We start from the raw sequence: 72,089 nt of genomic DNA, 5'->3' as shown, positions 1-72,089 counted from the left end.
AGGGAACACCTCCTCGCTCTATGTTTGTGAACATTTGGAACTGAGGCTACATGGAAATTACACACGCTAGTTGTAGCTGGTGGCTGGGAAGTCGAGTTCAGATATCCTGAACCCAAAAACAATAAATGGAAGGAAAAGTCATGGGAAGATAAAGCTTTCAGATTTAGAAGATGCAGAAGCGGGTAGCAAGGTTTCTGTCCATATAAGCTTGTGTTGAAGTCAGCGGAAGTAGTGTGTAAAGAAAATAAGAGGTCAGGGATTTATGATCAAGTTTAAAAGTTAACAGGAGTGAAACCTACAGCAGCACTGATAATTTGTTTCAAGTCAACATCAGCATTAGAACAAAAACATACATTCTGAATGTACTTAAAGGGGGCCTACAGGAAAGCTGGAGAGGGACTTTTTACAAGGGCATGTAGTGATAGGACAAGAGGCAATGGATTTAAACTGAAAGAAGGGAGATTTCGATTGGATAAAAGGAAGAAATTTTTCACTCAGAGGGTGGTGAGGCACTGGAACAGGTTGCCCAGAGAAGTTGTAGATGCTCCATCCCTGGAAGTGTTCAAGGCCAGGTTGGATGAGGCTTTGAGCAACCTTTTGTAGTGGAGGTTTTCCCTGCCCATGGCAGGGGGGTTGGAACTAGATGGTCTTTGAGGTCCCTTCCAACCCAAACCATTCTGTGATTCTATGAATGTAAGCTTTTAGCTGCAGCATGTAGGTAACTTCTAAAAAATAAAACAGTAACTTTATTTAATAACGTTTTATTATAAGAACTTAAAAACATAAGGAATACTCAATGAATATTGCAAAGACGTCCTGTGATATGTTATCTAAAAAGTCACCAACTTCAGCACTAATACTTAGCTCATTGACCTACGAATTCTTTAATGCTTAACAATATAATGAGGTACAGTTCTTGTTCAGAGACAGTAAGTATTGCTAAACTAACAAATACTAGTTTATCAGTAGAGCAGATCTACCTGTAGACTTCATAGCTGAGAAGAGGATAGGTATGATTTCTATTCTCTTTTCTATGAGAAAACTGATGCACAATCAGGTCATGTGGGAGAAACAGAACCAAAGTCTCATAATCTTCAATTCAGTGTCCTGTCCTACGGATCCACGTTCATAATATCAGCAACTTTTAAACACCTCTATCAATGCTAAACCGAAGGACTCAAATAATCCGAGTCATTCAGATATACTACAAATATTTTCCAACAGATAAGTTTAGAACAGCTATTAAACTTCAGAAATATTGCCCAGCACTATAGTAAAAAACAGGAACCTCCATTTATGAACGGATAGTAGAGAGCACCAGCCCGAGTCAGTCTCTTACCTTGAAGTCGTTGCATGACATTGGCAATATCTCTAGATCTTGCCACTAGTCGGGATGAGGCCATGGTCTTTTGCAGCGAGTCCACTTCCCCTGATAGAAGTTTGCCTCCAAGCTGTTGACCTCGGTGGGATGAGGATTTAGCGAGCGGCCCTCAGCGCCGGCACAGCATGCCTGCGGCAGTCACACGCCTCCGGTCCAACGCCAGCCCACGCAGGGATGGGGATCAGCGCTGGCGAGCAACCTCAGCGCCTGAGAAAGAAAGGACCAAGGCTTAGCGGAAACCTTTACCAGCTCTGCAAGACTAAGAGATCTGAGTCTTAATAGCCATTTTAACATGTAAAGAGTGGTATATTTTGTGCATGCTGTACACCCCAGCCAGAGACACTATTAATGCTGAAAGCTTGCTTGGCAATCGTCAGCAGAATGAAGCTGCAAAAACAAATCATTAAAAACAATTGGCAATGCACCAGACATCAATGCTTTCCTGAGGATGCTTCTGGATGTTATTTTAGAAATAACAATAATGTTATACATATTTAAAGTAATACTGTAATACTTCTTAATGTAAATAATACTAGATGTGAAGGAGGAAAAATGAAGCTACTTGTAAAATCCAAAAGCTGTACAACTCCCATTTTATTTCACCATGCTAGAAAGGAGCACGTAATAGTAACTCATTGATCGGGATAACCCCTAACTCTACTGGACTATGTGCTGTAGTCTGAAATACTGAGATTCACATACTTTGTTACTAAATAAAATTGTATTTATATTCACTTTTCTAGTGTATGATGACGTATGATTTCTGAGGAACACGTATATGCTGTGCACGTACAGACCTGCTTCCCCATTAAGGAAGAACTGAGAATATAGACAACAAGAATATTTGTATTCATACTACACACACTGGGTGCATCCCACATTCAGAATGATATGTAGTTGATCGATATCATGAGTACGAGTGGGTTTATCGGCATCAAGCACTGTCCTCTTTTCCTGGCCTCAAGGTCTGTCAGAGAACAGAGTCCTCCAGCATCAGGCAGACAAGCCTTTAGGTTTCACAGCTTTAGGCAGGCTGAACTGTCCCAAAGGAGCTTTGTCAACATGTAAGGGCTGCCAGAGGAAATCACATTTCAACATTTCCCTCTCTGACCCTTCAAACCCTGCCTGACCTAAGGAACTCCCTGCTTTCCCTCTTACTGCTGTTTTTATTGTATGTTTGCTTTGTATTTCAGATACATAAGTGCTGCTCAGGTCAGCAGACCCAAGCTGGCTTTAAATTCGTGAGCTGAGGAAAGCACATTTCTGATGGATCAAGATGCAGAATGGACTGTGAAGTCCTCCCACGTGCACGGGCTGTGCTCTTGCATGCTGTGGCCAGACTGGTACCAATATCCACTCCAGCCACATTACCCCTATTTTTGCATAAGACATCTGGACGCTCATATCCCTGCTCTCTTCCCATGTGTGTCTGCTCTCTCTTTCAGGGGCCCCCTCCCTTCTCTCCCTCTTCCTTCCTTTCAGGCTTTGCCCTGCACGCTTCTCAGGATGCACAGAAACTGTGCGTAATAGTCACCATTTCCCAAACATGCAAAGGCACCGTAGCAGCTAGGAAGCCTCACCCTTGCTACAGCTAGGCAAGAGAAGGTGCCACCATCACACCTCTCGGCTGCAGCACCAGCTGGGGCTGATGGTCCCCTGATGCTCCTGAATCACCGCATAGAGCATCGGCAACCAGAGCTCTCTTCCACAGCCAACAGCAAAGAGCACCCAACTTGGTGGACAGGGAGAAGATGAAGCTTTCCTGTTTCTCATGCTGACATACGTCAGCTTGGTGAACATTGCTTCCTTTGCAAGATTTAAATGAAACATCAGGTTGTCTAAACCCATCCAAACCAGAAATACTTGTAACAAAGTGGGTTCAATGAAGCCTTGTCTCTGTGGCAGTGTTACCATTTTTTGCCTCAGTCTTCCCTGGCAACTGCTCTAGCCACACCACCCAAGTCACAGAAGGCAAAGGCAGGGACTAGGAGAGTGAAAAACTGCCTACTGTAGGAGATGATCAGGTTCAAGACCATCTAAGGAACCTGAAGGTGCACAAGTCCATGGGACCTGATAAGATGCATCCGTGGGTCCTGAAGGAATTGGCAGATGAGCAGTGGCAGTCTGGTGAAGTTGCCATCAACTAAAAAAGGTGACACTTAGCCCCCATTTTTAAAAAGGAAAAAAAAGAAGACCCAGGGAACTACAGGCCAGTCAGTCTCATCACTGTGCCTGGCAAGATCATGGAGCAAATACTCTTGGAAACTCTGCTTTGGCACATGGAAAATAAGGAGGTGATTGGTGACAGCCAACGTGGTTTCACTAAGGGCAATTTGTGCCTGACAAATCTGGTGGCAAAGAGCTGCAGTCAACAGCTCGATATCCAAGTGGAGACCAGTGATGAGTGGTGTTTCTCAGGGGTCAGTATTGGGGTTGGCACTGTTTAACATTTTTGTCAGCAACATGGACAGTGGCATTGAGCACACCCTCAGCAAGTTTGCAGATGACACCAAGTTGTGTGGTGTGGTCAACACGCTGGAGGCAAGGGATGCCACAGGGACCTTGACAGGCTTGAAAGGTGGGCGTGAGCAAATCTCACGAAGTTCAACAAGGCCATGTGCAAGGTCCTGCACATGGGTCTGGGCAATCCCAAGCACAAGTACAGGCTGGGTGGAGAATGGATTGAGAGCAGCCCTGAGGAAAAGGACTTGAGAGTGCTGGTCGATGAGAAGCTCAACATGAGCCAGCAATGTGTGCCTGTAGCCCAGAAAGCCAATCGTATCCTGGGCTGCATCAAAAGAAGCGTGACCAGCAGGTCGAGGGAAGTGATTCTGCCCCTCTACACTGCTCTCATGAGACCCCACCTGGAGTGCTGTGTTCAGCTCTGGGGTACCCAACACAAGCAGGACATGAACCTCTTGAAGTGAGTCTGGAGGAGGGCCACAAAGATCATCAGAGGGCTGGAGCACCTCTGCTATGAAGACAGGCTGAGAGAGTCGGGGTTCTTCAGCCTTGAAAAGAGAAAGCTCTGGGTACACCTTATAGCAGCCATCCAGTACCAAAAGTAGACCTACAAGAAAGCTGGAAGGGGACTTTAGACAAGGGCATGTAGTGCTAGGACAAGGGACAATGGATTTAAACTGAAAGAAGGTAGATTTAGATTATAAATAAGGAAGAAATTATTCCCTCTGAGGGTGGTGAGGCACTGGAACAGGTTGCCCAGAGATGTTGTAGATGCTCCATCCCTGGAAGTGTTCAAGGCCAGGCCAGATGAGGCTTTGAGCAACCTGATCTAGTGGAAGGTGTCCCTGTTTACAGCAGAGGGGTTGGAACTAGATGATCTTTAAGGTCACTTGCAACCCAAACCAATCTATGATTTTGAGCAGCACTGTAAATGAGGTACAGCAACTTTTAATATCAAGCTGCTAGACTAATTTTTGGGCAGTGATAGGGGTATTAAAAATGTCTCATCTGACTGGTTTTTGGCTAACAGCAGTAACAATATCAGAATACCAGCCCACTCACATCGTGACGGAGCTGGTGCAAAGCAGCTGTACATAAGCAATTTCAGAGGAGCTGTGGAAGATGCTGAGCCAACTTGAAGTTAAAAGGGTCTGGGAAACTGTAATGAAGATACATGTTCAATCTACTCATACAACAGGCTGAGTCACCATCCAGTGATAAATGGCAGAGCTGCAATTAATAATTTACCTAGCTAATATTAAATCATAGGCTGCATAAGAAGAATCTGTGGTTCTAAATATGGCTCCTCATTCAAAAGCTCCTTTGCAAGCAGTGGGAATTAACTCATTTAAAGAAGACGCTAAGTTACTACAGGTGAGAAGGAAAGAGTCTCACGTGCAATTGCACAGTCACCTCCACAGGCAGAAAACCACAGTGAAGACATTAGTGGAACAGATGAAGCAAAGCTCCAGGCACTCTTCTCGCCTGTCTTCAGCCAACATCTAAAGCTCCACAGAACAAAAAACCTACATGTACAGTCAGCTATTCAATGTGATGCAGAGGGGAAATTTTTCCTGACTTCTATAAATAGTTAAAGCCTGCAACAAAATCTTTTTTCCTACTGAAAGATTGTATTTTTCAGATTTGTAAACATTAAAATCTAAATTAGATACTCTCATAGCTGTTACACAAAGCCATTTGTAATAAATTGAATTTTTTTTTCATTTCAGTGCCGGACACAAAGATGTATCTTCAAACTTACATGTTTTCAAAATGCACAGGTTTTAAGAAATGTGTATGGCTTAAATCTCATGAATCTTACGTTGAAATAAACCTGAAGAACTATATGAGCTATTCCCTGCTTTAGCATTCAAAAAGTGATTATTCATCATTATTAATTATTAATTTTTTTTGTCTAAACATACAGGGAATGAATACACAAGAGTGAAACAAAATTGTTTTGTATATAAAGGAGATAAATTTTTCATTACGTTTGCCACTTATCTAGATTTAATGGATAAAGTTACATTGACACTGTTTTCTTATATTAATATTCTGGTACTCTGTTTTTGATGAAAAAGGAAATGCGAACTTCTTCTTTCATATAAAAATCATTAGGCCCAGCAATTTGCTATAGTAATATGCAGTTTACAATTCTCTGTACTATACTGTTGCTCTCTTCAAATGCCAGAAAAGTAGGATGTCTCCTCTATGGAAGACATAAGAAAAACACTATCTCTATTATGGGTTAATTTTTCTGGGTCCCCAGTGTAATTCTCATTTTTCCCTTGTGCTCAAGAGTACTTTGAATTACCTGCCATTAAAAAAAGATAATATATTTGCCTATTATTGGTAAACCTAAAGTACCATTGACAAGATCAGGATGTATTTTATCTTTTAGTTCTTAAAGTTGATAAAACATATGAAAGGAAAACAGATAAGCCTGCCAGCAGCATGGTTCCAGAAAACCAAAGAGACGACTGCTAGGTGCCGACAACATACAAGATGTGCAACAATAGCTGAGGATAAACCTGACCAAAAAAAAGGGTAAAAAATTGTCTGGCTCTCCTTCACACGGGCACAAGTTGCAGATTTCCAGTACACCAGGTTGATGCCACCTGTAGCAGCCTGGAGAAGATTGCTACTGATGTGTAAGCATAGTTGTACCTGAAATAGAGGTTTAGACTTCTGTAATCTCCAATTATGGCAGCAATGGATAAAGAAACTCCAGACAAACAAGGATAAGCACAGATAAATAAGTAAAGATATTGATGAGAGCAAGAAATAGACAGGTGGCAGGCAGTGAAAGGACTGCTTCTAATCTGGGATATATCAAAAAGTGGTATTTGAGAGCACAAAACCCACAGTAATAAATTCAAGGAACTTCTGAAGCTAAAAGTCATTTTCAAATGTTACATAGATGTAAGAAATACAGTGGAATAACTAAAATAACTACAGCACATGAACTGAACAGAATCTCAGGAACGACAGAAATAAGGTCAAGCGCTGGAGCGTCATTGTGCATTAACAAAGAGGCAGACTTCCCTGGTAAGAAACAGTGGCACAGAACTGATCAAGCAAAAAAAACATTTCCAGGAAAGTATTTCCAAGTACACTGTACTGCTGTAGTGCCAGAGGTCCACTTTGATCCACAGGTTCTGTTTCTGAACCATAAGAGGTCTTTGAAAAGCCGCCAGAGTGATAAATGCTGCTAGAATGGATGTGATTCTATGAGACAGTGGTGACTCTCATGTCAATCAGGAATAAAGGATTCCCATAAAGATAGGAAATAGAATTTTCTGGAGGTCATAACTGCATTTTTCAACATCAAATAATCACACAACCAGGTATTTTAGGCTGGGTTTTAGTAATGAGAAAAAAAAAAAAAACAACTAGTCATAGCAGATATCTCTAAGGAAGTGATAGATGTAGTCCAAACTATTAGAAGAATAACCCAAAGCACGTAAGCAGGTCAGGATATGATTTAAAGCGACAATACTTTAAAAATTATTTAAAAAGGCAAATCAGTTACATAAGTCAAATGGACTGAAAAGCACAGCATCTCCCCCTGTGAAGCAGGCTAGATATTTCTTTAAGTCCAAGGTCCAGTAACTGTACCCCTATGTAGGGCAGAATAAAACTGTTCCACACATAATTACAAAAGTCATCACCCAAAATTAAGTGGGTGGAAATAAAGGACAAGAAGTGAAGAGCTCTGCAATAGTGTGTGCTGTCTACAAGGACCAAGAGGGACTTGCTGAAAGACCAGCTGAGTTAGACTAAGGAAGTAAAGACAGCAAGCAAATGGTTCTTAGTCAGATAAGTAAAAAGAAAGTAGAAAATAAGATCAAGTGGAGATTAATTTGCCTCAGTTGGTATTATATTGATTTTCCCACTGAAGACAATTCTGATAGACAAAGGCACAACAGAAATGGAAACAGCACCATCTCAAATTAAATCAAAGTTAAAAGTGGAAAAACTTGTTAAAATTCATCCCAGAATACTGAAAACTTGTGGCTGATGAACTGAGAATCCATTTGTAAACTGATTTGGATAAATCTATCAAGCTGCAGGTAACGCGTACTGGATATATTGAAATTAGAAGCTGAGATGAAGTGGAGTAGAGTGATCCAAAATTATTCTTATACTGTCTGCAAAGAAAATGTGGTACCTTCTCTCTTAGTCTTCCAAAATTCAGGTCAACAGAAGAGTCCCCTCAGTAATTGTTACAGATGGTTAAATAGCAAATCCGTGGTTTGTTCACTTAAGCAACATAGCACAAGTCAGCACATACTGGAACTTTCCCAAGTCCAATGGGACATAACTGTGCACCACATAAGATCACGGAAAATGCAATTTTGGCTCTGAAAGGTGTTTTTGATAGTTGAATCCCAGCACTGTCACCGTGCTTCCTTTCTCTACTGTGTGGATTGCTTTTGAAGAGAGAAGGTGGAAGAAGGGACAGATTATGACCTTTGACAAAGAACACATGGAAACAGGAACACTGAAACAAGATGTTCTTACTGACCATTCAACCCCAAACTGACTTGGTGTGCAGCAGTTGCCTGGAGGTATTGAAATTTGTTTGTCTTGGGGAGTGTGGGGAGGAAGAGAGAGAGAAGTGTGGATCTTTTCTGGAGCTCCAGATTATTTTGGTTCCTCTAGTTATCGTTCAGCATTGTTTGGAGCTGAAAAAAAGTTCTTCATAAGGTTGAGGGTCTGCAACAGCAATTAATAATTCAAAAGATTCAAGGTAATTTGCACATCTGACATTTAAATTTGTGGCATATATGGCACAATTTTTCTTTGCTTTGCCTATAACTGTACTCTATTACTTAAAAATTATTTCTAGGACCTTATGCATGCATACACCTATGTATTTATTTACATTTCAGCAAGAGTTTTATTTTCTACTTTCTATTATGATTTCTGGGGGATGGGCAAAAATCCAGTGGTGTGAACATCTGATTCTTGTCTTGAAAGCAGTAATTCCATTTGAACAGAAAATGCAAAGTGTTCTAGGAGAAAATAGAAGGCAGAGACTTGGTATTTTTTAGAAAAATTGGCAGAACATACATTGCTAGATATATTCAAAGAAAGGTCATTGGCTGTCTTTCTGATATGAAAAGTTAAACACAGTGTATACCACAGGTTAGTAATCCTGCTATTGAAATTCTGCAGGAATATTTTACAGTTTATATAGATGTTGGTAACAGCAGGAGACTGGGATCAGTAGCTCATTACCTTCAACAAACACAGGATACAATCCTTGCCTCAAAGAGCTTACTATCTGCGCAGACAAAGACAGGCCAAGATTAAGATCAGAGGTCACCACACACAAGCAAATAGTACAGAGTGAAGTTCGGATATAATTTGTAAGCTGGTTAATGGTAGGAGAGTCGTTCTGATTTTTCTGTTTTCATTTTGATACGGCACCTAGGATTTCTATGGCATAACATGACCTATAGCTCTTGCAGAGATACATCTGTAGGAGGGGGGGGAAAAAAACACAGGCCACTAGAGTAGAAAACATCAAAGCATCTCAGGAAAGGGTGGGTCAAACCAAGTTTGAGATAAGCAAGTAAGCATCAATTCTTGGGTATTTCTGCACATGTCCCAAGCAAGAAAGCTTAGTCGAAGTATAATTTGTGAGCAAGATACAGCTGACATACGAATGGAAAAGCAGAAACACCTGTTTTCCCCATTAAATCTGTGCCTTTGAGTGAAACAAAGGCAAAAGTTCAGTTGCTTCAGAGGTACACTGCTGCTGTTATTTTTCTGACCTCTAAGGAGACACAAGAGCTCTAAAGTTTTGTCACTAGCCATGGTAATGAGGCAGTACGGAAATAATTGTTTAGGTTTGATGTATGTACTTTGCCAATAACTACAGCCACTACTTCAAAAGAGAAAGATTGAGCCATGACTGACTTCCTTTAACAAAGCATAACCAAGATAGATGAATGTGACGTCTGTCCAAAGGGTGAATGTGTGTGTATGTCTCTTGGGGCCTGATCCTCTGAAGCCTCATAGACCTGCAGCTGACCTTGGAAATTCTCCAGGGATTCACACCTTCTTTGGTGCCTCACCCAACAAGATCCTCCTCGGGGCTAGGCACTCCTCCTAGACACTTATGTATTTCTATTTTCAAGAACTATAAGAACAGACAGTTTGAAGAGAACAAAACCGGTACCTTTGAGATGAAAATATATGGCTCTTACTGCAAATGGCTAGACCCAAGTGAAGTCAAACACTTCTCTCTCCTCAATAAGAGTGGTTTATAGGATCCCATCCTGCACCCTGGGCTCAGCTGCAACTGTGTCAGCCCAAGCAAGCTTAAAAAAAAAAAAAAATAAAAATAGGAACTTACCGCACCTGAGCTACATTAAAAATCAAGTAACTCTAGAAGATTTTCATTTCCTACAATCTGCTTATCAGTTACAGAAATTTCGGATCTCTTCAAAACTATCTTCCTCTCCTTAGGAAGATTAAACTAAATATCCCTCCCTTCAACGCCACAAGAATGACAGCTCAAGTCTACTCTCTCAATATTCCAGAAAATCCTCTGTGCTTTCCGTTGCTAAATTTGGAAGAATTGCACCTTGTCCCCAAATGCATTTAAATACTAACAGTGTTCTGCTCCTCCTTCCCTGTGCACCCCTACTCTCCCTGACCCAGTATCGAACCGTTTACTTTCTTTGAGTAATGTACACGTTGGTGGGCTGTGTAACTCAGCATAGCTCCAGTGAAGATGTTCCTAAGGTCCCAAAGTGCAAAAAAAAAATCCTTTGAGGACTCTCATATTTTAATAAAGAGAAAGTAATGCTGCACAAAGGTATACAGTCATGATAAGATCTTTGTGTGTGTATTAAATGCAGCAGTCCAAATCACTACTGGCATTTATCACAACTACTTATTTAAAGTAAAAATGAAATAAAATTTAAATAAAGTCACAAATGTATTTGGGTCCATCAGTGATTAACACCTATACATTGGTACTTTATACTCAGCAACACAGAATTGCCATTGACATGTATAAACTCTAAAGGTAATATTAAACAAACAAAACAACCAAGACGTCAGGAAAAGGAATTAAAAGAGCAGGAGGGACATGGAGAGATTACTACTCCTACTTTCACATTTAGCAGAGTTTGCAAAGATGAGAACTTTGATGAGAACAGTCCAACATGCAGCACCATGCTCATTCTGGTGAGCATCTTTTTCCAGGAGAAACTTTGGTGCTTTAAGCAATGTGTCGAACATCCTATATGACAATGGATATGGACTCCTACCAGAAAAGAAGCGAGTAACTCTACAAATTTTAACACTACCTCATAATGTTTTTGTCATGTAATTCAGCACATGAAGCTTAATACAACAAACAACATATTCTTGTTACCAGCTAATATCACATAGCACCCTGATATTCTCTGTCCAGTGGCAATATTTTATCATAGCTCATCAGCACTGGGATCCGTTTCAGTGTTGAAGTTCCCACAAGAATCATGAAAATAATTATCAGAGATCATAGCATGCAGTCCATCACTAGTACTACTACAGGGAAGTGTGTGTCTGCTAAGAGTCTTTCAACAGGCTCGGTACTTGAAAAGTGCTGGCAAGCAACCAGAAACACCCTATACTTCTTCCCTACAAGCCGCATAGGTATAAATCCCTCACAGTGACGAGCACTGGAGTTTCCCTCAGTGTCATATAGATGATTTATGTAAGCAATTCGTCATCAGTTTCCAAAATCTGGTCAGTTACAGCAGATTACCAACAGTCCTTACAAGCCCTTTCCCCCAGCATGAATACGGTTGGAAACATGGTTGTCAAAATCCTGGTAGCAACCTTGTCTGTTGGAATTTCAGCAGGTCTTACCTCTGGGGAGTTACCACACTTAAAAGGGAGCATATGGACTCTGTGCACCTCTGTTGCAGTGCACTTGTCCCTTCTGCATCATCACGGCACGCAACCCAGCCTAAAACTGCCTTCTCCGGAGTGCACACGGATAGTCACATCTCCCTCGATTAATTACATATTGGCCCGCAGAGTGTGACCGAGCATAAAACCGGGTGTATCTGCAACACGCACATGTGCACCGGGGCCCTCCGCCGAGATTTCCCACCCCCCTACTCGGAAAGGGTAAAACCTTAAATCCACGGAGAAAAACGCACAAACTCCGCAGTCACGGCAGCGAGTTTCGCACTAACCTCAAGCGAGTTCGGGGTGGGGGAAGGAGGAAGCTGCCGGGGGGGGGGGGGGGGGGGGGGGGGCGACCGGAGGAGGCTGCCCCACGGGCGTCCCTCCTTTCGTGGCCGCTGTCCGGCGACCCGCGAGCTCACCCGAACCCGCCGAGGCGGCAGCCTCCGCCGAACGCCCGCAACCACGGGGGAACCTCCACCCCACACCCCCGCCCCAGCTCCGCACCCTACCTCCGCCCGCCGCGCCGCGCCGTGCAGCGCAGCGCAGCGCAGCTCCGCTCCGCGCCTCGGTGCTCCCGGCGCGGCTCCCTGGTTACCGAGCACAACACGCCGGCCCCGCCCCGCCGGCCCGCGGCGAGGAAGCAGGTGCGGGGGTGGGGGAGAAGGCGGTGAGCGGGGCTGCGTTCTCGGCTTGTGCGTGTGCCGTGCGTGCCCTTGCGGCGCTTCCCAGGCCGCGGCCGCCGCCGCCCCCGCGCTGCTTCCCGCCGAGCCCCGGAGCCCGCTGTCCTTCCGCGCATCGCGGGGGGGCCGCGCCCCGCCCCGCCCCGCTCCGCTCCGCCGCGGCTGCAGCGAGGCCGGGGCAGCTTGTCCGAGAGCGGCTGCTCTGGCCGCTGCTCTGCGGGGGAAAAGAGGGAGATGGGGCACCGGCCTCAGCCCCGAGCCCGAACACCCCCGAAGTGCGCTGTAACGAGCAGCCAAAATACTTGTGAGAATGCCTGCATCGAGCTGTCATTGCTAATTGCTATTAGTAGTCGAATTACTATAGTTATTGTTGCATTACGTAGCGTTCTGTAGGGCATTACCTTTGGCGTCGGCTCCAGAGCATCATCGTGCGTAAGGCCGGGAGCTGCACAAGCAAACTGGGACACGCCGGCGCTTACATAACAGCAGCAGGACAGAAATATTGGAAGGAGCCAACAAGGCAGTCTGTTGCTCTTGAGCTCAGACCACACTAGCCACGCATTGGTGTTTATGCCACTGGGATAAAATGTGATTCCACCCCTTCAAAAGATGTTGCACAAACACTGAGACCTGGTCATGCTTTTTTCCCTACTTCATTATTATCATTTTTATTGTTACAGTCAAAGCTAACTTCGTGAAGGAGACAGGATATTTTTCTGCTTGAGAGGTGGATCATCTCCGGTCTGTATCACTGGGAAAGAAGAACACTCGTACAGAGCTGAAATGGAAAAGTTGGGAGAAGCAGTACCAACGTACCTCTTAGTTTTCATCTTTTCTGTCAGTGCCGCAGTGATTCTACAACATTAGCATGCAGGGTGTTTACTGAGCGGATGGATGAAATCTGAGTCAGGCAGCAGAGATTACTCAGCATCATCCCTTCCTTTAGCGCTAGTCGTGCTAACGTTGATGCTACCTTTGTGATACCAACCCTTGCACTCGTGGCACCTATCCCAACACAATATGCAGTTATGGATCAGACGCTTGGAGCCAGGATACTGTGGAAGAAGCAGACATACCAGGAGCTACAGCAAAGATTCTTGTAAAACTGGGTGTATGTATCTAGGTCACCTCCAGCCTTCCACAAAAATTCTCTCTTCCTGACAATGAGTGTAGCCAGGCATATTGGACCTGAAATGTTCCTCCTCCTGAGGGTTGTGGGGTTTTTTGTTTCAGTTTGGTTTGGGGTTTTGTGCAGAAGGGAAACTGCAAAGCCTTTTTCATTCAATGCTTTCTAACCTCTGTTGTTTGCCCTGCTTCTTTGTCTTACCCCATGCCAGTTGCAGCACCAAACACAGCAAAGGAAGTGGATGCTGACCTGCTTCTGAGTTTCCCCTTTCCACATACGTCTTTTTGATGAATAAATCCCTCACTTTGCTGTCTCTTTTGAAAAATGCCATTTTATTTTAATCTTCCTGAGTATGAGCGTTAACATGAGAGAGAACATCTTCACTACAAAAGCTTAGACTTCATATAATAGTACTACTATCATTTGAAGCAATTCGGCAAAGAAAAGTACTTGCTAATGTAACCTTCATTCTCTAAATTGCAGCACTATATGCTACACTGTATGTTTTAAATGTTCAGCTAAAATGATTGAGGTATATTCTGCCTATCAGTTACAGCAGGAAACCCCCTAGCTATTTTGAGTTTACTATGCAGAAAAGAAGATGTGGCTTATTTAGATCTCTTCCTCTTTGTGTAATAGACGAGAGCGTATCGTCACTCTAGTTCATGCTATTTGTTCTTATACCAAATAACCAACTCCAGCTGCAGGCAGAGCTGGAGTCCGCCTTGTACAAAAATATAGTCCAAACTAAGGTAGTGGCCATTGTAAGTTTCAGTGTGCTTCACAGAAAAAAATTGTCTTCACTATCCTAGGGACAATGCACTACAATTTATCACCATTGCTTTTCTTCTTTTGCTTTTAATTGTTAAAAAATCATGAACTGAAAACGTTGCCACGAGGGTGTTTGTAGATAGCCCTTCTTGAAGGAAAGGGGATTATATTTGCTAATATATAGCAGTTCTGGCAAGGGATCACCTCACTTTTCTTGTATGCTCTGTCATCATGACTGGGAATTTTTGAACAGGAAAAGCTAGAAAATTATTCAAATATTTTTACTCATTTTAAACTTATGTTATCCGTACTCTAAGCATATACTTGATTCCACTACGACTTTAAATATGCTTAATGTTGAACGCTCATATTAAATGAGGATTCTTGACTAGATGTTGGCATTAATTAAGGTGAGATGTAAATATTTCTTCCACTGTAGAGTCCAGGAAGAGAAGAGAAACAAGTATGGTAACAGGTAATTAGTGGCCTCTTACTGTGTCCAAAGCAAATTCAAATTATTTAGCCTGCAGTGCACGTCCAAGAGTACTCAGGGTAAGAAGGCCTCAGCTAGCGACCAGTGGCAGCCAGATGAGCTGCCCTGGTAGACAAGTCTAGCCAGGCACTAAAAGGTAGTGTCCCTCCTCTAACGAACCCATCTTCTGAGTACTCCGGTAAAGCATTACAAATCACAAGGAAATACCACCAGTATCACCAATGCTGTCTCTGTGTAACAGGCGACACAGCAACACTGAGGGCAGCTGCTTTTAGCCGAGACAGGAGTGAGGTCTTTGGCACTGAAGAATTCAGGGCACTCTTCCTCAGAAGAGAAAAACTGCCTTTAAAGGAGGTAAAGTGATGTTTCAATTTGCCTCACTGTTCTATCACACTGTGCTTGGTCCAATTCTGGTTGCCATACTTATCTAAACTGAGTAGAGACAATCCAGAAGACAGCTATGAGACTGGTGGAAGGTCTAGAAGACACAATCCAAAAGAAAAGCCTGAAATAGCTGTTTAATTTAGAGATTTGAAAGTGATGGGATATATAAAAGCATTCAAAACAATAAAGAAACACTACAAAAGGAAGGGAATAATCCCTTCTCAGTCTCCACAGTGCATAGGACAAGAAGTAATGTGCCTACCTTGTGGCAGGTGAGACTGTCATATCAGAACCAAAAATTTTAGGAGGAAATAAAGCTTTGCACCACATACCCTAGGGAGGAAGGAAATTTGCATCACAGGGGATTTTAAAGTGCAGACTAGACAAGTGCTTTTCTGGAAAGCATTTTTTATTTTTTCGATACTTTGTCAGGGTGCAGAACAGAATATCTGTTGAAGTGTCTTGATCTCTTCTGAATCTATTTGCTGTGGCTCTGTGAATGTTGAGATCGGTTTGAGCAAGTGAGCATACACTTCTTTCTGCAAGTTTTGCAGCAAGCAGTAGTTGCCACTTCCTTCCTGTCCTAAACTGCCACACAATTAACACATTAAAGCATTGCCACACACCTCCTGAGAGATGTATGCAGTTCTGCATCTCCTTGTCATATACTATATCAAGTATAAATGTGTAAGCTGTATAACTATTAATTTTTCTATGTAAAGGTGTTGTATATTGTATATAAACATATTTGTATGTATTTATGTTTTATATTTAAATGTAACAAAACTTGGGTAACAAGTAACAAACTTTGACAATAAATTAAAGATACAATTAGAAGCCAGAGAATATATCCCCTCTAACATGAATTATGCTGAATTACGTTAAGTACAGCAACAGACCATTTAACTTTCCTTGCATTCTGTTGAAATGAGTGAAAGTAATGGGATGAAGTTACACTAAAGTGAGAGCAGAAAAAAAGCTAGAAAGAACTAAACTGCTAAACTAGTATATAATACCATGGTATATGGTATGTTCTTGTCAGTGAGGTTATCAAACTTCTAACAGATTAGAGATGCCTAATTAGGATTTAAAGCTCTGTGAATGTACAGAATGAGCTCAGCCTAGCATATGGCAAGAGTCAAGCTGAAACAAATGGCATTTATTTCTAATGTTAGTCACCTCATTATTATCAAGAAACTCATTATATCTATTTGACATTCATTGTTGTGCCAATTTTTCCTCATTTATGCTTCATAAGTTACACTAAAATGGAAAACATTTCTAAAAACTCAACCTTCTTAGCAAGAATGAAAAGTGGACACCTCAATATTGTTTAAAATAGGACTGGAAGGTTATTGTTTGAAGGTCATAAACAAGCAGAAGTACTATCAATCTAAAATTATATGCATTCTGTTAGGAGCTGCCAAATCCAGTAGATTGATAGCAGCAAGGCTACCACAGCTCTACATCCTCATGTCCAGTAGCCAGGCTGAGTGTGTACTCCTAATAGGTGCACATCCTCAGCATATACATATGCATATACGTATAAACACGGCTGCATGCACAGTTCAACAGAGACCAAAACCACACTCTAATGACAGGACTGGCCTGTTCCTGTTTCTCTCCTGGCTGATCAGGGTGAAAGCCTATGGCACCAATCATTCTTATCCAGCTGGACTGAGTTGAGATAATGAACTACTAATTAACTACTCAACTCAAGGTACCTATCCTGCCCACAAGAGGCAGGCCATTTCCTCCTGGCTGCGGAGGATGTAACAGCGTCTCTGGTGCCGCAGCCCAGGCTGGTGAGCAACAACTGGTGACCCCAATGTGATGCATCCGTGAGACCCTGGGAAGCCCCAACTCCCTCGCCGAGCTGAGAGCCCTGGCTGCAAAGAAGCCCGAGCCAAAAGAGCCGGAGCCAGAGCCGGAGCCGGGAGCTCGAGCGAGAGTCCTTCGGAGAAGAAGGTAAAGCCACAAGCCCCGACGTGGTATTCGCGGGAGGGAAGCGTGCTGGAGTTGGATGAATGGGCCGGGTCTCTGCTCACCTTAAAGCCTTTGTGAAAACAGAAAAAATGGTAAAACAAAAAGGGGGAATTATGGCACCAATCATTCTTATCCAGCTGGACTGAGTTGAGATAATGAACTACTAATTAACTATTCAACTCAAGGTACCGACCCTGCCCACAAGAGGCAGGCCATTTCCTCCTGGCTGCGGAGGATGCAACAGCGTCCCTGGTGCCACAGCCCAGGCTGGTGAGCAACAAAAGCCTGTTAGCAGAAATATATGCAAATACTTATACATCCGTAAACTATGGATCCCTCCAGTAGCTGACTTTCAGTTGGGCCAGTGCCTGACCCCTGGATCGCAGTCTCCCCAGTTGCCACACCTGAGCAGGCCAGATCCTGAGGCCAAAGCCTCACTGCCCCTGCGGGCACAGACCCACTAACAACACACACGGGCACAGACACGCACACAGACACACAGCACTCCCCTCGAAGGACTGGCTTTAGCCATTTTATCTCTCCAGCAGCTGACCCCAGGCTCCTCTCCTCTTCTACTTGCCCCTCACACAGACACACTCTCCTGTGTCAAGTTGCCTCCTGCAGCTGGTCCAGACCTATGGCCTTACTGGATCTCAGGTTGATCCCAGTAGCTAGCCTGGGCCTCCTGGTGCCTCCAGTAGCAAACTCGTACACCCCTGGTCTTTCCAGTGTTACAGACACTCCAATATTTGGCTCCTTGGCTTCTTATCCTACTTTCTGACTGATGGAGTTTGATGTTTGTTAGTGATTACACACATTGACATTCACACTCATGCATGCTATGCACATTCTCCAGTCTCTCCAGGTGATGGAAGCAGAGATGCGTGGGCCTTTATGGTCCCTGGTCCTGCTCCAGTTGCTCTACAGCCCCGCACACACAGAATTGGAGCCCCTCACCCAGGAAAATAGCTAGAAATGGAATGTAATGAGAAGCCAGGGCAGACTGCACTGATCAGGTGCAGGGAACGGCCAGACAAGCCTAATGACCAGCAGCCTGTTCACAGGGCACATTTTATCCCCCCTTTCTTTTTAATCGAAAAAAAGGGGGGAAAAAAGTTTAAAATTTCAAATAGAATATGAGAAAAGTCACTTGTTTGACATGAAGCTGTAGTACAAAGCAAACATGATCGGATAGTGCCATCATGTGGACCACATCAAAAAATTCTTTCCTCTAGTGTTGGGCTAAAAGGATACTGCAGAAACAGTCCAAGAAACTCTCAGCTACTAAAACTGAAGTTATTTTGAATTTCCTGACATTCTGATAGAGACAAGATGTCTTTGTCAACTGTGCCTTTGAACAGCACTGGGCAAAATTTCAGCTGGCACCAGTCTCAAGCTAACATGGACAAATATTTTCTAAGGAAAAGTCATAAAAACTTAGTGAATTATCTTCTTGTTATGTAACACTAGGCAGAATAATTTCATTTCTTTACTTATTTGGAATTACATGTGTGAAAAGAAAAATAGTTTAGCTTGAAATAGAAAGACATTAAAAGAATTACTTCTCTGAAGTACGATACTACAGTCAAATCGCAGTTCCTTGTGGTAAAAACAATAAACAAGACTGAAACCACAGAGTATGTCAATAGTCACAGTAAAATGATGATTTGGAGACTGAAGTAAAAGACTAACCTGGTAGGAAGAGAGAGCTTACAGGAGCATTCATAGAATCATATGTTTGGACTGGAAGGGACCTTAAAGATCATCTAGTTCCAACCTCCCTGCCATGGGCAGGAACACCTTCCCCTAGATCAGGTTGCTCAAAATCTCATCCAACCTGCTCTTGTAATGTTGGGGACATGAGAAGATATGGAAGTGCCTTGTAAGGCCTAATCTGAAAGGACATCTAAGCAGAAATGGAGAACTGGGTGTTTAACCACGGGTGAGAAGCTTGGTGTGTCACCTGAGGCAGCTACAGCACCTGATTGGAACAAACCTGATATTTCCAAGACATGAGAAGGAAGATGAGATCAGTCAGTATTCCTTGCAAAAGTATCATTTATTTAAAGAAGAATTGTTTTATAACTTCTTTGCTTTACTTCAGTTGTTCCAAGGAGTATTATGGGTCTAGTGTGAGACTTATCTCCCTGATCATACAATATCTACATGGAAGAAATCCTAGTCCCATGATTTTTCATGATCTGTAATCAACACGTTCAGGATTTTTATCATTACTTGACTGTCAACTGACTTATAGTCAGTGACAGTTTTCTGTGACTGTAATTATGCTTTCAGTTCCAAATCTGTACTTTCTGACTTCTATACTGGTTTTGATACAAAATGTATCAAAAAAATCCTATTAAAAATTGAATCTCTAAAATTTGTTAAATATTTTAAATGACGAGACATATATCTGAGCCACTATACACTATCTGTGAGTGAAAAAATTAATCCAAAGCCTTTCCTGTTCACATTTTGAATATATCTTAAATTCATTAGGTAAGAGCAGCATGTTGGTATTCATGAGAACTTCCACGGGCAGAAATCTGTCATCTCTTTGCAATCAATCTTATCAGATATTATTTTATACTTTTTGATGTTGACAGGTAGCACCAGAAATTCTTCTGAACAGAATCAGGATTCTGCTGTGAGACATCCATGCTTTTCACCACAATTGTTTTCATTCAGAAGCATGAAGCTCTCTGTCTTGTCAAATAACACGTAATGAATAGGAAGCTTGGTGTTTCCTATGAAAAGCTGAAGTATAGAAAGAATCTTTTTTTCACCTGGTGTTGTTTAAAACAATATTACAACTTTTGTAAAAAAAAAATGCTTATTTAAAAGAAGAGTTTTAAGAAGGAAGAGTGTAACAGAATACAGAGATAGCGAAAAATAATGGTACACAAATCCCACATATAGAGAAACAGACAAGAATTTGACTAAGAAGAAACACTTTTGAATTGATAGATCAAATCCAAGAATGAAATTATAAGATTTCTAATTGGCCTGTAGAAAGGCCAAGCAATAGTGAAAGAATAAGTTAACGTGCCTACAAATTGTCTTTCTTTGCTTTCCACAGTTATATATTACCCATCTCTTGGCTTTAACTGTCTCTGTCGGCTGTTTCAGTGTTGTGCTTTATCCTGGAGGTGGCTTCATATCGTGTGAGTCATTCATCCCTACAATGTCTGAATATTTTTTCACTGGGTGTCTTCCATGTTCAACTGTGACTAGGAGTAAATTAGGCAGTTTCAAGACCACAATTCTTCTGCACTGCAACATTTATTTCAGCAAAATACTGTGCTACAATACAACAATATAGACCATAGTTAAAATTCATCGCAATAATTATTCATGCTCCTCCACTAGGACAAGAAGTCCCCAGGGGAACTCTTTCTTGCTACCTCACTAATTTGGGTGAATATTTTTTCCTGTCTAGAGCAAATCATTGCTAAGTGACATGCTTGGGAGGACAAAGCTTTTGAAAAAGGGCCTCTCTTGACAAAGCTCTCTCCTGTCTCTCTGACCTCCAAAAATTAAGATTTAGATCTGAAAGAGAAGCTCAGACAACCCATTGGTGATTTATATTTTTAGTATTTTCCTTTAAATTGCCAATAGCATCTTTTCTAAACCTGGTCCTCCACATTATGGGGAGCACTGTGCACTTTGATTTTGGTGATGCTGTTTGCAGATGTCTACCAGAGTCAGAGCTGAATTTATGGGATTAAAGCCCAGATGCTTCTAACTCCTCAGTGCTTATTTTTGGAGATTTCATAAACTCTGAGCTCTGCAGAGACAGGGGTTTTTTGTTTGTTTGTTTACAGAGTTTTTACAAAAGGAGCTCAGAGCAGGTGTAAAATACTACCAGAACAGAGTGGCCTGATTTTGTGTTCAGGTTGTGTTGATGAAGATGACTGTACCGGATGCTGCTTTGAATAGCACCTCTGCACTGGAAGTGCAGCTCCCCAGAAATAAAAGGCCAACCTGCTACAGATTTACCTGGACCACCAATACTCTGCAGTGCAGACCCATCTGCAAACCCTCTGAACGCGCAAGAGAGTTAGCAATATAGTTAATAGTGGCGTACACAAGTGGGAGAGTAAGTACATAACCGTAGAGCTGGTCACATATGCCTTTTCCACTGAATTCTTTCTGGTGACTTTCTTTCTGCCCAGGCTTTGACAACTCCAGGCTATTCTGTGATTTTCCATTCTTCAATGTTTCAATATTATAAGCCTCAGGGTTTCAGATATAATGATGAAGAACCAAATGACACTGAGGCGTTTTAAATTAAATTTCTGGGTCTATGTTTTTATTCAGAAGCTCCCTCTGCCTAGCTCCAAAGCATTTTTGTTTTGCCAGTTTCTGGCAGAACATAGGGTTAAGTAGAAGGCTCTGAAACTATGCTACATTTTGAACCACAAACTGGATAATGTGTCCAGTGGTCTAACCATTTTTAACCCTCTGTAGTCCCACAAATACCTCTGTTGATCCAGCTGAACCTGAACTCTGATTCCTGAATATAAGGCAGAGCCTACTATATTCTTCTGTCTGCCAATTTACTCTTTAACTTGCAGCTTTAAAGATGAGCCACCTGACAATTTTCAGAGTAGACTAGGGAGAATCCAGAGTTGATCCTCTCTGAATCCTTGGGATTTTTCTGTTTTTTGTTGTCTTCTGATGAACACCGTGCTAGATGCTTCCCCCATTCCTCTTGTCTTTTCTCATCTCAAAATTCCCAGCCCAACTCCAGTCATCTCAACCCATATAAAGAAAAATCCAAACAGGTTTCTTTCTGTTGCTGAGGACTGGGAATGTAAAGTCCACCTGCTTAGTTTATTGACTGTTCATCAAAAGAAGACAGCAGTAAGTGATTAGTCAGCTATTTGGAGGGTATTTTCTCTGATATTATCTGAAGACCAGATGTAGGTTGTCATAACCACACAAGAATCTTTCATAATATGTTCCTGAGAGTCGACAACTCTTGTTGTTTCAAAAGGCATGCACTGTCTTTGTCTATACTATCTTTGTTTTCAAAACTGTAAGTGGAAGCATTCTTGTTGACATTAATTCCCCTATTACTGCTTCCCCTTACCATTTCTGAGGGTTGTCTAGGTAATGAAATCTCCACAGTATTTCCTATTTTTTTAAACTCAATCCATGCCCTGTCACAACAGTCTTATTTATGCCTTAGGACTGTTCCCTGGTCAGTCCAGAGCGCTTTGGTTAAGATCAGGTGATCTTAACTGGAAGGGTCAGCAGTTATTTCTGGTGTATGCCCTTCAATTCCACTTTTTAGTCTTAGCAAATGCTTGCTTTCCGAAGTTTGACTGGCTTATGTCAAGTATTCATATTGTTGATGGCTTTATTTTTGTAAGCTATGTGCTTCGCTTTTGTAAGCTGTCTGTTCCCTTACATTTTTATCATCTCTGATCATTTTATCTCCTCATCTTCTTAATTGTTCAGATCATCATTGTAAGTCAATGTAATTCAATTTACTGATGTGGATTTCTGGATGCTAAAAATCTGCTACAGAAGTCTTACATCTTAGAAGGGCTTGTCCCCCAGGTCTTTTCCAGAATGAACCAAGAGATATTCTACTGAAAGTTTCATCAGTGTAAAACTGAAAGCATGCATGAAAGTGTACAGGAAAAGAGTATGAAACTGCTTGTACCTATCGGTAAATGATTTTCTACATCTAGAGCTTCTGCAGTCATTCTATGCTTGGATGCCTGTGTCCACAACTCCTGGCCCTTACAGCTCAAGATTTATTAAGCTTACTCTCCATAATAGCAAACCATCTGAGAGCAGTAAAAATTAATGACCTGCAATACAAAATAGTTCAATTAATTATTCACCAAAGGATCATAATTGCATTTCCATTCTCTGTGGAGCTCGCCAGTTAGCTTGCTGAGGGACTGGGGTGCTCAGCAGGGTGGAGGTTACAAGTACAGATGTTTGTATGGGTGCTCGGGAGAGAGGGAGTAGCGAGGATTGTTGAGGTGGCTGCAATGGCTATATGGGTGAGGGTGAGGGAAAAGGTTTGGATGTTTCGTGGCTCTGAAGAGTGCTGAGATGTCTAGATTTGCTGCAGTAAGAAGAAAGGAATATGTGGAAGGAACTAACACTGCGGTCTTTCATCAGAGCAAAATTTCTGTAGTTAGTTTGGGGGACAAATTCGCTGGGACTCATGGGTAAGCTGAAGGAAATCCAGCTTCCTTGACAGGGCACTTTTATCTTTTTCTCACTAAAAACTGATCAAGTACCTGCTTTTGCTTTTGGCTACTTCTCTGCTTAAGCTGAGATGAGACAGACAAACAGCTTGCTGTCAGCATCTTGTCTTCAGAGCAATCAGTAATGGGCCTGCTTTAATGAACTGCAGCTCCACATGCAAGCCGAAGATGACAGACCTGCCAAATACACACCCTGTAAAATGCCGTTACACCTCAAAAACTGCTCTCGGGGAAGAGGCAAAGAAAATAATCAAAAGAAAAAACATCAGTGGCTGGAGGCTTGAACTTTTGCTTTTCAGTATGATGTTTTCTTACAGGCAACACTCATTTGCACAACAAAGAAGAAATGCAAACTGCCTTGAGGAAACTATAATAACAATAATAAATAATAACAAAAGCAAGCAAGCTAAGTTGGCATACAGGGCATTGCCCATGGACTTTATAGTCCTGAAAACCTTTACTTACAGTGTCATGAGGTATTGTGACACTCTTTGTACATTTTCAAGTGATTAATCTTGGCTTTATGTACTTTAGAATATTCTGACATCATGTACGTTTTAATTCTCCTTGGGCAAATCAAAAGTACTGTATCAGAGAAATACAAGTCCAGCTAATTTCTTCATGAGTTGCATTCCAAGCTTGTTGGATTTATAGGAATAAATGGAGATTCCGTGACTATAGTGTGATCCTGTCAATCAGAGGAAGAGAAGATTAAACATTCATGACTACCGAAGGGCGATTTCCTTCCATTGTTCATCACGCCTCCATTCTTAACCTTCCCCATAGGATTTCCTCTTGCTGTAAACTTCAGAAAAGGTTTTGGTTTTCTATATTTTTTTTAATGGTACTAGTAAAGTGATGAAGGGAGCCATAATGATAAAAGATTTCTTGTTGTTTTGCTTCACATTACTCATTTACCTATGATGTGACTCAGAAAGCAGATTGTTACTGTCATAAGCCATTTGCTTAGAAAAATGAAAGAAAATTTTTCAATCTGTTCATCTATCAAACAGTCATGAAAATTAAGCAGTATACCCACAGTAAACCTAACTAAATCAGGCAAAAATGGTATCTGTGGTGGCGTATGATTCCACAAAGACTATTTTTTCGTGACTAGCCTGGTAGACCAGATATAGGTCTGGAAAAAATAATGAAGTAATCCAGGCGTAATGCATTAGAGTGGGAAAAATTCTGTTGTAAAGTGGCTCGAATTATATTTTTTTTAGCATTGGAATCTATAGAAGAATTAGCTTTGGAAATGACCTTTTTAAAAACATATGGACAGTAAAGATTTTGTTCTTAGCATCCTTCTATTCTCATTTTTGGAAGATATTTCAGATATACAAGATATAAATACCCTCTAAATGCTTATCTGCCCATGCCGCACCTATTATGATATCTCAGTATGTGTAGGGATATTTTCATTAGCAGCGTTGTGTTTGGATTAAGCTCTTATCTAGCATACATAATGAAATGACAGCAGGGAACTGTTTCTGTTAACTTGAATGTAAAAATGGGTCCCAGAAACATGGTTTGAATCCAGTATGCTGTGTTTCTTGGTATGCCTAACTGTGTGATAAAATGAAGATCATGTCAATGATAAGTCTTAGTTTACATCTCAGCAAAAGGATTGCAGATAACAGTCTCTACTCCCCTAAGAACAGCAGGAGGTTCATAGAAAGACTCTGAGGTCTATTGCCCTGTCTTTTCACATATAGCATCATAGCTGAGGACAAGGAAATGCTATACTCTGACGATATAATGGCATATCTCTTTCCTATGTTGTAAATCTGTGCAAAACTGGCGAATTTGGCCATTGCATAAAGATTTTCCACTCTTTGGAAAGCATATTGATGGATTTCATTCTCATCTGCTTAACCGGAAGCGGTTTATAGGATACATTTGTAGAAGATCAGAGAACCAAGAGGGAGTTTTTGGCTTGCTGACTCCAGTTCTCTGCCCCTATGAGCAATCATGTCATACAATCCTCTTTAGTAATTCGTGAAGCTTCAACTTGACGGCTGAAGCTAGGTGAGTTTATGCCTCCGTTTTACCTAATCATTTCCTTCTGAGGAAAGAAATCTTAGCTAACAACAGTGCCTTGTTTTATTCTGCTTTGGGATGATTACTCACAATTTAGTCTCCTGATAAATGAAAGTTTAAGTTTGAAGTTTTCAAGTTAGAGTCCAAACTGCTAGCTCCACATGAAGCACCACAAAATATCACACAAGCTGTTAGACACAAAAAGGAGAGAGGAAGTTCCTGACTTTCTGTTAGCCCCAAAGAGCTCATCTTTTGTGTCCCCAAGGGTCACCCCCATTACCCTGGTGTGCAACTGGACCCACCAAAGCCCTGTGTGCTGGATTTATGTGGTGGGGCTTTGGTAGCAGGGGAGGAGCTGCAGAGGTAGCCCCTGTAAGGAGCGTCGAGAAGCTTCCCAGGCTCCAAAACTGGTTGGACCGGTCTCTGGCCAAGTCAGTCAGTGCCACTGCAGATGCCCTATTTAAGGAGAGGACAAAGGAATCCAAGACAGGTGGGATCTGCAGTGACGAGAGGGGGGAGACAGGGGGTTGGTTCCCCCCCAGCTGCCCAGGTGGGTGGCTGCTGCCACTGGACTGGAGATGGCCACGGCAGCCCTTCTTGGAGAGCTTCGAAGCCCCCCGCTCCCGGGGCACACGCTGGGTGGAGTTCATCCTGCTGAGACCACTGAGGTCCATTGAACCAGTCGGGCCCAGCATGGCTGCAGCAGAGAAAGGGCTGAGATCTGAGAGAAACAGCCACGCAGACACCAAGGTCAGTGAAGATGGAGCAGGAAGAGGTGTGCCGGAACTGAGGTTCCCCTACAGCCTGTGGTGAGACGGCAGTGGCCCCCCTGCCGCCCATGGAGATGAACGGTGGAGCAGAGACCCACCTGCAGCCCGTGGAGGACCCCACACTCGAGCAGAGATGCCTCTGCCCAAAGGAGTTCTTAGAGGATTGTCTCCGTGGGAATGACTCCCAAGCTGCTGCAGACTGATGGTGGAGCTTAGATGCATCTGCAGTTTGTGGGAAGGGACCCCATGATGGAGTGGGTGGCTGCACCTTAAGAAGCCTTGACTCTGTGGCAAAAGATCCGTGCTGGAGCAATCTAATGGGTAAGGATTGCATCCTGCGGGAAGGACTCACGTTTGAGAAGTCTGTGGGCTGTCTTCCATGGGAGTGACCCTGCACTGGAGCAGGGGAAGAGTGTGAGGAGTCCTCTTCCTGAGGAGGAAGGAGTGGCAGAAGTAGCATGTGACAAACTGACCTGCAGCCGCCTCCATTCCCTGCACCACTGGGGAGGAGGTAGAACCGGGAAGAAGGGAGGGGTGGGGGAAGATGTTTTTAATATCTGGCTTTGTTTCTTGTTATGCTCTCCAGTAACTCTTAACAAATTAAATTGATTTGTCCTCAAGCTGAGTCTGTTTTGCCTGGGGCTGTGGTTGGTGGGTGATCCCTCCCTGTTCTTATCTCGACCCTCAGGCCTTTTGTTACGCTTTTCTCCTCTCCATCCCACTGCGGGGGAGGAGGGAGTGAGTGGCTGTGTGGCAGCTTAGCTGCCAGCTGGGCTAAACCAGGACACCCCATAATGCCAACTCTCAGCACCATACTCCCGAGCTATTACTTGGCTGTGGGAATACAGTGCAGAGATGCTAAAACTGCCTTTTGTCCACATGAATTATTACTATTGCTTCCAGCAGGACACAGTGCTCCTTTTAACATTAAGTATTCAAAATATTTAAAGCCGGCTCAAAGAAAATTTTTTATCTCTGGATCTAAATTTAACCAGTGCTGAAATGCATTAACATAAAATATATATTGCTGACATATATTGCTGTGTATCCTTTTTTAATTCCCTCCCCCTCGCTTTCCCACATGCATATAAACACGCAAACACAGTCTTCAGTTTCACAAATATCATGAAAAAGATCAGTAGTATGAAAGTGTCCAGCTGGCAGAAGTGGAGGGCTCTCTTCTGCCTCTTTTTATGTCTCTCACTGACCTTTCACTAGACTATATGAGACTTCCAGGTTAGGGAAAAGAATATGGTTCCAGAGTTTTGAGTTGAATATTTGATCTAAAAATTTTGTACATGTTCCAGTAAATACAGTGTGTTCACATTCTGCACAGTGACATTGTCTTCTCCATTATGTAATGATTCATAATTAGCTATGAGGGAGCTTCTTTTTATGCTATGTCCTTAGGATTTCACACCTCCCCAAAATACTGAATGTCTAAAATTCTCATGTGTTTCCTACCCATTACTCTTTCTCTGAAAAATCTGGAGAAGAATTACTAACATCTACTCCTGGAAACCAAAGTCTTTTCTGAGATGACGATGTTACCGCAGCCATATTTCTTTTCATTCATAGTAGGCATATCATATCAAAAGATGTATTCTGACAGAGACGGCACGTGGAAGAAGGCTATTTAATCTGTAGCAGATAAACTGAAGAAATCTGCTGTTTGATCTTGAAGAGGATTGATGCGAGTCATTACAGGCAGCAAATTCAAGCTGTATTTTCTGTTTTTTGTCATATTATGAGCAGCCTTTAAAATGGATAGCTTGATGGGAGACAGGAATATTTTTCATCGCTGGTCAAAGAGCAAAAATTCCTGAGTTTTTCTTCATGCATCCGGAGAGCTGTAAAACTAACCAAGGACAGATATGAGGCTGCTGAAATATGAAACAATTAAAGGAAATCCCAGCCTAAATCTTAATCTCCAGATGGAAAGTGTAAAAAAAAGAAAAAGTCTCACTGAATGCTCATTCTACTCTTTTTCATTCTTTTTTTTTTTTTAGTGAACTCTGCTTACCTTTGAAATAAAAATATTTTGTGGTTTCACGCAGGACAATTCAGTATATATACCTACGTTTTCTCAAGAAGTGTCAGTAACAGTAAGCATCTGAAAAACTGAAAAGTGGTTTTCAGCAAGTTGTTTTAAAATCCTGACAGGGTGTTCCTTTTTTGCTTCTAGCGACAGTGGTATGACCCTTCTGTCTGGCAGTGATTGACAGTAGCTAAGATCTGGGTTCAGTTTGTAGGACTTACTGATCGTACTCGAACATCATCACCATGACCCCTGAGCAGTTGAAAGAAATGGTTTCAACCAAAGTAATCTCTATGCACCCAGTAAAATATCTCTCCACTGTAAGTGTTCTGTTAAACAGAAAGCATTTAGCCAATCAGAGGGTTACTGGAGGGCAAAGAAAAAGAGAAGAATCGTAATACGTCAATCGGGAAAGCATAAATACCTCAGAGAAAGAAACCGCCACCCTCAGAGTAGGCTGGCAATGGTGCCAAGTCCTCCTCTCAGCAGCTGCACATGGCCAAGGAAGCAGGTGACTTTTCATCTGCTGGCACTACCTTGTGTATGTACAGTTTGGTTGCCCATGATTTTTCTAGTACATGATAATATCCATCACATTTATTTCCCCTGAAAATTCTTATCTTTCTTCAAGGATTAGAACTTGTGCTGTTGTAAATTCAAAGGACCTCCCCTCACTTAATCTGTACATTAAAAACCTTTAAGGACAGAATCCAGCTCCTCTTCTCAAGGGCTAAAAGACTACACTTTTCATCGGAAGTGAACTCACTTACATCAGCAATGTATTTGACAGCTCGCCCTAGCAATGTGTTTGACAGCTCATCCTCTACATACCTCTGTCTTCCATCAGTTGGAAGCAGCAGTGGAGTATGCTTGCCAGTATAATGAATGGTCATAAACATTTTTATCCATGAGGGTACCTCAAGTTATGATGATTTTATTTTCAGGAAAAGATGCTTCTCGATAGAAAAAAATAAAAGAACTGATGTGGTTACCAGCAAAATAAATTCTTACAGTATTATGAAATAAAATTAACGGAAATAAAATTAATCTAATATTTGAAATAATAAATTAAGACAAGATTTATGATGTATCAACCTGCTTTAGCTTTCTGATGAAGAAGGTTCCCTTTTAATTATGACATCTCAGGATCTCACACACTATACTTATTTTAGATAAGTTTTGCAATACAAACTTGCAATATTTTCTCTTTCATGCAAAAGTAAATAGGGGAAATAGAATATGAAACTGATCTGAGAGAGCCTCCCACTTAGCAAGTCACTGTAAACCCACCTCACCTTGATTCATTTATTTGCTGCAACTTGCTGTTAAGCATTAAGGGTGTATGGCTCAGATAACACTTTTGGTGGTCCAGCTTCTCTGATATGCTGCTGCTGACAGTTGCCCATATCTGCTGGTTTTTTCTGAGGAAAATGAGAGAACTCCCATCTTGGGATACCCTGTCCAGAGAGAAACCGCCATTCTTCTCATTGCTGTTGACTTTCTGACAAAGCATTAAGGTTGATATTTCATACACTTGATCATACGGAAGGTTTGACTATCTGTACAAGTGTCCATGTCTGAACTCAGCTGCTTTTCAACTAGATTAAGGTCAGTGTTTAATTCTGTTTTACAGTGATCATCTCAATAGATGCATTCCATAAACTAAACCCACAAAATTTCCTCATTTTATAGGTTACAATAGTTTAGTTTTGTTGTATTTTCATCTGCTCTTAAAGCACAAAACTAACATTAGTCATAGAATACTTTAATTTGTATATTTATGTTATCCATTCTAGTATCTGTGTCCTGACCATACTAAATAATCCTAGCATTTCTTGTCAAGTTGTTTCTTGTTCGCAGACATCTGAAGTAAGATCTTTTTCATTCAGGTGCTTAACTCAGTATTTGAATATGCCATTTTAAGCACCAGTCTTCCATTAACCATCAAAATATCTTTACTCAGTGTTTTTTAAAGTCTTATTTCATGAAAAAAAGTCCCAAACAAAACAAAACAAAAAAGATTCAACATTAAAATTATGCCAAATACAAATGTTCAGGTTGGAATATTTCTAAATTTTGAAGATTCCTGATATTCGTTGTGAAAAATAGATTTAACTGATTCGGGTTTTTTAATCATGGGTAAAAAAACCTCGTACAACTCTTTACAGAAAAAAGGTTTGACATTTGTAGCAGAATGTTTATGGACATCCATTATCTGCAATATATCTAAGAGGAAAATAGGTAAAATCTAATCCTACAGAGTTTATCACATAAATACAAAATGATGTATTTTATTGATTCCAATACATTCTCCATTAATTCTGGTTCTGTGTCATTAAAAATCCTGACTATTTTCTTTTCTAGAGGTGTTATTATTGCTATTTGTTATATTTAGCAGCAGTATCTACAAATTCCAACAGGGAATTAGCACTGCATTGTAATAAAACTGTTCAAACAATTAATTCAAAGCCTGTTTGTGTTACAGTGAACTCATATTTTAGAATGGGGTGTGGAAAGGAAAAGAAATGGCAAAGGAAATTTGTAGTACACTCATTAAAACATTAATACCTACAGTTACACTGTCAGGCCCAGCTAGTTCCTCAAACTAGCCAAGGAACAATGGTGAATACTTAACAATCCTCATGCCCTAAATTAATATACTAATGAAATGGTGTTTATTAAAAACCTGTTGACACATTTCTTCCTTTTTGAAAAATCCCACTGAATACGAGTGCTTTTGAATGTTTAAGGAAGGTCTTCAGCATAGAAAACCATTAAAGGCAAGAGAAAGGAATTTTCGTCTATCTCTGGACGTTTTGGGGTTCAAAAAGTTTCAGAGAAGGAGGAGATTTGGTATTGTTCTGAGTCAATTTGCGCTGGCGGAGGAAATGACGAGAAGGAAACTATTCCCCCTTCTCGGGAACCATGTGGTGTCCCAAGATAAGGCAAGCACTTGCTAATTCGAGTCCACGAGCAGGAAACGTGATACATCCATTTCCTTTCAGGCAAACAACACAGTTCCCTGGCAGCACAAAAGCATTGCTTCTACTGCTAAATCTCAAACGGTCAGAAACCCATTGCTCCTCTGTGGACATACCGTTCTATATTTCTTATTTGGATGTTATGGATAGAAACAGTACTTACTCTCCAATTACATGGCCACCAAAGTTTTGGGGTAAGGATTTTGTTTCTTTTTCTAGAATATCATTAAAGTAGATTCTGAGTTTCACTGGTGATTGCCTAAAAAAGTAAATCTAGATACCTTCAAGCCTTATGTTGGAAACAAAAAGTAACAAATAGATTTTGTATTTCTTGCAGCACAAAAGATTGTTTTCCAAATGTTTCTTTGACAAAGCTTTATCATGTGTTTGAACTAATCAAGACAGCAGGAACTGCTAGGGCAGAATTGATTGTTTGACAAAGTTCATTACTGAAGTCAGTTGAAAAGGTGTCTATTGACTTCAGTATGTTTCAGATCAGGTAAATGTTCTCAACTGTTTAATGGGTGTACCTACATGGCAGACATGATCTGTTTCATCTTCTGATGAAAAAGAGATAGTAAAACCTAAACATGTTGCAACTTTTGAAAAAAACTCTCACTCCTCCAGAATGAAAAATTATTTGTGATTCTTTGTCGTGTCTCATAATCGGATTTTCCTTACTTTTTCCTCAAAGTAAATTTTGATTATTATCCATTAAGACTATTTTCCTTCACCCAAACCCAGAAATGGTTCATTAACTGAATTATACAGAGTGTGAAGTGGAAGTATATGGTATACTGAAATTCATTCAAGGTAATTAGATTCAGTGACTTGATCCTGAAGGATTGTGTGTAACAACTGTGGAGAACCTTTCCCTCCAAAAAACTATCACTTGGTGTGTTTAACATTAACGTGTATTAGCATTTAGCATTAGCATGAATTGTATGATCTGGTTTTGTCCGTTTTATTATTGCTATTGAACAATGACCTGTCCAGGAATCTGTGCACTATCTAAAACTAAAAAATAATATGTAGCAAAATAGGACTTTTGTTGAATAAAAGTGCCTGGAGAAAAGAGTGGAAGATAACTACACAAGAAGATTTAAAGAAGTTCCTTGATTTCCTTAGCACAAGAAACAAGAATCCGTTGAGTGCCATCCACATGTTTCCTGCAGTGACATACATTTTCCTACTGGGAGATCACGAGAAACTCACTTCATTTTTGTGGCTCGGGCTAAAAAGTAGGATAATGATACTGGGCGTCTTTGAGAAATACAGATTAACTGAGGAAAACATACTGTTATTGCTGTTTCAGAATCTCTTATTGTCTGGAGGTTGTCTGTGGGCTCTGAAGAATAACTATCATTTTTGTTGAGTGGAACTACATGTAATTCTAAAACGGCTCTTTCAGAACAAAAATGAAAGTGCTTTCATCAACCTGTACTTTATGAACCCTTGTGTAAATGGTGCTGCCCCTTGTTACTGCAGATTTGCTTTTATTCTGAGATAATTTATTGCTTCACTGTCATGAAAACATAAAAGAAACAGCAAAGTTACATAAAACTCTAAGGATTCATTAACCATAATGCTCAAACTGTGGGCAAGGTGTTCTCCATTTCATGAAGAGATAAAAAAAAAAGTGCAGAAGAGGTATTTGAGAAATGAACATTTGATTTCCACAGTATATTACATGCAGCTGGCCCCGCAGGTACTGTTGTTACTCTGTCATTCCATTTAAGATACTTCTCCAGGTGTGCAAAGCCTGGGACCTTCAGTATCAAGAGCTGCATTTGACGACACAGAGCAGGACACACATGAGCTGAAAGGGCCAGCATCTCCTCTCACCAGCATTGCCCACCTGGCTTGCCAGGGACTGATACTGTAGCCAGCCCTGATCACCTCCTATTTGCTTATGCTCTGACAGCAGATTAACCTCACAGATTGGGTTTTTGTGAAGAACTTGCATGGTCCTGAGAAGGGAAGATGCCTTTTAGGTTTGTCTTATTTTTCTGATAGATTTTAGAAGAGTTAAAAACATTTTCTCTTCTTTAGGTATATCGTATGTGATAGACTAGGGAGGGACACAGCATAATCTGTGTCAGAAGACAATGACTGACACAAGCTCACTGTGAGGAAACTTCACTTAAAATGATAGAAGTATATTTTCTGATATCCTTGGAGATAAATGACTTGAGGTAAAAATAAAACCACACATAACAGATATAAATAAATTGGAATTCTTTGTTGAATGAGAATGCAGTGTTTGAAGCTGTGAATTTTCAGGATATAGCTTACGATCTGTTTCACTTTTTCTCTAACCTACCAACCAGATAGTGCTGTGAGTGTGAATGCATTACCAAGATGCAGATCCTTTTGCACGTATGTGTGACTTCTCAGAAGCTCCCATGGACTCGACCGAAGTTTAAACTTCAGCATGTGTGTAAAGGTTTGCTGAGATGGAGCGACTTTGTGAGAAAAAAAATACATGATGTAAAAATTGTTAGAGCAACTATTCATAACAATATTTAATCTGTTACAATTTTATAAATCATTTATTGTCTAACAGCTGGTTTTCTACTCTGGAAAATATATGGGGATCCTGTTTTCTAAAGCTGTCCAGTTTCCAATGTGAACTTCACACAATAGCATCTTAAAAGCGACTCCAAGAATTTTAAAACAATGTACAAACTAAACTGTCTTCCAATTATTTATATGTGAGCATATATAAATCTTTTTACAATTGCTCCAGGCTGGTGGAAGCATGCATGAATAAAGATGTGTAAATAGAAACAAAATATACATACAACTTGATGTAAGTCATGCTGTGTGCATTGCTTAAGTATATTCATGCAAAGCATTTAACAAATAATTATATTTAAAAAAATAAAAAAGCACACTTCTTTTGTGGGCTCAGTGTAGAGTCAGTGACAACCTGTAAAGTCAGTAACATACGTAGCTGCAGGTCTTGCAGGACAATGAGCTGATGCTGTACTTCATCTTATTTCTTCTTTTGATTTCGGGCTTCACTGTCATCATTCTGCAGTATTTCTGAAATGATAAGCTATCCAGCAGAGTAAAACAGAAGAAGCAAACCAGTGTTTTGTCTTGCCTAAAATAAACTCTGCTAGAAAAACAAAAAACAAAAAACCAAAACCAAAACCAAACAAACAAACAAAAAAATTACCTCCTTTTCTAGTTCAAATTCATGAGTTTCATGATAGACCTTCTGGTTCTGTAAACAAATGTCCTCTGTGTAATGTGTCACAAGCAAAAAATCGGGATTCTGATTCTCGCCTTGCTAGAGCTGTTCCCTACTACAGATGTTGTGCAGAGTCTTTTCAGACATACGTGCATGTTTAGACATGCCGTCTGGGCTACTGCAAGGATGCAGCTATTTAACCTCTGGTGACCCTACTTTGCAGTGGGAATCCACAGTCGGGTACTTTGGCAGAGGTAGGAAGAGAAGCACTTAAAGTCAGCTTCTGCTCAACTTCAGCACCATTGGTGTCACATGAGACTGTAGACAGAGAAACAGGATCACAGTATTTTATTGGTAGTTTCAGAGGGAGGTTTGGCAATAGTTGAGTGAAAAATTCAGGGTTTGGTACCCATCCATCAACTACTAATCTCATTTTTTACTGTTTTAATATAGTCTTTATTGAGTTCATTTTGATTTGTAAGTTAACAGTGGAAGCAAAGATGTTTATGTTTTAACCAGGAGTGCATTTCTTGTAATTCCTAAAAGCATTTTCAGTCACACACAATTAAATACAATAAATGGCTTTGAGACAATCCTATTTCTCCAGTGTAGAGAGTAATATACTTTCATATCAGGAAATTCAATTTAAATAGTACATTTGATCAATATGACAGCAACAGAGAGAAGAAGTGTAAGCAGAAATTAATCAACATGATCTTAGATTCCTGGACTATCCTTCAGTCCAGTTTTACTCAAGTATTTATTTAAAAATGCAACATTACAATTTAGTAACTTAAAAACATTAAGGACATTTATTTTTTTTCTTTGAATCAGAATCCAGGGTGTTATTTGTCCAGTGTACAAAAACAATGCTGTGTATTATCTGGCTTCCAGCATTTCAAGATTGAGAGCTGCCTGGTACTAACACTTTAAGTATTATCACTTGACTTTATAAGCTACAAATGCACTTGTGGTTTTAAGTATAATGTCGAATTTTGCCTTGTCTCTCCCTCAACCCACTCGTCTTCTCCTCAGTAAAATGCGTTAGTTTGCTTGAAAGAAGTCAGACTATATATTCTGCAGGAAAAGATGGTTATTAGGGATGAGCATATTCTAACGTCTGATGCTGTGTTATGGTATCATGTTACTGGTGTAGCAACAATGGTGGTTAAGGACTTTGCGTCATTCTCTTTATGAACTGAAATACTACTTGTGAAGGGCAGTGCTGACACAAACTGTGACACAGTTGTCAAACACAGGAAAGTCCAACCTAGACAGCCATGGGACCTGATTTCTTTTCTAGGATCCTTCATGGGCTGTAGCTGTGGCAGAGAAGAAGCAACAGCAGCAAATCCAGTCCAGTACTTTGCAAGTGAGAACAGAAGCATTTGTCTAGTTGCGTGGTGACCAGGTTGAGCCTGTTTCCTTCCACTTTGATGACTGCGTCAGCGCATTTCCAGCATACCCCCTGGGTGGTCTCTCCTCATTCCCTTTACTTCCGTCCACACACTTTGTATCCCTCTAGCCTAGCCTTAGTAACATCAAGTAAAGACTCTGCGAGGTGCCTTAGCTGCCCAGCCGGGGATGTGGACATACAAAAGCTACAATTTGGAGCTGATCGTGGAGCACTTGACAGCAGATGTGGCAGTGGTAGCTTCTGCCTGGCCATTCTCTTCCTAGCTTGATGGCTGAAAAAGACTAGCATAAGCCAGAGTGCCCTAGAGGGCCTTTATCCTGGTAGACTGGGCATTGCTAATGGAACAGCAGACATCAGTAAGCTGAAGATGCAGTTCCTTTGCTGGCAGATAGGAGGGAGTGAACGCATGACATAGAGGCACTTAACAGGTGTTTCACACCACTGAAGAGTAGTAGTGACAACCCTCAGGGTTAAAGTGGAACAAAGTAGGAGGACCAAAAAGGCTGGAAGGGGACTTTTAACAAGAACATGTAGTGATAGAACAAGGAGTAATGGCTTTAAACCGAAAGAGAGTAGATTTAGATTAGAGATAAGGAAGAAAATCTTTACTCTGAGGGCGGTGAGGTGCTGGAACAGGTTGCCCAGAAAAGTTGTGGATGCTTCATCCCTGGAAGTGTTCAAGGCCAGGTTGGATGGGGCTTTGAGCAACCTGATCTAGGGGAAGGTGTCCCTGCCCATGGCAGGGGCGTTGGAACTAGATGATCTTTGAGGTCCCTTCCAATCCAAACCATTCTGTGATTCTATGAAGACTCAATAAAATCAGAGCCTTGGATTCAAATGCAGTATCGACCTTAAAGATATATTTACTGAATTGCTATTTTTTGTCTCCTCTCCCCTTCCGTTCCCTTTTCTTCCTCTTCACAATTTCACCCTAGTGTGCATATTCTTCCTGGTACTTTTATTAGTGGCAATCACTCAAAACAGAGCAAGGTGATTGAAGATAGGCCATTAACTGCAACAACTGGAATTTTTTCTTGCAGTTGGTCTCTTTTTTTGTCACTTGTCTGTGTTTTGGAAAACCTCAGTGATTTTGAAAGTGCAATACTAGGCAGCATATGACGAATCATAAGGAGCTTGGAGCACAACGAATAAAATTTTTCACAGGAGATATAATCTCTTTCTGCAGAGTCTTTGGGTTAGATTACTGATGCTGGCAAAAGTTTGGAAATGGGATGTGAAGAACTGAGCTTCTTTCTTTTGAAAACACTCCGTTGGAGTCAAACGTCTTCAAACTTTACAAACTCCTGTTGTTGGAAGCAGTCCCAAGGAGAGAAGTGAGAGAGAGAGAGAGGCAGAACGCTTTCTTCCAACCACATGATGAAGTCCTGCTCTAGTGTTTTAGGGAATAATTCTTTCCAGTGCTTATCCAAAGTAGTAGGACATTGTCCTCTTCAGGAAACTGAGACTGAAAATGAGGATAGAGCCTCTTAGAGCACAAATAGGAGTATTACCATGACCCAAAACACCACACTGTATTTTTGATGACTAAGTAAGCAGTTCTCCATTCATATTACTACTGGGGACAAATTGTATTCCAATCATAACTAACTTTCTCAATTTTTAATGTCTTTAACCACATTGCCTTTTTGCATTTAGTTAAAACAATGTATAAATAATAGATAAAATTACGCATTAGAATAAAAATTAAAAGCAAGTCAAATTCATCAATACATGGTGACTGAGAGGGAAAGGGGCAGAATGGTCCCAACAAATGTTATCAGAAGAAAGGATGATCCATATAGATTTGGTGAACACAGATGTATCTGAAAGAATAATCTGAGTTCTTTGGCCAGAAGCCTGTACTAATACCTCCCTCATTTCACAGATGGACGTATATAAAATGAAGTCTTCACACTGACTCTGCATTTCCCATCTGTCTTACACTGACTACCTCTACAGCAAAAACTTTCCTGCTCAGACTTCCCAGAATGCCTTATCAAACACTGGCTTACAAGTTTGTTTTCCTTAACACTTGCATTTCAGAGCCTGGCTTCTGGCTTATCAGAGATACTGATCCATCGCTCAGGGCTTGCAACTCAGGGCTTTACTTCATGATGTGTGATATTAAAGGACTCAAATCACTGAGCAGACTTCTGTCCCCATCATGATGGAGTTAACAGGAGAGCCAATTGTATATGAACAAACCCTCCTTCCAGCTCCCCACCTATCTTTTCCAATCAAATAAATGGCTCATATTTCTGGATTTCTTATTATAAATTTTCCAGAGCTCTGCTGGTTCTTTATTGCTTGCCTAACTTTCCATCTTCTGACTAATACTTTTGCCTTTACTTATTCAAGACGAAGCCTTAAAATAAAGCAAAACTTATCAATCTCCAAAGCTACTTTTCCATAGACATACCCTTAAGATCTCTAATAACAAAGAGCAGCTTGTCTTTCATTCCCGTTTCACAGCCAAGTATACCTACTAATGGTAGAAAAAGAGCTTGCTTTGAGGAATGTGTAATCCAAATGCCCCTCTTGATAGGTTCTGGTATATGTCAGTGGTGTTTGAATTTGGACAACTCAATATAAAACTAGTCTAACAGATAAAATAACTAGGAAAGAGGGAAGCCTTTCCTAGTTTACACAGAAGGTTCTCAGAATTCACTGCCTGAAATAGCTAGGAAAACTGGAGGATTGATCAGATAGACCAATTAGAGTGTTATTCTTCTAAAATATATGCAAAATGTTGTCTGCACTAGACATTTCTGGTTGTGTGAATGGTGTAACTGCGTAACATAAGGCATAATTCAGAAAGAAATAGAGTATGCTTACACTCCTTTGTGACAGCCTGGTACGGACAGACCATGTCCTTGGGTCTGCAGATTTCCCCGATTCTATCAGGTAATGCACCTGCAAGCACATCTGGCTTAGTGGCTGTGTAGCTGCGTTGAGTAAAGGCAATGGTGACATAAAGCCTCCTCCCACTTGTCCTACAAGAAACCTGCCAACACTGCATAAAATATTTATCAACTTCAAAATGAATTCAGACTCCTGAGATAGGGATCCTAACATGAAGTAAAATACATTGATTCTTCTCAATTTCACTGAGAAGCTAGAATTGTTTTATTTTCCTATGGTCAATTCAAACTTAGAGCAGGCTGGCTCCCCCAGAATACGTTTGTGGAAATAAGCATACTGGGAGGCAGATTTTCAGTAGGGTTTCTAGAAGATCAGGCAAGTGGTTCCTCCATGTTTCAGGTCCCAATTTGAAAAATAGAGAAAACTTTCCTGTGCTGCTTCATAGGAATGTTGTGAAGAAAAAAAGGATAAGGTAAAATGTGATACAGAATCAGACAGAAAGCCAGTTCTGATTTTGTAAATGCTTCCCGTAAACACTGATCTTGTTCCAAGCACATTTATCTGAGGAGTAGATGTACAACACAGATATAAAATATGATACATTTAAACAACAGTATGAAAGACAATGAGATCCTTATGGTAATGTTACATCCTTGAAATGTTTCCCTTCTTATTGCCAGTCTTAAATCTAGTGTATCTACAAGTTCTCCGTCCTGCTCCTCAGTGGAATGTTACGTGATGCCACAACAATAACACATGCCATAACAATAGTTGTGCCATATTTCTAGATTACTTAACCAAGTTAGTAACTTTTTTCATATTGTTGATGAATAATTGAAATGTACCTGCATGGTGAATGTGCAGAAATCAGGACTGTGAAAATCTTGTACAGCTCGGCAGAGTTTTTAGGACAGGTACCAGTTTTGGTTTTCTCTGTCACAAATGCCACACGATGGGACCTCAGCCAAACCCTGGGAACATAGTACACAGACAGAAATAAATAATGGCAGCACCAGTAAAACTCAGCTTTGCCCATAGAGGAACCAAGACAGACTTTTGTTTTTTTATTGCTTGGAGATGGCTGTAAGGTTGCACAGCAGAGAAGAACCTGGGGGTGCTGGTAGACAGCTGATTGAACATGAGCCAGCAGCGTGCCCAAGCAGCCAAGAAAGCCAACAGAATCCTGGCGTGTATCAGAAACAGTGTAGGAGCAGGAGCAGAGAAGTGATTGTCCCCCTATACTCAGCACTGGTGAGGCCACACCTTGAGTACTGTGTCCAGTTTTGGGCCCCTCACTTCAAGAAGGACATTGAGGTGCTGGAGCAGGTTCAGAGAAGAGCAACAAAACTAGTGAAGGGTTTAGAGAACTTGTCCTATGAGGAGCGGCTGAGGGAGCTGGGACTGTTTAGTCTGGAGAAGAGGAGGCTCAGGGGAGACCTTATTGCTCTCTACAATTACCTGAAAGGAAGTTGTAGGGAGATGAGGGTCGGTCTCTTCTCCCACGTTATTAATGACAGGACAAGAGGGAATGGCCTGAAGTTACACCAGGAGAAATTTAGGTTAGATATCAGGAAAAATTTCTTTACAGAAAGGGTTGTGAAGTATTGGAACAGGCTGCCCAGGGAGGTGGTGGAGTCCCCATCCCTGGAGGTGTTTGAAAACTGTGTAGATTTGGTGTTGAACAACATGGTTTAGGGACCCTGACAGTGCAGGGTGAATGGTTGGACTCGATGATCTTGAAGGTCTCTTCCAACCAGATGATTCTATGATTCTATGATCCTCCCAGGCCCAGCAGCATCAGAGTAATTTTGTTCCATGGCTTCCAGAGCAACAGAGATTTCCCCTAACAAATGGCAATTTTTTTTCCCTTTGATGTGGTTGATATGATGAGATACTAATCCATGTGAAAATCCTGTGAGAGAGGTGCAGAAAATGTCACATAACTAAACCCTCTTGCACTTCTCAAGTGCTCAAGTAGTCAGAAGCTGATTTAAGTATTCCACACCATTTTGATAATGTTTATGATAGCTAGAGGATTGCTGGGGCAAGGAAGACTCACACACACCATCTTTACTCTGAACCTGTTAAGATCTCAACAAGGGAGAGATGTTGTCTTATCTACCAGGTCAAGGTCACCAGAAGATCCTCCCGTTTCCAGCTCCCCTGACCACAGTGTGAGCTGACTTGGGATGTGTCACAAGGCAGCAGCAGAGCAGCCTGGGCTAGTGACTCAAACAGGACACAGCTTTCATATAAATAGTGTTATTACTGGGAGAAATGGCAACTAAATTGTGAGTTTAACTGAAGGAAGAGGAAAGATAGCATGTGATGGTGAGGCACTAGCAATAGCAGCAGCTGTGTTTGAATATCTGCCCTTCAGTGGCAACATGACAGCAGTGGATCTTGTTCCTCTATAACACTCAGGGTCCCTGCTCCTCCTCTGAAGTCCTCCAGAAATGTTCTTATACCAAATGAGAAATAGACCTATGACTTGTGATACAATTAAAAAGGAAGACATTGCTCATCTTCCCCATCTCAACTTCAGCATACACCATGTCTCTGTCCTCCCTTGGCTGTGTTTGAGAAGGGCTGATTTGAGTGCAGCTTCTCAGTTGGATTTCTTATGCACGTGGCAGTACTGTTTGCTGGAGCGACTGTGGCTGTGTGCTTCATCATCTTCCAGTGCTGCTACAGAGAGCCCGAAGCAGCCAGGCAAGAGATACTGCACTGCACCTCCTAATGCTACTGGTGCTGATGCTGAACTATTTTAGGAAGCCAGCACTTCCTCTGTACTTCATCAGGGACACCAGTCAAGGTCATGTACCAAATCTAAACTTACTCTGCCTGCGCTGATTTCTCCAGGAGTCAGAACTGTGTCTTAGCCTTACTGTTTCTCCTTTAACACTTAACGCTATGCTTTATTTTCCAGCTAACTTTTGGTGGCACCATTTTGTATCAACTACTAGACTACTATTGTTTTGTATGAACTCTGCATAAAAATTTATCAGATAAATCATATACTCTCTTCTCAAGGGTCAGAATGATCAAACTATTCCAGATTTAATATGATTATGCTTATTTTGCTGTCCATTAAGGAAAAGATTTTACAAGCACGTGAAAGTTATCACTTCCATTACTAAGTTATCACTTCCATTACTAAAGCAAAGGGGATTACATCCGTAATCAGACCTTGCATTTAAGAAGCTAATATGTAAATCCATTCCAAGATCTTATATGCAGGCCTGTCAGAGAGATAAAAGTATATATTAATGAGAGACCTATTTTTTTCCTTGCCCTTATTCTGGCAAGCCCAAAGAATTTATTATTACTGTAGCTGATGAAAGCAACAAATTATGTCATGAAGAGAAAACACCAATCTTATTCTTGTACACTGTCTATTCAGAGCACGATTTCTTCCTTGTGTATAAATTATTCTTTTAAAGTGAGTCTGTCATCCTCAGGCTGTGTTTTGCTGCCTCCTAATTACTGCTTCTTTCCTGCTTTCCCTGCTCCCTCTCCCCTCCATACAGCCATTGATTTATCAAATGCTTAACAATCTTTAGCAGGAAGGAGACAGATCTAAGGTAGTTGAAGGAAAAGGCAAAGTTTCTTCAGAGTATTATTTAAATATTAATCAAACTCAGAGAGCATACACATTTTGGCAACTACACCTACTGTATTCACTGAGCATGTGGTGCTGCTTATTGTCACATGAGCTGCCCAAAGCATCATGCTTTATTTATCCACCAAATCCAGAAATCTTATCTTTAGGAAATTAAGTATATTTCTTCTTCCAAGCACCACATCAGTGAATCTGTTGGCATATGAGTGTCGCATAATAAAAGGAGCTTAATAATAATAATAAAATAATTAAGTGCTGCGCTTAATTATATTAATAATTAACATAATAAAAGTGCTGCGCTTTCTCCCCAAGACAAATGCCTCGTAGCTGAATGTTCAACTGCTAGAGTCTAGCAGGCTTCAAATTCAGATGAGTTAGTCTCAGCACATTGCGGGTGCAATGGTTCGGCCTCAGTTCTTGTACAACCTATTGAAGGAAAATGCTTTATATTTATACATAGCTTCCATTTTGCCATTATAATTCATTTAATCAGGAGTCAAAAATCTTTACGAGCCGAAAGAGTGGCTGTGAGCGCTGCCATCTCCCTCACACAGAAGATTAATCTGAAGTATAGAGATGGAATGAGATGTCCACAATCACAAAAGAAGAGCACAAAGTAAAATCAAGATTCAAGACTGGCTCTTTTTTCTTTGTAAGATTATCTTCATTTCATAACCCTATCCTTTTGTTTGAGAAAAAAATAAATCAGAGAAGCCTATCAATAATAGTACAGACAACTTTTTTCCAGCTTTTCAAAATAGAAGCTTCACTTCCTATACAAACTTAACAAATGGTACTTATTCAGATTTTGAAACCTATTGTATAGTAGTTAAGTTTGCATCAAGCAATCCAAAGTTATTCTCCTAACAACCCTTCAAACCCAAAGAAAATGTAAAAGTAACTTTTTAGACTGCAGTAGATTTGGTTCCAAGATGATAATTTATTCCTCTTCTACTTAAGGAGCAGAAAAAGAGACTATGTGAGTTTGATTTTCATGTACTGAAAATAGGACAATTGTAACTTAAGATTTACCTGTTAAATAACCTCAGCCAAAACTCCATCAACAATTCAAATATATACAACATTGTTAAGAAATGATGTCTAGGAAGTTTTCAGCAAAATAATTGGGGGAGAAAAAAAAAAGTTGGTTCAATGCAATGCAAAAGCTTCTTTGGGCTCTGATATGTGCTTGCTGAAGTAAATAGCCAGGGTAGTCTCTGCTTCTCAGCAGAGGCCTCTGCTTTGCTTCTCTGGCATCTTATTTGCAGAAAAAAAAATAATTCCCTGTTTCAGATATTTGAATTCACAGTCCAATGTTTTAACACACACTTATGGCATATTTGACCATTTAACTGACATCTGTTCATGTTAAATCCTTTGCTTAAAAAAATTATATTACGTTGATGTCATCTCTCAGTTATCCAGGGTAATGGAAGGATGAGCCAACCAAGCAGGCACATGGCTTGTGTGGAAGGTGCATAAGCTATGCAGGCAGAGTATAAATGAAGAAGGAGACTATTGATGGCTCTGTTGATTGAGAGGTGCAGGAGTCTCTAGGCAAGTAGGACCTGGACCACTCTGGTGCAAACACAGCCTCCCAGAGAGACCACTGGCTCGTGTGAGATAAGCACCAATGTCCCACTTCACACTGAGTCTCCAGCCCGGATCATCTGCCCTGGGTCATCAAGAGTTAACCAATACCCCACTCCACATCAGTAATCATCTCACTTAGAAACTATACCAGCATTTATCAGCTTGTGATTGCACAGACTCTTGTGAGTACTACTTAATTAGGTCTCCTAGCCCACACTGAAATGGATATTCATAGATGTATTTGGTACAAGAGAAATCTCTGAAACTGATTGATGGTCACACAGGAAGTACTGGGAGAAAGCAAGCTCAAATTTCTGAACTGCGGATAACTAATTGAAGAGTACAGTACTACCACATATGAACATGCTTTTATATTGTCAAAATGTTCACTATTATACCTGTTCCCCGACGAAGAAAAAGACAGCAGGAGGGGTTTTTTTTTGCATTACTGAATGTAGCTCTGGTACTACTGCAGTGAAAAAAGTAGGAAAATCTGATTTAAATACAGGTGTCTCTTCCTGTTCCTTGAATACTCATTTATTGGATACTTTAGATCAGTATTCAGTGAAGTTCACAAACAGTTCCTATTCCTCCTATTCTTCACCAATTTTCACCTGAAGAAAGCCCTAGTTTTAACGATCTGAAAAAATAATGAGACTATAAATATAACACTACACACTGTTTTCATTGATGGCTATTTTTGACCAAGCAATATACAAATTAGACCGGTAGCAGAATATTCTGTGGCAGTATTTTAAAGGTAGTATATTTCTGAGTGAGAAGAGCCTGTTTCTGAGAAAATTTACAGTTTTGAGCCCCAGTAGATTTCCTTCACCTTCTGCCAAGACAGTATGTTGTATGTATCTGTGTCATTCATTTTGACTATGTTAATACATGATGTACATTTAAAATGGAGAGTAAGAGGGATGGAATTGGGAAGGAGAGATTGCTCCTTTCTCCTGGGAAGCAGGTGAGTAGGTTGCAGGGGGAGAGGGAAGAGAGATGTCACGGCTAAGAACAAGAAGCAGAAAAAAGGTCCTACCTCTCCCATGATGGAGAGGGACATTTGAGACTCAAAGGCAAATGTGCAGAGGTTGCAGCACTTCTAAAACCACTGCATTGAGAACCGCTGTAGGATGTACTGGGCAGGCTGAAATGTGTTTTTTATTTCTAGTGTTCCTAGTATCTCAAGGTACTCAGAGTGTGCTTTGTCACTCTGGGTTTTCTCTCTGTTAAAATATTCTACTTTATATTCTGATAAAACTTGGACTTGCATTATAAGTACTTCTTGGCCTTTTGTGGGTTCTCACAGTAAGGACAAGCTCCACCTGAAGCTGTGTCTGGGTCAGGCAGGCTTTTCTCAGACCACAGACAACAGAATTGCTGTGGTGGGACCAAGGATGATTTCAATGTATTCCTTACCTTACAGTCTTCCCAGTAACCTGAAAACCTTGTGCTTTGTTGTAACCCTGGATGTCTTCTGTTTTCTTAAATGTGTCACATGTACTTTGGTATTTCCTCCTTAATTTTAAGAATTTTAGGAAAACCTACTAAATTTTAAGATTTCACTCCAGTCACTCATGCTCTGTTCATGTAGGAATCTATTTTATTCTCAGGCTCTGTAAAATAATCTTATCAATTAAGTAACAACTACAATGCCATATTGCTCTGTGGCAAATTGTGATTTACTGTTTGATTTAGGTTCATGCAGAGGCCATGTAGCTTAGGCCTATGCTCTGGTTTTGTGAGGCTGGTAAGAATGCCTTGCCAGAGGATTGTTTGCTGCACATGTGGGAAAGATCAAAATTATATTACTGTCTTTGTAATGCATTAGGAATCATAGTGAAATCATGCAGTAACAAGGTTGCTATCTCTGTCTACATACAGGAATCTTTACTTTGTTTTATATAGTTATGCCAAAAGCATTAAATTAAACATGCTGACATCTCTATCTTAGATCCTTCTGATTAGTACAATTGCTCTTTATTTATCATTCCAGTAAAAATCAACTGCCAGTAATATCAAGGGAACACCATTAACTCTGAGTTGGTTTGTGGGATATTGAGATGGCATATTCCACTCTTCCGGCTTTTTATTGCAACCAATGATGGTATTAGTAAACAAAAAAATAAGTACTCTGGTGCACGGAGGTCATTCTCGACATCACTGTAGGTGGTGAGAAATATGAATTTAAGAAGACTTATCCTCATGCTTCTCCATCAGCACAGATATTTGCACAAAGCCACAAAACGGTATAAGCTTTACTTCACTGAGCTGCTAAACACTTTTGCTGTGCCTCAGTCTACCTTGCTTTCAAAGCCCCTGCAAAATGCTAATCCTAAGTGTTTATGGAAATGTAATTCAGAATTTTTCTGAGTTTTGAGGTTCTATTAACGTCTCTGTAATCTGTCGTTGGAACGTTTCTTTTTAGCTTTTTCTGACACGCTACTTTATTAGAATGAAGGTTTTCTGAACTGTTTCGATTTTCCGCACAGATTCCCAGCAGAGGGCAATCTTGTTCCTAGGTAGGTTACTCGTTGGTGAAGTTAACCCCCTAGTAAACAGCCGTCCCCTCTGCATTTCAAACAGGGAATTGATCCAAGGGCACAGACTGCATTTTTATTTTCTTTGTCGTTTACTTAATAATTTTTCAGATACTTCCGGAGCCTATTTGCTTACCTGATCAAAGACAGTCTTATAAACCACACAAAATAACGTCAGTATGGACCTTGAGCTGTCATCTGTTCTACCTTCTTTTTTCAAGGCAGGATTAACTATACTATAACAACTCTTGACGGTTATTGGTTTTTGAAACTTTTAATGGGGGTAGATGCAACACCTACCTGGACTATCTATTCTAGTTATTACCTGCTCTCACAGAAAATTTTTTAATTTCCTTTGCTCTATTTTAAAACCAGTATTCTTTATTTTACCTGCAGTGGATGTAAAAACAGTTGTTTAGTTATTAGGTGAAGTGGGAGAATTATTCTCTGTTGCTGCAGAAAAGAATCTCACACTAGCGTAGTCAGAATAAAACATCCCTCCAACAAGCTGTGTCGGAATGCAGAGCACTGACATTTCTGACAGCCTAACTATGGTACTAATTTTGTTTGTTAGCTCTCATATCCTGCACAGTCTGCTTTTCTCTCACCATTTTTTTCTGCGGATTCTGTTTTTCAGATGCCACCATCCTTGTCTGTTTGTTTTCTCAACATCACAACTACCTGAACTACCTCATGCTGTAGCCTGCCACTCTCACTTTTTCCACAAAAGTCTTGTGTGACCTTCAACTTTTGCCATGACTAAGATCACAGCTGGTTGATATTACACAGCAACTGATTCACCCACCCAGCTGAATCATGAACTGCCTACGAGTGATTAATGAGAGACTGTTTTGCTAATACAATTAGTGACAAAAATCGGGAAGATAGGAGTGTCAACACTTGTCAGATACAGAGAAACTGCTTTTTTGAACTTAGCATGACAACAGCAGCACAGGATTTGGCTACTGATACCAGCCCCAGCTTTAAACTAAGTTTTCTTGGAGCTGGTAGAACAGGCGTAAGATTTCAAGTAGTTCAAATCACTTCAAACCTCTGTAGTGGGAAAAAGTGGTGGCTCTCTGGACCCAGAGTATTCTTCTCTTCCAACTTGCTGCCTGGGACACATGAGGACGGGTAGCTGTAGCCTGTCCAGCTTAGAGACGTACATTTGCTACATCTGTAGGAAGATGCTATGAGTTTGTCCAAACTTTAATGGACTCTGGCTGCTCCTGTCTGATTTTTCACAAATGAGGCTGTGTTATGAATATCCACTGATGACTTACCTGAACCTCACTTGAAACCTGAGACACTGAGGCTCCTTTAAGACAGTATCTGAACCATTCTTACTAGTCAGGTTGCTAGATTTGTCATTTGTAAATGCAATGCATGTTGTAATACACTAGCTGGTGCTCTACACTAAGCTGTGCAATGTTCAGGTATGAACTCCCGTACTGTTTTGTACTGTTTTTATACCAGCTTTTATCACTGAGCTTTCATTTCGGGAAAAAATACAGGGTGAGGCAGAGGCTGAGCTGAATTTCTCCATGTCTGAGATCAAACCCTCTACAAGTTGTCAGGGCTTTTCAGCTTTGGGATGAGGCAACATGCGTGCACGCAAGGGTGTGTGCATGTAGGGGGAGGAATGAGTACTTACTTGGACAAGTTTTGAGTCACTGGCGTATGACATGGCATAAAGGAAAGAGCTCACAAAAATGTGAAAAGGAAAGAATTAGAATGGAAATAAATTTACAATTCTAAAAATCAGGATGGAAATCACAAAAATAGCTCATTTCCACTATATAACGTGGTGGTATGTTCTGATACTTCTCATTGCTAATACAGCTGAAATCAATGAGCTTGTACATTCTGCATACAAGCTTGCTGGAGCCCATATGGGATGAAGTTTGCATATCAGATGTGCAATGCTTCATGCTGATTTTGGACAGGTGGAAAAGGTGCATTGAGATGCTCTCGCTGAAGCTGCTACTTATGTGATTTTGAAAGGTCCTACTATCCCTTCATATACTCGACCAGCTGAAAAGTTTACAAACATATATATTTGTGAGCATGGGGCAAGGAATATCTTGTACCTACTTTAACTTTACACCTCAGGGAATTTATCATAAGGCTATAGGAAAAACGTAAGTCTGAAGGATTTCCTGAGTTTGGGGAGCAAAATGCTGTTTCAGCCCGTTGCAGCCAGAGCTGAGGGCAAGAGGGATATTCCTTGGGAAAACTCTTACATTATAGTGGAACGAAATCCAGAGTGAAAATCCTCAACGCAAATGCGTTTTTAATTCAAAGGGATGTTTTGCTATCTGATGTGGTCTGTGCACATGAAAGGAAAATGAAAGCGTCGCAGAATTCAGAGGTTGACCTGAGCGTGTCTGCAAGGATCCTGCTAAGCTCCATGACAGATGCAGGATCCTCCATCACAAAAAACAAATCTATTTTATGAAGAGTTTGTTTGATCCAGGGACTGATGAGTCTAGGTAGGGACTGTGTTGATAATTTTTTGTGAGGTATACCCCAAGGCGAAGAAAGAGAGAACGTAGTCCACTTCTCAGAAGACTTACAGATTGATATAAGCCCCCTTGGGTTGGCCTTTGATGTCCAGGCTGGATAGGAAGAAAATGTTTCAGGGCCGTAACTAGGAAAAGCACCTTTTCAGCCAGTCCGAATTTCTCCTGTATGGGTACTATAGTGTTAAGGACTTGCTAAAGGCTATCAACTTGATAGGATATATAGTAACACTTCATATATACAGTTCATGGGAAGTTATAAAAGCCTTAAAGAAAGCTGCAACAACCAAGATAAAGCTTGGCATAGCAGGAGCAATGATCCCCTGAACAAACCTGTAGCACTGCCTTTGCTACATACCGCATGCAGGGATCAGAGAGGAAGGAATAGAGAGACTTCAGAAGGAATTGCCTCATCTGGATAGATGTTGGTCTGACAGACACCTGCTGGCCTGATATTCAGATCTGGGGATAACATCCAGAAGTCATGGGTTCTGAACCTCCAACCTTTTTGGTGTGGACACATTGGATAAGAAAGATAATGTAGTTAAGATATTCAGTTGTTTTGTTTCCTTATGTTCTTTTATTTCTGGCTTAGTACCTTGAAGTCTATCTTGCATTGCTGAAAAAACTTTTTTCTTCACCTCAGTTGGTATTAGAGGTGAGAGTGGAGAAAATTGACTGAGACAGAGTACCAAATCTTTTCAGTTGTGGCACAATCAAAACTGGCAGTGTAAGTAGTCTGAGGAATACATAGATCAAAACATATGCAGGGGACTGGCACCTGGGAAGTTATGGTTATTGTCAGCACCCCTACTTCATCCCCAGATATTTTTAGGTTTTTTTTCCTTAAAAGCAGAGGACAGAATGACATGCACAGCTCTTTGGAAACCATGAGATACTATAATGGCTCCTTGGGAGACACTTCATGTCAGTATTGCTCTGACTCTCCTGAAAGGCTAGTTCTGCCCTGGCACTGCCCAGATTAAGGAAGAGAAAAACAACTCTGTGGAAGCCAACTGTTTGCCTCAAAATTCCAGGTGCAGCAAGTCCCACTCTGCCTTTGATCTTTGTCTCTGTTTGGTAGCATTTTCTCCAATGTACCTGAGGGCTGTGATCGCTGAACCTTCTAAAAAGGAAATCAATGGGCATGGATTTACAATTCTTCAACATAAGATTTTAGAACTGAATTACATTTCAGTGAAATTCATCCTCTGCAGGGAGTCAATAAGAAGCAAGTTTGGCCTGTTAGTGTGACCCACAGTTCCCACTAAAGACATGGAGAGTCTGGGAATAGAAAGAATAAAGTCTCTGTAACCAATGGGTGTAGTGATATTTCCTTAATACGTAACAGAAGGATTAAACACAGGTCCAAATTGAAATGAGAACATTTGGGGTACTAGATGGCAACTGCAATAGTCAGTGTACACCCAGCAAGTTTCCCCAGGTAATAATTTGACCCTCTATTTTTACATTTGTATATAGAGGTAGAAAAATAAAAGAATCAAAGTAGTTAAAGAAAACGAAGACATTATCCAAAGGGATAATTATTTGTGCTGTACCTCCAGCACAGGGGAACAGCACGTGGGAAGTACTGAAGAGCTGCACTCGATACTTTTGTCAATTCCCTCATTGCTTTTAACAGTCTGAAATACTGATTTGATTGTGCAGGTGGTGAAAATTATGGCTAGAGGGATGAAGGGATAAATCCTCACCACAACGCGTGGTAATCCCAGAGCCAAGTACGTCCCTGCCGCTTCCTGTGCTTCTGCTCACACTCAAGCCCCTCAGAGATCCCCTTTGCCTTCTCACTGCTGGAGCTGAGAGCCCAAACAGGAGCAGGGATATCAAGCGTCAGTACAGAGCCCCGTGCCTGGGGGACCCCTTGGCAGTCTCAAAATATAGTAACCTAACTAAACTTCCAGCTGAGGTGCAAGAGAAATCAGCCTAAGAATGCTTAGTTCTCATTTTGCTTTCTCACAGCCGGGCAGAGACAGCAGTAGGGGTACTCAGACTGCAGCTCTAGCGCTTGAGAAGTGCTGTCTTTGGGACGCTTCTTGGGATTTACTCAACTAGAGGTCACCGAGTCCTGGCTTTCCCTTTCCACCTTTGGGAGTATGAGTAGGAACTTGCAGTAACAGAGTTTTTAGAACCATTAAAATGGTATAATAGTCTGATCAAAAAACACACAATAAGGCCTGCTGTGTCTCTGTAGATGTCTTACAAAGGGCAGAATCATGATGAGTTTGTCAGAAGACTGCTTATGGTGATGGAGCTCTGATTTGCAGCCAGGAGTTGCAGTGCAGGATGCTGCCTATGGGTTCTTGCAAAAAGCAGACCAGACAATCACCCTTTGATTTTGGCATACCCAGTCAAGAGTTTCTTAGTTGTAAAAAAGATTAAAAGAAAGAATATATTTTAGGGTCAAGTCTGGTCCACCTCTGTGTTGAATGAAGGGACAACAAAGTATTTCTCAGAGGGAGCAGTGCTCTGCAAAAGTACACCATGCTTTATCCTCTCCAGTCTTTCTTTTCTGATTTGAAAAGGACAATGGTTATAAGCCTCTCTGAAAGTAGAGGTTACAAGCAAGCGGCAGTAGGATTGTACAGCCATCCAAAATATGAGAGGCTTAATTAGAGCTTAAATTTGCTGGGCCTCATGGAACTTCAAGTTTATCCTGAAAATACATGGGGTGAATAAACTTGGACAGGAGATTTATAGTGATGTCAGTAATTCATGATAATCTTGGTCCTGTCTAGAACCAGATCTGCGAAGGCATATAGGATAAATATACCACCTCTCTGACAGGGTTTGATGGGCAGCAGCAAGGGCCAGGTTCACATTTAATGCTGCTTTGAGTCTTCACCCAGAAACCTGAGAAAATTTTATGCTAAGCTTGCTGGTGCTCAAGGAGCTAGTTTTCCCCAGCTGCAAATATGAATCACATGGCTAACAATTTTTCACTGAAGGGTGAAGAAAAGTAAGAAGGTAGATAAGGAAGGTAATAATAACTAATTCTTCAAGTGTAATTATGCCAATAATCGTTTACATCTCCCCTGCTGGAAGGAAGGCAAATATTTGCTTTCCCCCTGCTGCAGTGACCTGCCGTAAGTTACTAGACACTGAGGCCTGAAGGCTTCTGTTGTTGCACTCTGGTCTGTCTCTGCCTGCAAGCTGGTCCCACTGGCCATGCCTGGCACCTCTCCTCTCCCTCCACTGTGCTCTGGCTGCTCCCCGTGGCCGTCCCTTGGGCCACTCACTCTCTCTGCCTCTCCAGCAACAGCTTTGGCTGATTCCTACAGCTCAGACTCAGTGTCGTCATTTTGGGTTCTGGAAACAACTGTTAGTGCACCACTATAAATCCAGGGGAAACTTTAACAGCTCAGAAACCTTGCAAGAAAATGTTGAATCTAGTCTTGTCTTGCCCTTTTTGGGCTCTACCATCTGCATCCCAGTCCTGGAGTTACTGCCTTCGGTTACGGTGATCAGCCAGGCACAGCGTTAGCTGGCCTGCGCTCCTGTATGCTATAGCAGTTACCTTTCTCTAACGAACTCTATTTCCTTGTTAACAGAAACACTTCACAAACATGATAACACAGCACAGAATAAACATGTTTCAAGCTGCCCATGGCTCTTTTCCACTTGTTCCCTCTTTGCTTCACCAGTAGTCAACACAGTGTTCCTTCTCGTTTGAGGGGATCTGTAAAGGTTTTGCATTCATTTTCAGGCCTTATCCAGGATTACAAATGTATCTCCAAACTTTCTAGAACAGCAATAAGGTTGGTGCTCAGTTTCAAAAATAAGTGAAGTTTTGTGAAGTAACTGTCCTGTTCTTAGAAATATATGAGGAAAAAATTCTTATTCCTCCACACTATGAAACCATATCGGGGAGAAAACCATCCTACATATGCTCTTTTTTGTTTCCAGAGCTCTTAGTGCTTGAAAGCATTTATAAGAGAGCTAGAAATTTACTTTTCTTAATGGCAGATTAATGCATCTTCAAATTAGGCATTGGGGATGGGAAATATTCAAGGGACTTAGTATTACTAATGGTTATCTCTGACCATAATCGTTTAGGATACAGCAATTTACGTTAATTACTGTGAAGATTTAAAGTATCTGTTACTCAGCAGTAAAAGGCTGGGACGTGTTCTCATGTCGTAATAAGTACAAGGTCTACTCCATTAAGAACATGACAGAAGCTACATCACTGTTGTAATAGGTGAGTTTGCAAACACGTACACATAGAACATAAATGTCTATAAACAGAACGACAAATCTGCATAAATCCACACCTTATATCGCCCACAGAAGCAAATCCTTGGCAGTTTTATAGCACACCTTGCGACTGGTGGGTGACTGATTCTGGGAGAGACTAAAGACTTTTCCCTTGCATTGGTAGAGACTGGTATCTGACACAGGCTACTTTCTGAATGTTGTTGGATTACGCAGATTAAAGAAAAAACACCATATAGTGAGGACAATCTGAACTGCTGTGTTTGAGTTGTAAGGTTCACATATCACCTACAAAGATCTTAGGGTTTGTTCAGCTTTTAAGAAGCTGCCATATTCAATTCTTTTTCTGGTAGGAAAATCCCTCAGAGCTGATGAAATAAATTTGCTGTGTATTTTTGCTGTATTTCAGAGCAGATAACAATAGCCTTCACAGTGTCTATGGTGGTTGGACTGGTGATCGGAGGAATCATCTGGGCGTTGTTCACTTGCTTGTCTCGTCGCAGAGCTAGCGCCCACATTTCCCAGGGGAGCTCCTCAGCCTTCAGCCATCGGTCAAGAAACCCCTCCCATGGCCACACTACCAGCAGGACTGGATTTTACCGCAACAGCAGCTGCGAACGTCGGAGCAACCTCAGCCTGGCCAGCCTCACCTTCCAGCGGCAAACCTCCTTGGAACAAGCCAATTCATTCCCCAGGAAGTCAAGCTTCCGCGCGTCCACCTTCCACCCTTTCCTGCAGTGTCCTCCCCTCCCGGTGGAGACGAACAGTCAGCTGATCACCCTCACTCCCACAAACACCACCACAACCCTTGTTGGAAGCACCACCAACAGCTTAAGTCGACCCGAATTCCACTGGTCTAACAACAGCCTCCGCATCTGCCACTCCACACAAACCCCTCCTCCTGCCTATGAAACCATCATAAAAGCTTTCCCGGACTCCTGAGCTGGGTCATTTCTGCACACACACACATGCATTTTAGGAGGAACCTCAGTCATCTCAATAATTTTCTGTGTGTGATGAAGATCTCTGAGAAGGCTCTGGCTGCTGTTGCAAAGGGGACATACATTGCCAAGAGGCGGGCAGTGGCGGTTTCTTAGAGCACAATATCCCACTGCTCAAGGGACCACTTGTCTTTGCACTGCTGGCTCTGATTTACTGCTCTGCCATATGCTTGCGTATTTATAGTGTTGCATCTTTAATCGCAACCATTGCATCTTCACTTTAGAGGAAAGAAAATCCCACCACATAAAAACCAGATCATTTCTTGAAGAAACAGATCATGTTAGGGATTACTGATACACACATTTCTGCAAATTTCACTATTCTGTTTCTTTTCTTTTATTTTTTTTAAAAAAAAAAAAAAAAAAAAAAAAAAACAAACAGAAATTCTCCTTTTACATGTTTGCCAAAGGATGTTAAATTTTCGGAGAACATCTCCCATTACCCATCTTCCTCCTATAACCACAGAACAGCTTCTGTCTGAGGAATCTTAGATGCAGACCTTGTAGAGGATTTAAGGTCACAGTCCCACCTGTGGTCATAGGCATCCTGTTCTGCTGATTGCAGAGGATCTTAAAAGACTCCATGTTATGGCTGCTTGTATAAAATTCCCTACAGTGTGGGAAAAACATTGAAGCATACAAAGCTTCATGCAGAGAGAAGTTTCAAAAAACATACTAAATGCTTGGTAGTAATTATAAAGAATTTTCTGTCTGCAGCCAGCAGAACAGGTAGTCACATTTTAATACCCAGTAAGGCTGTATGGGAGCAGAACTCCTCATGTTTCATTTTTCTAGTTCTGGTTATCAAGATAAGCAGCATGAATGACAACTATTTTTTTTAATTATGTTTCCTGTTTTGCTATGGGATTACTCATTTCCTTATTTCCAATTGTATTTTTCAGATTGTACAAACGTTTAATTCTTCCTGGCAGATTCTTCACTGAAATCTTGTCTTTCACTAAAGCAAGATTTTAGACATTTATGGCTGAATGCTGGGATTGTACAATTAGTTGGAATATGAAGATAAAGATGGAATATTTAGTTGAGGTTAACATATATTCTTGACTGTTATACATGCATCATGTCAAGCTAACCCCTGGCTTAGTAAAGACTAATTGCACTGACATGAGAGACATCCAGAATTTGGAAACAGCACAGAAAAACGAGGCCTAATTTAAGTCTTGTGTCAGTTTCCTGATAAATATTTCATGTTCGAATGAAGGGTAAAGAACTTCCACAAGTACAGGAGCAGTTCTACTCCTCACAAATCAGCATGTTGTTCCGAGAAGGCCTAGGCAATTATAAGCTGCAGGACTCTTGGTCCTGAGGGCTGGTCCTGCGCTTCTGCGGAGAGAACAATTCCTCATCTACATTCTGGGAGGGACAAAGATTCATCAGCTTTTGCAAACAGACAAAATGCTTCACGTCTTACTTTCCAGACTTTTGGAGACTGGCAGCATGCATCCCTTTACCAAGCTCAGCATCCCTCAGGAAGCGCTGGTATTGATCTCTGAACTGCAGTCTTCCAGCCCAATATCACCCCATTTGCAAATATTACGACAAACATTGAGCTTACAAGCGTTACTGTAAACCACAAGTATTCCTTATTCTAAAGGCAAATTATTTTGCATATATTTACTGACTGGCTTTCATTGTTTGTTTTTTTTTAGTGTGCAACATTTTCCCTTCTAGAGGGATATATGTCCTTGCTAGAAAAACAACCATTTACAGAGTTTACAGAGCATTTCACTGCAGACAATCTGGACTCTAGTACACTGAGACTTGCTGATAAGACTGCAAAACTGCATTTGGCTGGTCGCAGGCTATGGACATAAAACAATAGTCTTCTAGAGAAAGAAAGTTGTTTTATTTCATTCTTTTTTTTTTTTTTTTCATTTAGAGTCTTACTGAGTCTAGTGAACTTCATTGCATGTGCAAGTACATTCACGGTGTCCTGGTTCTAGAACAGGTGATGCCACTTGTTCTGACATGCCTACAAAAAGCAGAATTCAAGCCTGCTCCCTCTTCTTATTGAGTTTGGCAGACTGTTCGAAGAGACAACTTGGCCTGCAGTGTGTAGCCATCTGGCCAAAACTACTTGTTCCTGGAGAGTGGAATCATTTTAGATGGGTAAATTTTTATTCCTGGATTCACAGAATCATAGGATGTTAGGGATTGAAAGGGACCTCAAAGGATCATCTAGTCCAATCCCCCTACCGGAGCAGGACCACCTACATCAGATCACACAAGAACGCATCCAGGCGGGTTTTGAACATCTCCAGAGAAGGAGACTCCACAACCTCTCTGGGCAGCCTGTTCCAGTGTTCTGTTACCCTTACTGGGAAGAAGTTCTTCCTCGTGTTTAAGCGGAACCTCCTGTGTTCCAGCTTATATCCATTTCCCCTTGTCCTACCATTGGATGCCACTGAGAAGAGCCTGGCTCCATCCTCATGACAGTCACCCTTTACATATTTATAAACATTAATGAGGTCCCCCCTCAGTCTCCTCTTCTCCAAGCTAAAGAGACCCAGCTCCCTCAGCCTTTCCTCATAAGGGAGATGCCCACTCCCTTAATCATCTTTGTGGCCCTGCACTGGACTCTTTCAAGCAGTTCCTTGTCCTTCTTGAACTGAGGGGCTCAGAATTGCACGCAATATTCCAGATGCGGCCTCACCAGGGCAGAGTAGAGAGGGAGGAGAATCTCTCTCGACCTACTAACCACATCCCTTCTAATACACCCCAGGATGCCATGGATACACCCCAGGATTGTAAATGCACATTACATTACAGTAGAACTTTCCATATTATTACTTATATTACACTATATTTAGTAACCAATGTAGAAAGGGAAGATACAATGTACTGTATTTTTTTCCTCCTGAAATCTGTACTGGATATCGAAACATTTTTTTTATGTCCCTTGGATTAGGGAGATTAAAAACACAGATTGTTTGGTGCATAACCAGTATGATTGTCAGATACCTAACTACTAGTTTAAACAATGTCTGAAATGAATGTTTTGCAAGCACTCTGGAAGCTTCAGAATGTGAAATAAAGTTAGATGTTATAATCTTGAGCTCATGTTTTTCCTTAAAGATAGCTGTATTGACTTGCATAAAAGACCCTTTAAAGGGAAGGATACCATTTTTAATTATGCAAGCTGATCTAGCTGGAAGTGTGAATGAGAACTTGGTCCTTCCTCTGCTTCTGTAGGGAGACACCCCAAAGCTGAAGATGTTCTATAAAGTCAGCGTGGGAATTTGCCGTGAGAACACCTTCCAAGGTGAGAATGTCTCTCACAAATAACAGTGCTTACAGATTGCAAACCCACTGGTTTCCAAGTACTTCAATCCACAAAGTGTTTGAGCAAAAACTTGCTTTAGGCAGATGGGCAATCACTGTAAGGTTCATGCTTAAATGGATTCATGCACGTTTTATTGCATTAGGACCAAAGCGTATCACACAGGATCAACCTCCACACTGAACTGTGGGATTCAGGAATCATCATGTATTTGATACGCAAAAGATTATGCTTGCTTATTGTAATGGTCTTTTCTAGCCTTTTATTTCAATTTGAAACACTGGGAAGAAGAGCTGAATTAAAAAAATATATTACTGCGGATTTCAAGATTTCAGAGCATTCACAAGCAATGAATTAAACTTCACAATAATGTTGCATATAAAACATTTTCACAGTGAGAGGCAGTAATTAAATAGGTGCTCCCAGAATCACACAGGGAGTAATAGGCAGAGCTTTGATCAACCTCCAGATATCCTGACACCTTGTCCTGAAGTGAGCAGAGCTACTTCTTCTCTTGAGAAAGAGAAACACTATTCTATTACTGTCCGTGTGCACAAAAACAATTGCTCCAGTTCTGGTTTCATATAGAAGGCAAAACCAGACTGCTGTCTGCCCGAGAATAGTTATGTTTCAGCATATTTACAAAAGTAGCTCATGCTATATTCCTTGACCTTTCCTTACTGAAGAACTGTGGATCACCTCTTCAGACAGATACTGATTATCATACTGTAACACACCAAACATGCTGTATCTTTGCCAAATCAAATTTTTAAAGTTCACTTGCAATTTACCATGAAGTTTTTGAGTCATCTCAATGTCCATTCTTAAGTATAAACTGAAAACTACATTACTGGAAATATCCTCTGAGAGGTACAATGACACATGCCAGATCCCTGACCTATAGGCACTTGATAAAATTAGGTGATATCTATGATGCAGTACAGCTTCTGGAAAAAAAAGAAAGAAAACACTAATTGAAAATGTACCACTGCCAAGTCCAGAGCAGATTAAGGAAAACAGCATTGATAGAACTTCACAAAGCAGAGAACAGAATTCTAGAAATCAGCCTTACACAGTGTTTTAAAAGTTAGGTAAAATACCTATATCTTCATTTGGGTCTCTCAATAAAAATGAGTTTTCAAAGGGGTTGAGTGTTTGAAGTTTCTGTATGACTTTGTGAGGAATTATTTATTTACCTTTTTGAATGCTGAAAAGGATGACAAGACCCTAATCTCCTTTTCGGTGGAATATTAATAGTGACTATAATTGATTCATTATTTTTCACCCAGCTGGGCCTAGAGAGTTTTGACAAAACTACTGCAGCAGTCAACAGGTCAACTACTGCTGCCAACAGCTCCTTTTGAAGCACACAGGGCAACAAAGATGAGACTTTTCCAGCTTGATTTTCTGCCTCACACTGTAGCAGCGGCAACAGCGACTCCAGCAAGGATCTCTGGCCTCGCTGTGCTAGGAGGCGGCTGTGCCTTATTCCGTGCTTTTGCTCCCAAAACATTTTGCAGCCTGAGAAAGCGACTTGAGAGAGAAGTCTGGTTTGCGTGTCTCGTTGCTACTTTTAACTTCTATGGAAGCTTTTGGCTTCCATCAGCTCTCTGACGACGTTACTGCATGAGGGTGGCATTGTCTGATGGGCACGGACTGGATCGTGGAGCTATTTTAGTAAACATGTTTCCTGTCTGCTTTCCCAGTGACATCCTGCATCAGAGACATGTTTTCATCTATTTAGCAGCAGAATCAAGTGATTGTGTGCTGAGGGCTGCGAAAGAGCAGTTGCACTGTTTCAGAGCAAGGAGTTCTTTTAAACAAGAGTAGCTTAATCATGAAAGGGATTACTCAGAGTGATGGGACTGAGATAGCAGGAAATTGAATTTGCTGATTTAGGACATAACTGTCTGAGGTGCCTATGAGTAGGGACAGTATGCAAAGGCACTGGAATGCAAAATTATTCATATCTAGTTCAGGGCAGACTTGCATCAATATCGATCCGCTTCACTTTATGGCAGCACGTTGATGACTACACAGGAAAGGTGATGCTGCTCTTTTGTTCCAACTCGACAAGAGCACAAATCACAGCTGGCAGTAAGTTGCATGCCTTTGGGCTTATATGGAGAAGTTGTCAATGATTAGCCGTGCACTGAAATGGGATGAATCTTCAGCCTCTAGACTGACCAGTCTAGGACTTGAGTTGAAAGACTCTGGAGAGGCAAGGAGGAGACACCTGCTCTGCTCATGCTCTGTTTCTGTGCCGTATATCCTGATGATCTTTTAAAGTTATTTTTGTAGAAGGGAAGAGTTCCTTTTAAACCTTTTCTAGAAGTATTGTAAATTTTTTTTCCTCATCTAGTGCTTTTCTGTTTAATTCCATAGTAAGTTCTCTCCCTCTCTGTGGATAAGGATGAAGATAAAAATATACAGATCTTCACTCTATTCCATTCTTTTGTTGTTCTGCCAAGTAACAGAGAAGTTGACTTTGTTATCCAGAGAATCACTTTGAGGAATTGATTGGGTTGCATGTGATAAGCTCTCCAGCACTAGTTTGCCAGCATCAAAGCGCTGATTTTTTAATTTTTTTTTTTTCCATAATCCCTTGAGCAGATGTCATGGAAAGATACAGGCATCTTTTTGTCAGTACTAAATGACAGACGTCATTTAGTAAAACTTTGAATTGCCTTACAAAATTCTTGTAACTCTACACTACACTTACTTAACTCTTACTCTACACTAATTCATGATGCAGATATTTTTGAACACTTTGAGTGACATAAAACTGACTCCTGGAAAAATTCCTGCATACTCAAAAAACATATTTTGGAGTGCTTGTATATACACTTGATAAAATCTTTCAAAACATCTAAATGCTTCTAGGCATTGAATCTCTCCTGAAAAGGAAATGTAACATTAAATATGTTCCCACATCATTTAACCATGTTTGAAATGTATTAGCCTAAAAAAAAATTAAACTCTCTCTGAGACACCAAAGTTAAGCATTTGCAGATTTTCATCTCTTCCACCAACCCAGGGAAACTGCTCTAGGCCAGAGATATCTCCAGTAAAACTAAAAATACTGAGGAGAGAAACAGGGTCTGAGAAAGCTCAGTGTAGGTTGAAACAGGCTTCAACTAATCCAAGTAAGTTAGAGAACAGCAGATTTATCATGACTTTGCAACATAAGTGAAAGCGTGACTGTGTTTAATGTCCTGATAGTGTTCCTTAAAGATGCCTGAAAGGGTTTCCCCTGATTCAGTCACCCCTAATCCATAACAATGCACATGCACCTGCATACCTTCTCACAGACGTTTTATGGGTACTGAAGGCTAGATATCATCACGTACATTTAAATGCATTTACTAGATTCATAGAGGTATAAATAGCTGTTCCTGCTTCTTTCACAGCACCTGTAAGACACTGAATGGCTAGGTGATTTAAAAGCTGCTTCCAGTGTTAGAATTCTGTAAAAACAGACCAAGAATGTTTCAGACAAGATTGTTGAGCTTGACATTGTATTCAAAATCTGAGTCGTTAGCAATCAAAAACTTTCAAGGCTAACTGTTCATTTATCAGTACAACAGAACAGTGAATCAACAGAAACTAAGAAATATATTGTACTATATATTGCTGCTCTTTAGGGTAGATTTGCAAATGGACTGTGCTAGATACACAATTTAGGGCCTTGCTACACAAACCCAGTCCAGCAAAAGATCGTTTGCACTTAACCCTTAACTTTCCAAATGCTCTGACTGACCACTGCTGATTTAATCTGTATTGCTCTAATATTGACTGCCGTGAGATTACTCATATATTTGATAACTCTGCTGAATCAGAATATAATTCCATAAACCACATCATTCTAGTGGTTAATTCAAGAGTATAATTTTTATCTGCCAAGTGATTTCTGTTTGTTGAAAGTTTCTTTTCTGTGAAAATAGATGACTACTCTGCTCGTCTCACCTGCCCAGTCACTCTTTAAGCATGTAAAATATTCTGTGAGGATGTAAGAGTGATCCTTACGTCTTTATGCAGACACACGAGGGGCTGACAACAGAGGCCATGTTGAATCAGTACTTGGTCATTCTTTTCTATTATTTGATGCGAGAGCAGGGTTAAGAACTCCTGAATCACAGTTTTGTTTGTGTCTCAGGACTTTGTTTTTTCTACAGACGTGTTTTTTGCAGAATATCACATCATCTCATAGCTCTGAATGATGTGCCTATGAAATAGGATGACAGCAAGGAAGACTGAAAAATTTTTCTAGAGTTTCACTTGGCTAAGGATCACTTCTGGGCACCCTTTATAGGGGATGCTTTAGAGGTGGGTTTGAAAAGCAAAGCTGAGCAAAGACAGTTCTAGCATCAGATAGCCAGTCTTTCTTCTGACTGTTGAGGCTAACACTGCAGTGACCCCATCTATAAACAAGACTGTCTGAACACAAACTGTCCCCAGCAAGACAATCTCTTATAAAAAGACTGTCTCTAATCTCTACTGCCTCTAGACAGCATGAGGAATTGACAAAATGTGTTCTATTCTGATAGATCCTGAGAGATCTTGCTGTGGGTTCATCACTGTCTGGAGCTGTCTGGATAACAAGGCAGAAAAAAGTCTGGAATTGTTTTAGTGACTCCTGCTTACAACTTATTTTTGGATTCTTAAATTTGTACATGGCATGCATTGCTGAGTGGCCTTGTAACCTTTTCACTATTAGTACACTTTTATTTGGATTTCTTTTATTGTATGTACAAACTCTGCAAGCAGAATCGTATGTAACCTTATGAGTCCGCATAGTTATTTAGTGGGTAAATAAAATAAACAGTAGATGGCTAGGACTAAAATATGACTACACCGAACATTAATAAGCTCTTTAGCTCCGAAACTGACAATCACTAAGTTTTTTCCTAGCCAGACAGTTGTCAGTCAAGTTAGGAGATGCAGACCTTGTTGCTGCTTGGGAGAGGTTGATCCTTGACCTTGCTTGATCACAGACATCTGGACCACATTGGGCTGAAGATGAGCTTTCTGAGCCATAGAACTCTGGACGGAGCATTATGCATAAGGGAACATAGACCAAGACAGGGCTATGGATTCAGCTTCAGTTTATGCTACCCACTCTCTCAAAAAGCGAAGATATATTATTCAACATATTCATTGCAAGACCTGAGAGAAGGGTAAACCTTGAGTCAACTGTTAGCCCTTCACTCTGAAAGCCTTTGAACCTAGTGTTCAAAATTATAATACTCATTGAGTAATATCCATAGACAAAAGTGTTCCCTTTTGGTATGAACTTCTAATCGTTCTGGAAAACTCCATGTGGAAATTCTCCCACTTGAGGTGATGCTGCTAGAAGCAACCAGAAGACATCTCTTGAAACAAGAGCATGGTATAATACCTGTGACTGATGAACTTTGCTGCTCTTTCCACACTCAGTGTTGTGTGACATAATTTTCTAGTGTGATATTGTGTGATTCCACATCTGTGGAATATTTTTCTATGAAACCAGAGAATGTGTCAGGTAAGACAAAAAATTACCTGTGACTTGGAGAGATGGAATTTTACTTAAAGCTTGTATAAAATTATTATCTACTACCATGAAATTTAAAAATAAAATCCTCTAGCTACATGCTGGAAGAGAGTTATACAGTTATTTTTTATTGTGTGACATCAGTGTAACCGCGTCATTGACCCAGAGTCACCAGGAGCAACATTCACATCTAGATCAATAATTTATAAATTCCTGCTTTGTTACAATCTGAGTATGAAGTTTAGCAAATTTCAAGGTGCTAAGGTTCATTGCTTAGGTTCAATAGTTAGCAACATTTTAATACTGACATTCAATAGAAATTAAAATACTGCATTAGTTGTTGTAGCACCAGTGCTGAATGTTTTGTTTCTGCAGAAAACACTTTCATTCATATGTCAAATAAAAAAAACCCAAACAAATTGAAGAATATAATTATACACATACATGATGGCAGCACGTATGATGGCTATCAAAGGTCTTGCTATGCCTAGTAATATCTTTTATCTTTATGACAATCTTTGCCTTCCAAAATCCCTCAGAATCTTAATAGTATTGGAGCTATTTATGTGTACTTAATAAAGCAGAATATATTGACTGTGGTGCTACATTCACTGAAGCGTTCTTAACGTCTTATATAGGACAAAAAGGATAATGAGCCATTGATGTATTGGCCAAGAAGCCAATTAAACAAGACGTAGGAGTTTATTGTTTGTTCCAATGACCCATTGAGTTGAACTAAATGATACATCAGGTTGGAACTGTATCTCTCTTGTCCATGAACACTACAAAAGATCTTCTATAACTAATAGTGAAAACGGTTAAGTCTAAATCATATCATTTGTTAGGGATGGTAAACTAATAGGTTGATACTTTCTTCTATATGTCTTCTTCATGGAAATTGGGTGTGAATATAGATTTTCAGAGCCGTAATAGCGTGTATTAAGCTTAGGGTAATGCTAAGAGACAGCATGTTACACTATGCCCTTTATACACATGGACAGTTTTAGAAAACCTCTCTCAGCTCTTTTTCCATGAAGACAATAGTGGTAATTGCTTGAGACTGAAGCATTTTTAGCTTGTTTCTACCATAGCTTTTAGATGGTTGCTTTTTTCAGCTTGGTAAATAAAGAACTTGTGATGATTAGGTCAGTTCAAGGGATAAAGTTATCCTGGCATAATTAGCATCTTAAGATGTGCCTTCCAGCCTGACTGACGTGGGTTTTTCTATATCCTGAGATGATTATTCTGTTCTCACAAGCTTCCAGACAGTGCAATAGTAGCAATAGTAGCAATGTTCACTGGGGACCACAGAAAAAATGTGGCCATGTGCACAGTCTAGAACCAGGATCTTGTACTATACACAGGAAAAAGAGTCTATGCAAAATTGTAAAAGTGTTCCAGTCCTTTCAGCACAGATGTTATGGTATACATGCCAGGAAACATTCCAATCATACAGTTACAAACGTATAAATGAACTAAACTCTCTGACAGTTTGTGAGGTTTTTTGCAGTCAGTATGGGACGTAGCTAGGAAGGCAAAGGGACTTTTAACAGCTCGGCTGCATCTGGAGATGTGCTCCTAACTATTGTCATCATTAGTTTCTTGGATTCCCCGAGCTTCTGCTGAACTTGCAGCCAAACTCCATGAGGTGCCAACAGTGAATTAGAGTAAGACAAGGAGCCCCAGGCATGTTTGCTCTCAGGCTTTCCTTCTAACTTTTGAGCACCGCTGTACACTGTTGTATGGGTTTCACTTTTAACAGGTAATCTGAAGGGACTCTGGAGGTTATTTCCATATTGTATTCCTTTTGTACAGGTAGAGGCAAAGGACATCCATAAGGCATCTTATAGTACAGGTGACAGGCCCAAAAGCATGGGGAGAACATAGGGACACAGGTTTGAAAGATTGTTCTTAATATCTTTTTAGATAATTAGAGATTAGAAAAACTTTCATATGTCTGAATATCATGAAAATAAAGGGTTTTTCAAAGCTTCACTTTTGGTTTTGTATAGACAAGCTAATTTATGTAGAAAACTTTGAAACTCTGTGAAAAGAGTTGGCTGAAAATGGATGGGAAGCTGAGTCTGAATTCTATGGCTTCTTAAAGACATACATTCTTGACATATACAAAAGAATGGGCTCCTCCAGCTTCAGAAGGAGGAACACTTTTCTGATGATGAAGGTATCATCCGACCCTGCTGAAGGTTGAAAATTATAACAGTGTTGGTAGTAACAGGACATATTTCAGATAGCTTGTTAAAAACAACGAGTACCCAATATGACCAAATCGGAAACTACTCTGCCTCCTGACAAGCTTTGTATTATCGTGTGATTTTCTGGGTTTTAAGATGGATGAAATTATTGAAACAAGTTAGGTGAAGCATTAAACGAAGGTTGCTTTGAAAGAAAACCAGAAATATAAAAGCTGCTGTTAAAGCTTGTGTAGCCACAGATTTTCCTGGGGAATGAGTGCAAAATATGTGTGTCTGATAGTGAGACAGGGATGGCAAAAGCATCACATCAAAGCCAAAAAATGAGAAGGAATTTGGACTGACACTTGTAGAACAGCTGCAAACCATGAACCAGATGGACGTGAAGCAATAGTTCAGGCACATACCAAACAGCACAAACATCTGGAAAACCAAATGTGTGTTCCAAACTGCTTTGGAGTCTTGAGAGAAGCTGAGATTGCACTTTGGGGTGAGAGAGCGGGGGATATGAAAGCATAGAACTAAACTACAAGCAATAAAAGTTTTCCCAGATGGCATGATTGACAAGAGGAAAAGACCCTTGGGAGTACTACTGGAGTTAGCAGCTCTTCTGTATGCCTTTTGCTCATCATGATATCCACCGGGAAGTTTTAATCAAGCATGTCTGAGTTAATGACATGTCAGGACCATACTAATGCAAGAGGTGGAAGAGTGGCTGGGAGTCATCCGCATAATCTGAATGTTCCAATGGCTTTGAAAACTGATTTTGAAAATTGTTAACCTCCACAAAGACATGAGGCAAAGGTACCACCTGGAACAGGAGGGACCTGTACAAGTGTTGTACATAATAGGCATATTTGTTAACATAATCTACTTGTTGTAGGAGTTTACTCCAGTTAATGACTCTGCTCTGAGGATTCACATTTCTGACCTGAAAGCGAGGCTCAAGAAGGGTGAGAGAGGAAATGAAGGCTCCTCTCTTCCACCTGCGTGACCACCTCACAGCCTGGGAACTGAGGAGACAAGCACCCTTCTGCTGAATGTTTCTGCTGCAGGAGGCAAGTCATGCGTTTTCATCATGAGTTTTCAATTGCAAAATATTTGTGTGTGTTTTATTCTGTTTACCGTCATATTTCTGAGTCTGCACAACTGACTCAGGCTAAAGGTATGGTGGAACAAGGACTGTGCTTTTGAAATAAAACTTACCTAAATGAACAAACTGATGATTTTCTCCTTATTTCTGCTGAGAAGCATTCAGAGAGAGCTGCAAAGAGAGTGAAGCTGGGCCAAGTTTTAGCAAGTGACCCCATCCATTTTTTTCCGACTAGGTGATATTAAGCAATATGGATGTTTATGGGAGAGTGAGATCCAACAATGCAACAGGGTGCCGAGAGCAGAAATTGGAGATTATGCTAATCATGCCATTAAAGGATTAGAGAAGGAAAGGTTAGTTTATCACTTTTTTTATTATTATTTTTCACTCTTCAGGTACAGTTTCTTGGCGTTTCTTCTGTTATATCTTTTGTGGAAGCTGGAAAAGCTGTTCTGCTAGCTGCTGAATGGTAGTGCTCCATCAATCTGCTCTATAAGCTCTAAAAACTCATGGATCAATGTGATACGGCTATGGGATCAAAGTTAGAGTTTCTGAACTCATCTACAGGAACATGAGCTGTAATGCACAAGGGAGATTCTGCAGACCCAATGATTCGTGAGGCAGAGCTCGTGAGTCACTAGAAGTTCCCTTTCCTAATATAATATGCAAGTCCTAAAAAACTTGTATTATTTTTCCTTTTTTTTCCAAAGTAAAACTCTGTTTCTATTGCTGATGTAATTTCTCCTTTTAAAGTACAATTACATGATGAAACTGGTAAATGCATAGCAGATCCTCCATGAAACTAAGTAGATTTCTCTCATCTAAGGATTTAGCTTTAACAGGTTTTTTTAGCCCATCAATTTCAGCACAGTTTTACATGTTAAAAATAGTAATCAAATCTAACTAACAAATCTAAAACCTCCCAAATCTCTTTCCCCCAGATGATGTAGCTATTTTAGGTAATACTTGATTTATATATCCATTACACAATTTTGTATACAAATGGTGAGATAAACTTTCAGACAAGTTTCTGCTCTTTGCTCAATATTGTCTAGTAGGTTTTCCATCATTCCCAATATTGCCTTTTTATGATTATATCTTTTTTTGTTGTTGTTAAGTGGAACATTAAAGAAAATAAAGCAAGAGTGAAGAGTAACCAAAAGATATTTGATAACATATAGATCAAAGGTTCAGTAAACGTGGAGCTTCTGTGCATCAGAATTCCTGCAGCAGCCACTGCAAAATACTTGACTTCCCAAGAGTGGCCTGTGTCTAATTATTACCCTGGAGAAGCTCCCAGGCACTGTTTTTTCCCAAGTGATGCTTTTCTGAAAGGGTAGAGTTTCTGTCAGTAGAAGACAGTAGGAGTCACCATCCAGAAAGGGTCCAACTGCCTAGATCTTAGAGGACTCACTTAGGACTTCTACAGAAACGGGGCTTTCCTCCATTTGTCTGTTTGTAAAGAATTATTTTCTTTTTAATGGTTTACTCTTATCAAAACATCTCCAAATGATGCGGAAATAATACTGTATGTAAGCTTCAGGAAAAAAGAAAAAAGTTGGAAAAGATAGAATTTGGATTGTAAATCCAAACCCTTCTCAGTCATCCCAAAACAACCTCCCTCAATGAAAATCCTCTTGAGAAATGAGAGAAAGGACTAAGGAGAATGGGAGAGGTAACATCTCTGCTTCAGTTTATCTTAATTCAAGAGGAGGAGATAGCTTTGAAAGGAAATGCGGACAATTGTTAGTGCAATTGGAAGTTGCTTGGGACATCTGGGTTCAATTCAAACTCCATTGGAGATTTCCTGGATAAACAAGGGGAATCCACTTGGTCTCCCTATGACTCAGTTTCTTGTCTATAGAATAGGGCAAACAGATGGTATTGTAAGACTAGATGCACTAAAGATTGCTCAGACCACTAAAGAGGCTATAGAGAGGGGCTGGGTTGGTTTGTTTGTTGTTTTTTTTTCTGGTAATACTGCCACCCCTAGAGAGGTTCTGAGGACATTTTAACCAGCCCTACAGTTCACTTGTCCAATCTAATGTACTACCTGTGAAAAGGGGAACAATGTCACAGCAAACCAGATTTACCAGGTATGGTAAGTAAGTGGGTATGGTATGGTATGGTATGGTATGGTATGGTATGGTATGGTATGGTATGGTATGGTATGGTATGGTATGGTATGGTATGGTATGGTATGGTAAAAAAAGTACTGATTTACCAGTGATACTCGATTTTTTTTGGCAGTGCAGCCTATATACATTTCCTCACTGCACGCAGCCACCCATATAGCACATACGTCGCAACTGACAACAGCCTCTTTTTTTCCACATATCCCTTTAGATTTAGTCGCTCGTCTCCCCTCCTCCCTCCCAGGCGCCTCAGCCCGCAGGACTTCTCCGAGACCCCCTTCTCCAGCCTGCCCTAGCCCAGGCAATGCTGAAAGGAAACTTTTCCTTTCTTCTCCTGTTCCCGCTGCCGGCTGCGTTTGGGCTTTTACCTCGGCGGGGGTTGAGGAGCGGGGGCGCGGCGTCTTCCCGCGCCCTCCGGTCCGAGAACCCCGCGCGTCTTTAAGCCACCCAGGAGACGGGCTTCTCCTCCTCCTCCCTCTTCTTTTCAAGCTCTTGGGTGAGAAGTTCATTGAACTTTCCCAGGTCGTGCACTATGCGTCACCTATACGCTCTAGGTGGGCTATTTCTGAAAGGGATGAAGGGGATCGCGGTGCTCTTGATGCTCATCTCGCCATTCCGGAGCAGAATTGCTTCTTCGACCTCTAGTCATGTAGTAACAAGGGGAAAATTTCCTGAAATTAGACTACCGCAGGAACTCTGGTTTTAGTCAGGGCTGTCATCCGAGAAACAAATTTCCAGGCATTTTTAATCTAATTCACTTAATTTTTATCTAACTGAATTAGAAAATGTGATTATGCACCGCAGAATCTTCGGCGTTGAGCCTGCCTAACCTTTAGCGAAATATGAAACAGAGAAACTTATTAGAAGTAAGAAGAAACGGTGAAATCGTCTGCATGGATTTGGTACAATCGTTACTTACTGAGTAGGAGGATTAGAGGCACAAAAAAAACCTAAGGGGCGGGGGGGGGGGGGGGGGGGGGGGGGAGGGGAGGGGGTGAGAGGAAAGGGAAGGGGAAAAAAAAAAGAAAGATAATGACCTTTTTCAGCTGCAATTCTTGCCGCGATTCTTTGGCAGGTATTTCAGGGCAGGCACCGAAAGACGCTGTGCGACACTGACGAGGTGCTTGCAGAACAGCCCTGCCCTGCCGGTCCGCCCGCCAGTCCCACGCCCACTATCCCCGTGTTTCTTTCCCCGCTGCCCACAGATCTGTTTGAGGCAGGGAAAACTCGGAGGAGAAAATTGAAGTCTTGAAATGACCTGATTCTCCCGTTGCTGTGGCAGTGACTCCAGCCCCGAGGTTTGGGCTGCAGACACTTTAGCAGGAAGAGCCGACCCCCTCTCCGCGCACAGGGCTTTAACATGAGCTCCGGCCGCGCTCCCTGCGCGCCAGCGCAGCGGCTGCCGGCGCTGGGATCAGCGGAACGACTGTCACAAGCACCTGCAGCGCTTGGATGCACCAAGCGGGTGCTGGGATGTGGGGACTGATCCGTTTCCCACCAGCATACACAGTCTAAACGAAAAAGCAAAGACTGGTCAACACCCCGCCGCCCGCCAAAATCAAGCTAAAGCCATAGAAAGATTTTGTTTTTAAGATCAGCCCCCTGCAGCGCAGCCCCTGCGTGTTCAGCCGCTGCGGCTTGTGCCAGCGGCGGCTCATCCGACGGTGCGCCCCGGGCGGGGACCCCCGGCAGGGACGGACAGGTGCCGGGGACACTAAGGGACCGGTTCATCCTGAAAACACCGACTAGGAGCTAGGGAAAGGAGCGACCCCGGGGCTTGGGAGGGGGCTGTGCAGGGAAGCGCTCGGGGCGGGAGCAAAGGGCCTCGGGGGGTGCAGCCACTTCCCCTCCCGGCTGCCCCGGGTGCGTGAGGGGAGTGTGTGGGGGGGCGGTGGGGCAGCCCCTGCCAGCCGCCTGCTCTCCTGCTTTGCGCGGCGGAATCACGCTGCCGACGGGGCCCTGCTCCCCGCAAAACTAACTCATTAATATAAATCAAATAATGGCGGGGGGGTGGGGTGGGGGGAAGAGGTATGTTGCGCGGCTGCTCATGAATTAAATATAAGTCTCTGACTGTCCTGAACAAAGCGACCGTCCCCTTGGGAAGGGTGACGTCTCCCCAGTAACGTGATTGCTTCTTCGGAAGCAGAAACGAGTAAACGCTATAAAACGCGGCGGCGCGGCGGGCAGCTCAGAGTGTGCGGCGGGACAGAGCTCGCCTCTTCTTCTTCTTCTTCTTCTTCTTCTTCTTCCTCCTCCTTCTCCTCCTCATCCTCTGCCGCGGCCGCCGCCTCGGCAGCAGCGCAGCGGGGCAGGGCGAAGGGCGCAGCCCCCCAGCAGCGCAGCGCTCCGCTCCCCTCCGCGCCCGCCCAGCCAGCCCCACCGACGGACTCGCGGCTCCGTGAGTAACTTTCCCTCCGCCGCAGCTGCAGCGTCTCAGCGGATGAGGAGGGTGTCCCCGTCTCTCCTCTCCCCTTCTCCTCTCCCGGACCTGCAGGGAAGGATCCCCGGCCGTCGGGTCGCGGAGAGCGGGTCTGACTGTCCAGGGCAACCGGGGAGGGATCTTTCTTTTTTACCGCTGAAAAAACATATGTCTTTTTTAAGGTCGCTGAACCTCGGGTGCCGCTGCCCCCACACCGAGCCGGGGGTCTCCTTCAAGGGGTGCCAGCTGCCCCCGTCCGCCGGCAGCGAAGTCGCCGTGGCGGAGGAGCTGCCAGCGGCGTCTCGAGCCGGGGCCGGGGCCGGGGCCGGGGCCGGGGCCGGGGCCGGGGCCGGGGCCGGGGCCGGGGCGGTTTCTCCGCGACCAGAGGCGAAGCTCCGAAGCCCCGATGCCCCAGCCGGTGGGTGCGGGAGGGTCGGTCGGTGACGGCTGCGCTCTTCCCTCCGCAGGTGGCGGCCATGGAGCACCGCGGCGCCTCCCCGCTCCTCCTCGCCCTCGCCCTCCTCAGCGCCCTCTGCTGGCGGGCGCGGGCGCTGCCCCCGCGGGGGGCCGCCTTCGCCCCCGTCCCGCGGTAAGGGCCGCGCTCCGCGCAGCGCCGCGCTCCGCGCCGCCGGCCCGCCTGGGCTCGCCCTTCGCGGGGAAGTCGGGGGGGGCTGTGACAAGCGCCCGTCTTCCGCTATGCTCTTGCGACGAGCAGGCGGCACGGCGTTCCGCGTCGGGGGTCTCGCTCGGGAGCTGGCGAGGTGCGCGTCTTCGCGCTGAAGCTTCGGCCAAGAGTGCGGGGCCGAGCCCGGTCGGTGCCCGCCGAACCTGCCCTTTAAAAGCCCCCCCAGACACGCACGCACCTGCAGAGGCACCAGCAGCACTGCTACCCCACGATCCGGCCAGCAGTGACCACCGTGTGTGTAGATGGATATGGGGAGGATGTTAAAATGTGTTCCGGAACATGATGCCTGTCCATCAAAACGATGTCGGCTTTTCTTGAGGGAAAGCTCCTTTCTCTCGGGAGTTCGGTTTTTAAAAAGCAGAGAGATACATAGGCAAAATCGAACACATTAAAAACTCCTGAATTATGAAGGAGGGGAAGTGATCCATATGGACCTATGTGTAGTTTTTGTACTG

General features: G+C 41.6%; 2 protein-coding genes across 2 annotated transcripts in view; both read left to right on the top strand.

Annotated features, from left to right (window-relative positions):
- Window positions 1–31,213: 31,213 nt before the first annotated feature.
- On the top strand, window positions 31,214–54,245 carry MYCT1 (MYC target 1). The gene is made up of 2 exons (XM_009986307.2): window positions 31,214–31,463; window positions 53,670–54,245. Exons 1-2 carry the CDS (start codon window positions 31,214–31,216, stop codon window positions 54,200–54,202), a joined length of 783 nt encoding a protein of 260 aa, XP_009984609.2. The 3' UTR covers window positions 54,203–54,245.
- A 17,180-nt stretch (window positions 54,246–71,425) lies between these two features.
- VIP (vasoactive intestinal peptide) overlaps window positions 71,426–72,089 on the top strand; it is a 6,087-nt gene continuing 5,423 nt past the window's right edge. The window contains exon 1 of the mRNA XM_086625925.1: window positions 71,426–71,538. Coding sequence (XP_086482051.1) covers window positions 71,426–71,538 — 113 coding nt within the window. The remainder of the gene's footprint in view (window positions 71,539–72,089) is intronic.

Source organism: Tauraco erythrolophus, chromosome 2 (assembly GCF_009769465.1).
Source record: "Tauraco erythrolophus isolate bTauEry1 chromosome 2, bTauEry1.pri, whole genome shotgun sequence".
Lineage (NCBI taxonomy): Eukaryota > Metazoa > Chordata > Aves > Musophagiformes > Musophagidae > Tauraco > Tauraco erythrolophus.
This window is presented reverse-complemented; position numbering and strand designations above follow the sequence as displayed.

Excerpts from the sequence above, each read along its gene's own strand:
- MYCT1 (XM_009986307.2), top strand. The coding sequence starts at position 31,214 with ATGTGGTGTCCCAAGATAAGGCAAGCACTTGCTAATTCGAGTCCACGA. Across the intron at positions 31,464-53,669 it reads ATGGCCACCAAAGTTTTGGG|AGCAGATAACAATAGCCTTC; the intron begins GTAAGGATTTTG and ends GCTGTATTTCAG.